This window comes from Wolffia australiana, chromosome 11 (assembly GCF_029677425.1).
Source record: "Wolffia australiana isolate 7733 chromosome 11, ASM2967742v1".
Classification (NCBI taxonomy): domain Eukaryota; kingdom Viridiplantae; phylum Streptophyta; class Magnoliopsida; order Alismatales; family Araceae; genus Wolffia; species Wolffia australiana.
In genome coordinates, this window is record NC_135845.1 from 2278797 (window position 1) to 2349405 (window position 70609).

Consider the following 70609-nt stretch of genomic DNA (forward strand, 5'->3'; position numbering starts at 1 on the left):
AAAGAAAATAGTGATAGAGAGGGAAAGAGGGAGAGAGAGGAATGATAGAGAGAGTGAAGAGCATGAAAGATGAAGGAGAGAGAGAGAAGAGCATTAGACAAAAAGAGCAGAGCCATGGAGAGAAAAAGAGGGAGATAGAGGAATGAGAGGGAGAGGGAGGAATGAGAGGGAGAAAATTGCAAGACAGGAACAAGAGAGAAGAGCGATAGAAGTGAGAGGGAGAGACAGGAGCCAGCGAGAGAAGAGGAGCGAGAGAAGATTGATCAAGGGGGAGAGCAAATAATTTTTGAAAAAAAATTCAGGCACAATGGCACATTCACATTGCACTGGCCTTTGTGAGAGGTCTGGTATGATTAGTTTGCCAGGTGTACGATGTGTGGTTCAAAAAATCAAACCGCACCGCACATCACACCAAATTTGCACCTGTCGCACAAAAGGATCTTCTCTAAATGCTGGCAAATGTAGGTGATGAGTGGCTCTGATCGTTCCACATCAGGGTTATCCATGGATGGTGTTGCGCCACCTGGCCTTGAAAGAGAAAGACAAATAAAACAAAAGGACTAAAATAAATAAATAACTTAAAAATCTATGTGATGTGATGGCACATCAGTGTGCACCATGTCAGCGCACTCTCTTTAACAGCCACTTAAAAGAATAAGTTTAAAGGCTAGATCTTAAGCATCGTGGTCTTAAAGTTGCACCTCAATGTCTGATGCATGATGACTAGGAATGATGTGATGGGGATGACTAAAGGTCCCCTTCCCTTGTGTGAGGGCGGGAGGACTGTCTTATACCTATCATGTTGAACACAGAAACTCCAAATTTAAAATCCTAATCGACTGACCACAAGAAGACACGAATCTATTCCACTATTCTACTTTACTGAGTTAGTGATAGAGTAGAAAATATGCGATAAAACCTTGGAAGAAATTATGCGACAAAATTGAGGGGAAGAGTAGGCTTTTGGCACTAGTGTAGAGCGATAATCTGATACAAAGGCTGATACGAAGGGTCGGATTAGCTCTGGTAGTGCGACAATTGATGTGCATCTCGATGGGGCAAAACCAGCATCCTGATTCTCTTGTAGTTGGACTCTCAGGAACCACAAAAATCCTCAACGGGATTACGACTCGGCACCTTTTGATATTTTGAGAAAAGTTGCTCTTTGGAGCGTACAGTTGATGAAAGTTGTAAGCTGTGTTGGGGGAGGGAGAGAGAGAGAGAGGGTTATTGTCTATCATTGGCCTATATAGTAGAATCAGTCAGGGAGGCCCAATAGGTTGTGGTTTACCATGTGGCAGATGTGACTGGTTTGAGTTTGCTTATCTCCACCCCCATGAACTTACCCGAAACTACGATCGCACCCAATTTTGACAATTTGGGAGTTCAATTTATGTTAGGGCTTATGATTCATGGACGTTGATGAGGTCAATCCATTTAGCAGCACCTTACGATGGTATAACCTAAACATTATTGGCTAGGTTCAAAAGAGGAAATGCTTACGGTGGATACCTAGGTATCCAGAGACTACGCAAATCCAACTGTTCACGGTGAAGCTAAATAACATGGTGATTCTAGTGTGGAGGGTGTGTGATGGCAATGACGATGTGAACGATGGCGGATTGATTTTATTTAGGGCAGCTCTTGAGGAAGATTTCTCACCAACCCTATTTCCATTCAGTAATGACCAACTTATTGGTCTTTGACAAGAGCAAGGGCAACCCTTTTTCATGCACGATGACTAGGACTGACACGGGTAGGATAGGATAACTCAACTAGGGGTGGATAAAACAGATCACAAATCAACAAGATTGATTTCGAACATTTAAATCCGGTGAAAATGTTGATGGTGCAGCCCCTTTCCTCAGTCAAGGGCGCGAGGACTGTATTACAACCACCGCGGTGAAAACAAAGATCTAGATCCAATATCTCGAATGGTCAGTCATGAGAAGATTCAAACCTGTTCAACTAAGTCCGACGGTGGTGGAAAAATAGACGAGAAACACTGGATGAGAAACACTGACACCAAAGAGGGAAGAATGTACCTTTTACACAAGAGTAGTGTGAAGAAGGGATGCAGGAAATTCTCAACGCATCGTTGGCAGGGGAGAGTGATGTGCACTTCGACAAAGTGTTGCGGATCCAACTGTGCGGTCAGTTGGGGGGAGGGTGTGGTCAAGGGGGGAGTCGCCCACTTGCGGTGCTCGCGGCAGCACCCTAGAACCTAAACGGTAGGCACATCGACGGGTGGCTGTGCGGGCAACCTTGGGGTAGGCAGCTACACACGATGGCCAAGCGGTGGGCAACGGTGCTGGCGGTTGCAAGTGACTGCAGGGGAGGCACTCTGTGCATGGGCAGGTGGCCGTGCGCGTGGCGGGGTGCGGGCAGCCATGCGCGTGGCGAGCGGATGCGGGCGGCCATGCACAAGCAGGTAGCAGTGCATGCGGTAGGCACGTGTGGGCGGCTGTGTGTGCGGCAGGCCCGGGCGGGTGGTCGTACATGCAGCGTGCATGGGCGGGTGTCTGTGGGCGCGATGCGTGCGGGAGAGGGGTTGTGCCTATAGAGACATAAGATAACGGTAAAATTCAAATCTAATTTTAAATGACGCTCAAATCCAGGTTCTAAAGTTGATGTTGGCGATGTGTCATGACACGGGACGCCTCGTGCGGTAGTGGTGTCACGTTCGGTGATAGTGCATGGTCGTGTGCACCATCATTTTTTGAAGTTCAATTATAAATAAAATTGGGATCGTGGACTCAGAGTTGATGATGATGGCGTGTCATAACTCAGGTCATTTCCTCTTGAAGTGATGGTGTTGCATAGGATGGTGGAATGTGGTCGTGTGCTTCACCAATGTCGTATGTGTTCTATGTAGAGCTGTTAAACAAACAACTGAATTATATACACCTCTACTGGTTCTTACAAAAACATGAGAAGAGATTAGCATTGACTTTGTTCAATGATTCTAGAAATATCCAATTAAGCTTGATTCTATCTGCATTATAATTGGTCATTTTAAAAAATAACTCATTTTCTAGCATGTCATAAGACTTCAGATGCAACACACGTGGTTCATATTTTCTTTAATACAAATTTACCCTCCATTTTTTGGGATCATGATGCTAAATTCCTAATCTATTTTTGGAATATGTTGTGGCATCACATGATTAGCCCATCTGCTTTTCATCTTGAATCTGATTGTCAAACTAAAGTTCTTACTCAAAGTCTCAAAAATATTATTTGCTGTCTTATGCATGAACATCGTGGCAATTGGGATTATCTGCTTCCTTGTGTTGAATTTTCACATAACAGTTCTTAAATCAAAAAAAAATTGAAAGTGACAAAGGTTTGAATCATAAAAAACCAATATATTTACCTTCAAACAACAAGCATGATCAAACATCATTTTCTACTAAATCCTTTATTTAGCATATTTATGCCTTACATGTCAATATTGAAAATAATTATTTTTCTGAAATGAGATTTATAAGAAAATTTTGTATTTAGATCATCCTTGTAAAGAATTCTAAGAGGGTGATCTTTAATGATCTGGCTAAATCTATCAATGATGCGCATGTTATATTCTAAGTTCATATCTGTGGCGTTGGATCCTTTGAGTTTTCAAAAAATAAAAGGGTTGAATGAATGTGTTATTGATCTCCTTGAAGATATAAGTTCTTAATTCAATGTCTCTGATTTAATCAAATATAGAGGATTGCCCAATATTCATAGAGAGCTGATTGAGCCTTCCCTTTTCTTCATAGTGACACAAACCCCATTCCACCAAATTTTAAGACTTCAAATGAGAAAGAGGATATTGATTATTTTATCGTAGACCAATATATCTCTACTCTAGAAAGTAGTCAACATAGGTTTCTCATGAAATGGGCTAACAGACAAATTTGGATGCTTGTTGGATCTCATTTCCCTGATTATTTGATCTTACTCCCCACTTGTGGGAACATCCTTTTACAACACTGATGAGCCCTTCGCTGTAATCAAATTCTTCAACCCTAGGATGAGTTGATGTCATCACTACTAATAGGGATAAACAACTTTTGCCTTAAAGGTCACAATGTGATGAGCCATAAGCCTCATTAATAACACCAAGTATGCCTACAGTGGCATGCGCTTAATGACAAGGTTTGTACTCCCAGATGTCTGAACATCATTCCAAAGAGGAAACTTTGATGATGTTGGGGACAATGTTAACAACTGAATTTGAAGATCAAGATGAAGACCCTGACTTTCAAGACAAAGAAGAAATGACAGATGATGAAGATGCTAAGAAGATGCTAACCATGAAGATGTTGAGGATAAAACTAATGAAGATGAGACAAGTGATCTTGAATTTGAAATGAAGGAAGCAACTGGATATGTTGATGAATTCATAGGCCCAAAGGAAGAGGAAGATTATGTTATGAAAGATGAAGGAGAACAGAAAAATATGGAGAACACTAATGCAATTTATCAATAACACAATAGAGAAATCAAGAGTTCCAGCATGGAGGCCAACAACTTGTAGGACATAAGTTTCTCTACACACGGAGAATGATAGAAAGTATATAAATCATTTTGCTTCTCTCCCTCCTCCCTTGATCCCTGTCTCTCTCTATTTCCCTTGACTTATATCTGTTGGGTTTGGTGCCTTGGTTGTTCCATGGAAGACACGTTTCAACGGATGAGGAAGCGTGTCGATCGATTCACAATCGATCTTTAAAATCAAACATTGAAAGTACCTTTTGGGAAACTTTTTCCATCCTTGACTTTGCCGCTGTGAGATCGTTCTAAAGAAGTTCATTCGTCCAGCCTCTAGAAGTATCCACACGATTATCCGACGCTTGGATCTCCAAGTCTTCTTATTCAACTCTTCTTGAAAATCTTGAAGATCTCCTCACCATGAAGACACTCTTCCTTGGATAAGTTGAGAAGAGAGTGGAGAAAGGGAGGGGCTCTCAAATCAGGGTTGCATAGGTGCTTAAAATGAAACCCCTTTCCCTCTTTATATTTCACTTAGGCTTTTTCTCAAAAACCCTACAAAGTAAAATATATCTACCAATACCCTTATGACCTTGTGCGTGTAACCCTCTAGGCCCATATATCATTCTAGTTAATAACTTTAGTGTCCCAATAACATTTGTTGAACAATCTTATTAATTAAATATATCAACACATAGATTAATTAAATAAGGATCGATTTCACCCAATCGATAGGTTAAGTTTCCAGCCCGTGGGGTGCCAAGCTACACCTTGTGCTCTAGAAGATACTGATTAGTCTCGAAATCTCTCATGGAACCTTTGCCGTCGTTGGTTAACGTATATGTATAACCCATCATCCGCGTGAGACTCTCAAAGTACTTATGGTATGGTTTATCGTCAAACCCTAATCCGTCATTCGATTGTAATGATGCGTAACGGGGATAATTGGAGAACCTCTTCTCCAATATCCTCACTACCCTGGCCACGGTTTTTTCTGCATCATCTTCCTTGAGTCAATCTCCTCTTATACTGAGGGTGGATGATCCCTTCTTGACCACTCAATCATCTCCGTGAGCTTCTTATTACATCCAATATATAATATATTTTAATCCCATGATTAGAGGCTCGTAAGTCATAGTCAAAATGTAGCCATCCACTCATGAGATCTTGGTGTCTGATAACATGATAAAAGCATGTATACTTTCATAGATTTTAGATGCTTTGGTATCATTAATTTAGAATTTATCATGTTATCACTACAATGAACTAAATATTTATGCAATAGCTATAAATTCTACTTTTTGCACATTATGGTTATTTTTTACTAAACTCCTTGACTTCTTTGAAGTCAAGAAATTTTAGTGCTGATGAGTATTCCACAGTTTCACATGTTCACAAACTTACAGGAATGAAAAAATGGTAACTCTTAAAGAGTTGGGGAATTTGTGTGAGCGTAGTGATTCTACAAAGAGGCTTGAAAGGATCAAGTGAAGTTGTGAACCTTCAAAAGAGAAATCTGAGGAAGATGGACCACTATTTACCTGTCCGTTGGGCTCTCAAAAGCCTTATAAATAAAGAAGCTAAAGATTACAAGGGGGAGCTCTCAACCAGTGGAGAAAAAGAGGCAAAATGGCAAGTAAAGATAATAGAATATGCCCACGGGTATTTTAGTAATTATCCTAACTGTATAAATAGACTCTTTTATCCATCATTTTCCCTCATTCTGGACATGCTCTAGCAAGTGGCTGGCCAGCAGGACAAGGCATTTTTCAGAATCCAGGTTGTTCAACCTGCTCAATGTATGTTTATTGAAGTTTTCTCTAAATCTCATCTCTTCTTTGCATGAAAAGTGCCTGATCCTGGAAAAATATAAGGATCCATACTTGAGAGGAAGCATTGAGGGTTCAGTAAACTTGCATTGAGGATTTAGGATCTTAGATTTCAACTTTCTCCATCAATCCCATCCATTTACCCTTAAAATCCATCACTTTCCCAATCTAAACACTCATTTTCTCCACTTTCTCTCTCTAGAGTAGGTTTTATCCCTCTCTAGACCTTTATCCATATCTCTAGTCACTCCCCTAAAAATTTCATAAAAAATAATCTTCACTTGCACTTTCAAATTCTATCTCAAACTCCTACACTCTCTCTTGATTTTCTCTCTCTATCTCCTCATTCTGGCATTTTTTCTCTCTAAAATTGGTTATTTCTCTCACTAGACCTTCATCCATATCCATAATTCATCCCCTAAAATTTTCATTAAAAAATTCCTTCATTTACACCTTCAAATTCCCTCTCAAACTCTCTCTATATCATCTCTTCATTTTCTCTCTCTATCTCTTCATTCTCTCTCTCTATCCTCTCATTTTGACATTTTATCTCTCTAAAAACATTTATTTCTCCCTCTAAAATATCTCCCTGTCTCTCTCTATATCCTCAAGCATTCTCTACTTCAAATTCCAAAAAAATCGCATTAAAATATCATTTTTGTCCTTTCAAAACTTAAATTTTCTGTCCTCTAGCTGCCACCATGTGGTGCCGTGCGGTGCCCGTGCGGCAGGGTCAGCCCTCTGCCCGCCAGTCCACATGCGGGCAGAGTACATGACCTCAGGGCACAAGGTAGCCTTATGCAGGACTTAGCCAAATTGGCTAAGTCCTAACCATTGGGTTAAGCCCAATAGGGCTTAAGCCCATTTGGCTTTCACTTAACCTTAGTGGGCTGACCCACTAAGGCCAGTCCTATACGAGCCACACCAGGCCCGCCGGCCCATCTGGCCTGCCGCCGTCGCCGCCACCGCTATCCCTCTGCCGTCACCGCCGCCGCTGTCGCTCCGCCGCCGCCACCGCCGGCGATCACCGGAGTAGGTAAATAGCATATTTTTTGTATTTATAAATTATAAAAGATCAGTAAAAATCAGAAAATTAGAAATAAAATTAATTTATGTATTTAAAAATTCGAAAAATTTTTGGAAAAAACCCAGAAAATTAATATAATCACTTTACAGTCATTTCAACACCTAAAAAAATTCTTTAAAAAATATTAACTCTCGTTTTTAATATTTGTAGTGGTTTTTTGGTATAAAATAAATTACAGAAAATTCTAAGAATATTTATTTTTGATTTATTTTGTTAAGAAAAATAGGAAAATTAGTGTAAAAATATTATTTTGTGTTTTTCTTTGTATTTTGGCTTTAACTTAAACCATAGGAAATTATAAAAATTACCTAAAATCTAGAAAAATCCCATAAATTGTAATTTTCACTTTTAAAATCATTGTCTTCACCCCTAGCTTGAGAAAAAAAATTTGAGATTAAGTTTCTGCCTCTCTATGGAGCGACCCCTTATTTTCCCTATATTAATTATAAAGTATTGAAGTGGAACATTTTCATAAATATTGTTGGTTAAGTCTGAATCAAAACAACGACATTAAACCCCTAAATTTAGACTTATCAGTGTCTCAGGTCAGTGGATCACTTATACAACCGTGACTTGAATCAACCTCATTGACATTTACGTATAATACCATTCAGGGATTCGTACGGATCAATTCAGTGAACTCTTTATCCAAAGAGCACCCACTATCGGTCCTTAGTGTCGCCACACTAATAGCCACAGGATCAGCTATACTTATCATATAAGTAGGATCAACTAGTGATGTTATGTACGGATAATTCGATGTCTGTCTCGATTATCCATCAAACTGGAATATTTAGAATACGTGTTTAAAGACTAGTGATCACCGTATTATGATCTCATCATAATTTACTAAGTCATTGCATGTATTCATGGACTTCATTATAAACATCACATAGAATAATAATGAACGCAAATATTTTATTCAATGAACTTAAATAAACATGGTAGTGTGATTGGCTTGACGGCCACATAATATTCATCAATATCTTCTCTCTCCTCTTTCCTGCTTCATTTTTCCCTCTCCTTATCCACTTTCTTTGATTTTTCTCTTCCACCTACTCTCACTCTCTTTCTTGACTCATTCATTTTCTCAACTACCCCCCATTCGTGACTATTCTACCATTCTCTTCCCTCGCTAATTCTCTCTCTTCCTTTTCTCCTATACAACCTCCATATTGTACCATTCTTTTCCTTTTCTTGTAAAATCTCTGCTATTAAATTTATCCCCCGATGTTCTTAACCTTTAACACATACACCATCAATCCCACATCTCTCTTCCACTCTCTCATAACCATCCGCATTTTATCATCTGTTGTACCCATATGTTTTCTTTCCCTTTAAAAGGGTCAAAATCATGCCAGCAAGAAATCCCTTCGCTGGACGTTTATTTTGAAGTATTGTTTCTTTGGATAAAAGTGACATTTTGGTGATAAGCAATAATCACATCTTTTATAGTGATCAGCTCTCTTGATTCCCTCACTCCATTTCTTCAGTACATTGTCATTTTCCATCATCCTCTCAATATTTGACCCTTACCATCATCGATCCATATCCACATCTCATCCCTCATTCTCCATCTCGCCTCTCATTTTGATCCCATCTTGATATATTTATCATTTTTCTTATGTTATCCCATTTATCTTGTATGTTTGGATTCATCCCTTACATTCCACCCGTCCCAAGCTACATGTGATCATATTCTCTGGTTAAACCCATTCTTTACTCTTGTCATATATGTTTCCACACCATCCATTTTCCTTTCATACCCTTTTGTGGAGCTCCAGACCAATATCCATCAAGCTCATTCAACATCAGAAAAATCAAGCTATTGGCTATGTTCTCGGAGATATATTGTGACACCTTAATTATGAGATAACCATCAGTCAATGGTAGTAGGTTGTTTACTCTTTCTGATTGTGTGAACTTGTGAATACTTTTGTTGTAAACTATATTTGGGTCGTCGTGAACCAGCTACTTGCATTAATTGTGGATATCAGAATCATTTTTTTTATTTTGTCATTATTATGTCCCTAGATCACATATTCAAGACCCATTCTACAAGATAAAACCCATTTGGCTCACTCTCATGAAATATTTTATCAATATTACATGATATTAATTAATATTTGCACTAATCCACATGCTTGTACTACATCAATAGTATATGTATAATCTTTCGTGTAACAAAGACTCTCGAATGACTTAAGTTATTGTTAGTACCGATGCATCAAACCCTAATATCTCATTAGTTAGTATTCATGCATACTAGGGATTTTAGGATAATGCCTTCTCCAATATCCCGACTATCCTAGGCTGTAATTTGATCAATCTTCTTACTCGTTTGAATCTCTACTCATAGCTAGGGTAGACAATTCCGTCTTGACCTCTAAATCACCTTCATGCAAGAAATACATGTCTGCGATGAGATTTTTTTTAATCCCATGGTTAGAGACTCACATTTTATTCAAAACATATTCATTCATACATAAACTTTCTTTGGTGTTTCAAGTCAACTAACCACTTATACAACCATGATATGAATCAACCTAATTGTTCTTTAGATATAGTAGCATTGAGGGATTCATACGGATCACTTCATAGAAATATTTATCTAAAGAGCACATGTTGTCTATCCTTGGTGTCTCCACACTTATGGTCATGATACTACTCTTTACCTAGATAACTTGATGTATCTCGATTATCTGTCGAATCAGGATATCAAGAATACATGTCTAAGGACTAGTGATCACTATATTATGGTCTTGTCATAATTCACTAAAAAATGCACTCATTCATGGACTTATATGAATCATGGAATTATATGCACACCAAAATAATAGTGAATAAATATTTATTTTAATGAACTTATATGAATCATGGAAGTGACATTGTCTTGACGGTCACATAATATCCATAAAAAATCACTTGCATTGGATAGATCCATCTTGAGATCTTCAACCTGGACATTCCCAAATAAATGACAATTCCACTATTTATAATGGAACTTATTACTTATCATTCTGTAAATATTGAGTTTGAACAAAAATCTGAAAATAATCATCTTGAAAATTTTGGATATTGAAAGAAAGTATGGGTATGTAGGAATCCCAGATAAGTGTGATTAGGATTGACGAGCTTTTTGATTAATAGGAAGGTAAGAGCATGACTAATATAGGGCATTGCTCCACAAAAGTGGCATTATTAAAACGACATTCAAAGCGTGGATACATACGTCCACCCCCATGTGATGGGGACCATTGAGCTCCGAAGACTGATCTCAACCAGCTCGAGGAGCCAGGGCTGAGGTGAAAGGCTGGGCCTTCAAGGGTTTGGCCAAGTCAATCAGCCCATGGAGGTTGACGTTACCTTCGTCGTGCTTTTATGACCTCTTTTTGTTTGTAGGCCTTGTATGTGGGCCATAGTGTTTGTTTGTGTGTGGGACCTATGTATTAGGGCCCACGTATTCGCATGTTTGGGCCCATGTGTGGGCCTCACCCTTCTAGGGGCACCCTTAGGACCCTTTTATCTGGGCCTTATCCCTCTTATCCTTCTAGGGGCACGCCGTCCACACACCTGCGCGCCGCCCACACCAGCCGTGCTGCCCTCACCGCTGTATATGTCTGCATGTGTGCTCCAAGCACTGCATGCTCTATCGCCACCTGCTCCACTTGCACCGCCTGCTACCAGCGCTGCTGTCACATGCTGCCATCTACATTGGCGCCAGAACCATTGCCTGACTTGCTACATCACCGTCGTCGGCACCATCATCTTTGCCGCTGATCAGCTGCCCCATGAATCACTGGCTAAACTACTATGGACCCCATCACCCACGCAACCGTTTGCACCGACACTAGTGCCATCATCCGCGCCGTTGTCACCAGCCCTGCTCGCGCCACCCGCACTGTCGCCCCAAGCCATCCATGCCAATGCCGCACATGCCGCACTGCCCACCATCTGTGTCATCAACAAAAGGCATGTCTTCTCTTGTTGACACTTTCACGGATGACCAGATCGCATCAAATGTGGTACGCTCGTACCTCTCCCTGCTTACGGGTCCATTAATTCCTTTAGTCCCTTCGAACCTGTCTCCACCGCTGGGGTTAGGTTAGGGGTATATAGGCTATCGCTCGGAGAGTAATGGTCTCTAGTGGTACATCCCTGGTTGGACTTGTTGAGGTTGCACACACTAGCAACAATAACCATGCTCACATCGTCGGTCTTCAATGTTACGACTGGGTCATTTGGAGCCTAGTGGCATTCCCATGTCCCCCTTGCTGTGATTTATTGGCCGCCAGTGTCTGACGACTTTGGGCTAGTACTTCTCATTAACTTTCTCGTTACATTAGCATCGGCATTCAGTCACATTTCATCTGCCCAATTGATGTTGGAAAGGTTGTTCGATCCCGACCTGTAGTTCTGCATCTCCATGTCTCGTATTAACGTGCCTATTCCTTCTAATTGGCTGGCATTTCAATGAAGGCCACATGATGTATGAAGTGACTAAATGTGTCCATTTGTTGAGTCATATGCACTTGCCCCCATTTGCATTCAATAATTGCAAGCATTCAATTGAAGTCTCCTAGTAAGTACCAATGAGAATCAACCACACTTGTAGTCCTGAGTATGTTGTACTAGTTCGTCCCAAAGAGAATCAGCTTTCAAATATCCATGTGAGGCATATATGACCAAGGGTGTGTAAAGCTGACATGGGCATAGTGGCCTCATAGTGATGTGTTGGGACCCCTCCATAAGCAACTCTTGGTAAGAATATTGTGTCCAAATAAACATATTTTATTCATGCAGTTATAATAGGAAGTATCTGCTTAAAACTGATGTAGTAAGGATTTGATATTGTCTGGTTAAATTTGACTAGACCAAGACCATTATTATTGAGGGATATAGTGTGGGACTCTGTAGCAGCCCAACCCGCTATAATTCTAATGATATGGTAATATGGGTGACTAAATCTACATGCCCTGGATCCAGTATGATATGTATATAAGGATCTAGTGACTAGATATACATGCTCTTGATCTAATATAATGCATATAAGGGTCCTGCCCACTAGTCAATCAAGTAAAGGGGCTACACTGTCATCAGAACCTCTCATGAAGGAATTGTTGTTATATTAATTCTCAATATTGGTCCTCATAAATATTTTGTTCCAAATGAGAACAGATATATGGGTGCTACTGACTGGTCAATCGGATCAAGGAACTAACTGTCTTTGGCATTGCACGGGTAGGAGTTAGTGTCATCCACATCCGTACTAGTGGTTTTCTGAAATAGTTAATAGAACCCTATTAAAAATATTTTTGGGCCCTCAGTTTGGTTTCACTTTACTTACCTATTAACAGATTTTTACGAGCATATCAAATGAAATAATGTCATTATTCATTGAAACTTAAGAATCGATATCATCACATAACATATATTTAAGTTATTTTATAATTCATGAATGTGGATACAACACCACATAGAACGTGTGTGACTAAACAAAGACATGCATTGCACAGTTTGATAATTTTTATGCCATTTCGACTCTTCAATTTTAAATTCCTTACGTCGATGTACTTGCCCTTGGCCAAGAGTCCAATTTCTCTCCCCCCATTTCTTCAGTTTATATCGGTTTCCACGCTTTCTTGATCTTTTCAATGTGAGCCAATCATCCTGATCGAGATTGGATGATATATCAATATTTCATATCAGCCAATCATCCTGCACGATATCAAGAACGGATTAATTTATTTTTGTGTCTTGATTTATTTTTTCCATGCTTTACATTCTTACCATAATTAAAAACGTACATGCTCCAATTCCATTGGTCACTCAACTGTAAAATACATGTAAAAGATGTCTATCTAATGGAGACTAACCACACAGAATCAGTCACAGTTGACTTCCAGACGAGATATTTCTCACCCACGTCGACTCAGCAATTGATCTTATCTGGGTGCCCAATTATTTTTATTCCACGTTTGAAGAAATGCACTTCCTACGAAGTATCTATACGAACTCATTATTCTGAATTATTGGAAAAAGTGCGCTTAAAAAATCACGTCGCCATCAGGGGCCTCTTGTCGACATGAATGGATAAATAGATCGACAAAGATAGACGCACAGAAAGACACGCAACTTATAGATACAATAAAGATATGTTGATAGAAAGAAGGATGGGTGGATGAAAAATAGAAGGATACATGATGGATAAATAAATGGATGCAAATAGAAAGACGCAGACGAATGGTTAGTTTTGATTAAATGGACGTCGAAAGAGATGGATGGATAGATAAATAGATATGTAACTGATCGAGAGAGAGAGATAGGTAGATGGATGTATAGAGCGAGCGATATATGGATAAAAGGATACATAACTGATAGAGAGATGCGTAGATGGATGTATAGATAGACAGATAGATAGCTAGATGGACGTATTAAGAGATAAAGAGATAAAAATGTACATAACTGACAGAGAGATGTGTAGATTGATGGATGTATAGACAGACAGATAGAGAGATAGATCGGTCAATAAAGAAATAGATTGTTAAATAGGTAGATTGACGGATAGGAATATAGAGAGAGATAGATCGGTAGATGGGTAGATAGATAGATATGTTGAAAGAAAAATGGATAGACTATAGATATGTATAGACAGATTTGATAGATGGGTAGATAGATACATGATTCATAGAGAGAGAGAGATGGATATCGATAGAAAGAAAGAAAGACATATACGCAATTAATAGATAGAGACATATAGATAGATGGATGGATAAACAGATGGATAGATAAATAAATGTACAGATACATAGAAACGATAAAGAGAGAGAAAGAGTCAGATACAAAGAGAGATAGAGAGAAAGAGTCAGATACAAAGAGAGATAGAGAGAAAGAGTCTGAAAGAGAGCGTCTGAGAGAGAGAGAGAGACTGAGAGAGAAAGATTCGGAGAGAGGGAGCGAAAGAGTCTAACAGAGAGAGAAAGAGTCGAAAGAGAGTCTGAGAGAGAGAGCGAAACAGTCTGAGAGAGAGAGAGAGAGAGAGAAAGAGTCTGAAAGAGAGAGAGAGTCTGAGAGAGAAAGATTCTGAGAGAGAGAGCGAAAGAGTCTGAGAGGGAGAGAGAAAGAGTCTGAGAGAGAAAGATTCTGAGAGAAAGAGAGAAAGTCTGAAAGAGAGAGAGTCTGAGCGAGAGAAAGTCTGAAAGAGAGAGAGTCTGAGAGAGAGAAAGTCTGAAAGAGAGAGAGTCTGAGAGAGAGAGAGAGAAAGAGTCTGAAAGAGAGAGAGTCTGAGAGAGAGAGAGAGTCTGAGAGAGAGAGAGAAAGAGTCTGAAAGAGAGAGAGTCTGAGAGAGAGAGAGAAAGAGTCTGAAAGAGAGAGAGTCTGAGAGAGAGAGAGAAAGAGTCTGAAAGAGAGAGAGTGTGAGAGAGAAAGATTCTGAGAGAGAGAGCGAGAAAGTCTGAGAGAGAGAGAGTCTGAAAGAGAGAGTGTCTGAGAGAGAAAGTCTGAAAGAGAGAGAGTCTGAGAGAGAGAGAGTCTGAAAGAGAGAGAGTCTGAGAGAGAGAGAGAGAAAGAGTCTGAAAGAGAGAGAGTCTGAGAGAGAGAGAGAGTCTGAGAGAGAGAGAGAGTCTGAGAGAGAGAGAGAAAGAGTCTGAAAGAGAGAGAGTCTGAGAGAGAGAGAGAAAGAGTCTGAAAGAGAGAGAGTCTGAGAGAGAGAGAGAAAGAGTCTGAAAGAGAGAGAGTGTGAGAGAGAAAGATTCTGAGAGAGAGAGAGTCTGAAAGAGAGAGTGTCTGAGAGAGAAAGTCTGAAAGAGAGAGAGTCTGAGAGAGAGAGAGTCTGAAAGAGAGAGAGTCTGAGAGAGAGAGAGAGAGAAAGAGTCTGAAAAAGAGATTGTCTGAGAGAGAGAGCGAAAGAGTCTGAAAGAGAGAGAGAGAGAGAGCGAAAGAGTCTGAGAGAGAGAGAAAGAGAAAGAGCCAGAGAAAGATAGATATAAAGAGAGAAAGAGAAAGAGACAGAGAGAGATAGATAGAAAGAGAGAGAGAGAGAAAGAGACAGAGAGAGAGAGAGAGAAAGAGAAAGAAACAGAGACAGAGACAGAGAGAGATAGATAGAAAGAGAGAGAGAAGAGAAAGAGAGAGAGAGAGAGAGAGAAAGAGAAAGAAACAGAGACAGAGACGGAGAGAGATAGATAGAAAGAGAGAGAAGAGAAAGAGAGAGAGAGAGAAAGAGAAAGAAACAGAGACAGAGACGGAGTGAGATAGATAGAAAGAGAGAGAGAGAGAAAGAGAAAGAAACAGAGACAGAGACAGAGAGAGATAGATAGAAAGAGAGAGAGAGAGAAAGAGAAAGAAACAGAGACAGAGAGAGATAGATAGAAAGAGAGAGAAGAGAAAGAGAGAGAGAGAGAAAGAGAAAGAAACAGAGACAGAGACGGAGAGAGATAGATAGAAAGAGAGAGAGAAGAGAAAGAGAGAGAGAGAGAGAGAAAGAGAAAGAAGCAGAGACAGAGACAGAGAGAGATAGATAGAAAGAGAGAGAGGGAGAAAGAGAAAGAAACAGAGACAGAGAGAGATAGGTAGAAAGAGAGAGAGAAGAGAAAGAGAAAGAGACAGAGAAATAGAGAGAGAGAGAGAGAGAGAGAGAGAGAGAAAGAGAGAGATAGAGATAGAGAGAGAGAGAGAAAGAGTCTGAGAGAGAATATAGTCAAGGGTCGATTTTAGAAAAACCGAACAGAACGTCTCCGTCCTCTTCCTCCGCTCGCTTTCCCTGGACCCCCCAGAGGGGAGAAAATCTCCTCTCTCCCTCTCTCCCCTCATCCACTCCAAAGATCATCCCCGAGAGAGGCTCAAACACAGACCAACACAACTATAAATTCCCAGCCCCAGACACCCCCCCACCAAGCCATGGCTTCCGCCGTAGCATTGCCCGCAATCCAGCCTCTCAACGGCGGCCCCAACCGGCGGCGCCACCACCGACCGCCCCCCCTCCAAACCTCCTCCACTTCTTCCTCTTCCTCCTCCTACTCTTATTCCTCCCCTTCTACCCACCCCGGACGCCTCAAAGACCACTACAGAACGCTAAGGGTCCAGCCCGGCGCTTCCGAGAGAGATATCAAGAAGGCCTTCCGCGAGCTCGCCTTGCAGGTACTTCAACAATCTCTTCTACATCTCTTTTCCTGATCGATCAAGATCAAAACTTTGAAAGATAATCTCGATTTTGCTAGTACCATCCGGACGTGTGCAAGGGAGGAGACTGCGGCGTGGAGTTCCACCAGATCAACGAGGCGTACGATGTAAATATTGGAGTTGATCTTGAACGGGGATGAATCTCGTTCGTTGATTTGTTGTTGTTTTTTTTTGTCTGATCAGATGATCATGGAGAGCTTGAGGGCGGGGGAGGAGTGGTGCGGTGGGGTTGAGGAGGAGATGGAGGGGATGGGCGATACGAGCTGGGATCTTTGGGAGGAGTGGATGGGATGGGAAGGAGCGGGGATACGGGACTATTCGTCTCACATCAACCCCTATATTTGATTCCCTTCCCTGCCTACTCCTACTTGTATAATCCGTTCTCATCAACTATCAGTTTCGTCCCAGAAAATCTCTCTCTCTCTCTCTCTCTCTCTCTCTCTCTCTCTCTCTCTCTCTCTCTCTCTCTCTCTCTCTCTCTCTCTCTCTCTCTCTGTCTCTCTGTCTCTCTCTCTCTCTACATACATATATATATTCATATATATACATACATATTATATCTTCTCTCTCTCTTTCCCTCTCCATCAACCACCCTCTCTCTCCCTCCCGCTATATATATATATATATCTCCCTCTCCATCAGCCCCCTCTCTATCCCGCCCTCTATATCTATCTATCTCTCTCCCTCTCCCTCCTCATTATCACTCTCTATCCCTCTCGCTGTCTCTATCTCTCTCCCTCCCTCTCTCTATCTCACCCTCTCTCCCTCCCTCTCTCTCCCTACCTCTCTTTATCTCTCTCCCTCTCCCTCCATCCCTCTCTCTATCTCTCTCACCCTCTCTCCCTGCCTTTCTATCTCTCTCCCTTTCTCCCTCTCTCTCCCCTGTGTCTGTCCCTGTCTCCTCTCTCTCCCTCTCTATCTCTGATCTAGTCTCTCTCTCTTCCTCTCTGTCAGTAGTCTCTCTCTCTCTCTCTCAGCATTCTGTCTTCCTCTTTATCTAGTCTCTCCCTCTCTATATGCATAGTCTCTCCCTCACATTCTGGTCTCTCTGCCTCTCCCTCTCTATCATTTTTGCCTCTCTGTCTGTATATTTTTCCGGTCTATCTGTCTCTTCATCTCTACCAGTATTCTCTCTCTTCCTTGTCTCTGTGTCTCTCCCGCAATATTATCTCTTTATCCACTATTTCTTTATCCTTCTCTCGATAGTCTCTCTCTCTCTACCTACAATCTATTTCTCTCTCTCCCTCTTCCAAGATTCTATCGTCTCTCTCTCAATATTCTCTCTATCTATCTCCTCTGTCAATACTCTCTCTATCTATCTATCTTCCCTCCCTCTCTCTCTCGCTCTCACAATATTCTCTCTCCCTCTCGATATTTTCTCTATGTATCTACTCTCTCTCCCCCTCTCTCAGTAGTCTCTCAATAGACTTTATTATTATATTTTTTCCATATCGGGGACAGAACGAAACGGCTGACGTCACGTCATATCCTTTTCCAACTCCATAATAAAATAGAATAAATCGCGTCACGTGCCGGCGCGTGTTACTCCGTTACAACTGAAGCCTTTAGCCATGCGTGAATGGTGGGCCCCACGGACGGGACGAGACGAAATTCTCGTCCCGTCTCCACGCCAACGCTAAACAGACGAAATTACTTTCCTTCCGTAATTAAAATTCTCACAACTTCCAATGAAAATAAGCTAAAACTAGCAATTGATATTAACAGAATATCATCACACAGATTATCGAAAATTCAAAAAAAATTCCAAAGCGTCATAGTTTAGATAGTAGAAATTGTAAATTATAATATCATGAGACAACAGATAAATCGGTCTTTAAACAGCTTATCTTACTTTTTCGAAAGTTTCTCATGAAGAGACGGAATAATCCTCAAATATAATTTCCTCCACTCAAGGTCAGAAGAACGGGAAACAGAAGGTGAAATATATACTAATCCGGCAAAATCGTCAAATTAGGCAGCAGATGAAAAATGCCCTTCAACAAAACCTGATGAATGACCAGCGCGTGAAGAGAATATTACTTACCATCATAATCATCATCAGGAAGTGACATGATTCTGTGGTCGCTTGCCAGCTCCTCAATGAAAAGAGGTGGCGCATTCTTGCGGACAGACCTCCAGGAAATGAAACAAAAACCCTACACGATAAAAAAGGATTTTAGTTATAATTAACATCGTCGCCAGAGTCGCTGTAAATTTGAAAATTTTAAATAGAAAGAGTTCAAAACTTAACCGCATTTTATGGTGCTGAGTTCGTTTTGAATAACAGCTAATCATGGATTAGTGCAAATTCGATCTAGCCTGAAGCACTTAATAAATAATCAATTCATTGTTGGGATTCTAATGACAAACGATGACGCCAGGCAAAACCATATAAAGCTGGACAATGATACATTGGATATGAACTTAAATAGCGCGATGATAGGAAAAAAAAGATTGCAAACCTGAAACACCAACAAGATGATGACAAAAAACAGAAACCGAGGATGCAAACTAGTCAATGAATGATTTTCGTGAGCGTTTCTTTACAACTCCTGCATGTTTTAACTAATTTAGGTCAGACGTCCAATAACTATGATTCATCAAACAGCAAAAAGATCGGTCGTCTTAGACGGGGCATGGCCGAAAACCATGTTCTAATCAACTTAAATAACTATAAACTCGAGAAGAAAATGTGACAGAAAATTACCAGAGACCAATCTCCCAGATATATTTCTTTTATTCTTTTAATCATGAAATATTTGAACGTATCTCCATGGGCGAAAAATCAAGCTCTCATTAACTTTCATAATCATAAATTCGACAAAAAGTTGAACAAACAATCACCAGATATCAGTGGCCCAGATGAGTATTCATTTCTTCTTTTGATGATGAAATATTTGAACTTATCCCCAAGAAATCTTTGTGGACAGGCGACGAACATTACTAAAATCTTCGAGCGGCAGAATTTATACCAAATAAATCTGAAACTTCGACTAAAACACGAACTTACAGGACCCATTCATGACACGATTTTCGTGAGAGATTCTTAATAACTTCAGTAATTTCTATTTAATTGCTGCAAAACGACTTATTACAACGATCCCGCAAACAGCACAAATCGTAGAAAGCCATCCATGGCCTGCGTTAAACTAGAGCATGGTTGAAACCAAGTTCCCATACCTTATTTTTATTAAAATTTAGAGCACGAATTTAAGAGAGAACCATCGGAGACGATATTTAAAAAACATCCTACGAAGCATAAAAATTTGAATTTATTTTCATGGAACTAAAGAGTAAATACTGCCAACTGTCGGACAGGCGACAAACAGAGCAAAGATCTTTGAATCTAAAGCCCACCGATAGTAAAAGGCTTTTTTTTCACAAAATTAATAAGAAAATTAAAAGTAAAAGGAAGAACTTACAGGATGAGAATCTTCAATTTGCCTGAGCTTCTTCCTCGTCTGAAGCAATGTCTCGCAAAGGCCCCTTCAAACCACAACTGCTAGGACCCAGAAGCTCAAGAGCAGCCTTCTCAAGAAACTCTTGAGCAGCGGTACGAACTGACTTATTCTCCACAGATTCATGTCTCCTCTTCTTGCGGGCTCCCCTCATATCAGAACTTCTGCCTGATACTCCTTTACGCCTGCTGATCTCCTTCATACTTTTCCTTTGCTCTGAAAAATTATACCAAAATTTCAGATCAAACGCAAAATGAAACAAATTTCAATTATACAAACTACAAGCGTACCATGCGTAAGACCCGGCAGAGAATGCTCAATGAAACGGGTCGCTGCTTGGAAATTTAAAGTTGTTGAAGGTCTCAATGGAGCTGGAAACAGATGAGAATGCATAAAAAAAAAACAAAAAAACGAAGGTTATATCCATTCATAGAGGTAACTGATCACAAACCTTTGCTCCAATCGCTGCACTTGAGGAATTTCTCCTCACAAACGCTAATCCTCTCCTAAAATGCCAGAAAATACAACGATTAAAATATGTCATTCCGGACGAAGAGAAAAAATCAAGAGAATAAGGAAAATACCAGTTCTGATCGAAGGGAGTGATCTTCCGGACGAATACCGCTGCATCTCAACCGCACTAGCGCATCCAAAAAATAAAAAAAACCGAAGATTTATCAGCAAAAGAAAATAAGCCGATATCCCAAACCACGGAGCAAGAATCGCACCGGAGAATAGTATCGAGGTGCACTTGGCGAGAATCAGGAAAACATGAGCGCGATGAAGCGGCGAAAGCTCGGCGAGCACGTCGGGCTCAGCCATGGAGAGGAACTGCTTCAAATTGCCCTCCAAGTCCCGCACATCAGAGAGAGTCTTTCCCATGGCGTCGATTACCGCTTCTGGGACTACATCTTCCTCCCGAGCTCCCATTTTCTTCCTCGGCGAGCTCACCGGAAGAGACGCGCTCGCAGATTTCTGAAGAACAGGGCGAAATCTCAGCCAATTAGGGTTTTCGCCCTCTTCTCCCCCAAATCACAGTTTCTTCTCGAATAATCTATCAGTTCTGCTTAAAATTTCAAAATAATAGTATTTAAAAGCCGCACTATTTAATAAAAACCCACAAGAAATAAAATTGTTTTGGCTAGGCCGCTTGTCGTCTCTTACTTTTCTTTTATTCATACGAGGGTACATAAGAAATACTCAATCAAAAGGAAACCAGTTGAAGAGAGACTGTTACATGAGAAATTTTAACGAGCACAAGGTCAGACAGGACTTGAGAAGAAATAAAAGGGTATATTGGAAATTTTAATTATTCTGGAGTTCAAATTCTGCTGCACTATTTAAACGACGACAGATCTAAGCTGGAGTGTTCTTCCGCGCCAGAGGATGAAGTCTCGAGCTCTCCAGAAATCTCTTCCACATCAAAGAACAGATCAGTAAGTAGCAGATCTCTTTCTTGAAATCACTTCAATCCAACCATTTAAATCAAGAAATCTCTTCCACGACAAAGCACAAATCGATTTGGCGCAGATCTCATCTAGTTCTTCATCCAATCGCAGCTCGGAATCCCGGAATTTCGAGTTCGGAATTCGAGATGAAAGCGATGAATATCCGAAGTAAATTCACTGACAGAGCCAATGCAATCCGTCAAGCAGATTTGAGTAAGTCTTTTGACTCATGCATCCTTCCAAGCTCCTCAATTCTTCCAGTAGCTTGAACGCTTCATCCGCCTTCCCGTCCCTGCACAAGCTCTCCAACAATGTTCTATACGTCAGCAGATCAGGAACCAAGGCCTTCTCAAGCGAATCTCGCAGGACGCCGACAGCCTCCGAGAATCTCTTCTCCATAGCCAAGCTACAGATCAAGATCGAGTACACAGTCTTCGTCGGCACCAAATCCTTCTCTCTCATCTCCTTGAAAAATTCCAGTCCGTCGTCAATCCTTCCCTTCTCACACAGTCCCTTGCAGAGGTAACCGTACGTGTACTGGTTCGGATCGCAGCCGTAGAGCCCCATCTCCTTGAAGATCTTGATCGCGTCGTCCATCTCCAGGCAGTTGCTGTAAGCTTTGATGATCAGATTCAAAGCGTAGGTGTCCGGAATCACTCCCGACGCCTTCATCTGCCTACTCAGCGATCGGACAGCGTGGAGGTAAACGTACGAGACGCTCGGCTTGCCGAATCTCTTCAGCACAGAGCTAAGTAGCATTGTGTAGGTTTCTAGATTAGGCCTGCAGGAATCTCGCGTCATCTTCTTGAACACGTCGAAGGCGCGGGAGAAGAGATGCTTCTTCGAGCAGCAAAATCGGATCATGTCGTTGAAGAGGCGGAGATCTGGATTCGAGCACGCGCCGGAGAGGATCTCATCGATTAAAGCCTCCGCTTGATCGAATCGACGGCCGGCGATCGAGATCTCGACCATGGCGTGGTACACGGGGGCGGGGTGGCGGTATCCGCGTTGCTGGGAGCTCCACCGGAAGATGTCCATGGCCAAATCGGGATCGGACTGTGATCGAAGCGTCGATTCTAGATCTTCGGAGGTGAATCCAGGTTTCAGCCGGTGGATCGACTCCTCGAATTGCCTCTCCAACGGCGTTCTCGATCTGGAGCTCAGCGCCGACAACGAAGACGAAGACGACAGTCTCCTATCGAAGAATCGAAGAAGAGAATCTCCAGAGCTCGCCCGTAGAACCTGCTTGCCGCTCCGAACCACCGAGTACACGAATCCCATCTCTCCAAACAACAGCCCAAGGTTGAAGACGAACGAACCCTTAAACCCTTTCCTCTTTTACTTGCAGATAGTTCTCGGCATCCGTCCCGTCCCGTCTCGTCAACGAAGACGGGCCGAACCCTACTACGAGCCGCAAGAGCGAGAAATCTGAAGGTGAGCTTCATTGATGGCGTTGATTCGGCTCAAAGCCGTAAACCCAAATCTTCTCCTCCGCCGCTTCTTCTGTTCTTCACTCTCTTCTCAATCTCCGTCTTCAACCTCCGATCTCCCTCTTCCACAGTCTCCGATCTCTCCTTCTGAAGGCGACGCTCTCCATCTCCGGCGAGCGATCGACCTCATCCGGAGAATCAGAACCGGAGCTTCGTCAAGGGAGGAGGCAACGGAGGCGCTGAGAAGCTCCGGCGAAGAACTCGCAGGAAATCTACTCCAGGCGGCTATCTGGGAGCTCCGATCCGACTGGGAGTCCGCCTTCCTCGCCTTCCAATGGGGAACGCAACGAAGAGGGAAGATCCGCCATTGCTCCGACCTCGCATCCTGGCATCTAATGGTTCAAATCCTCGCCCAGCACAAGAAATTCGCCATCGCCTGGTACCTCCTCCGCATGATGCTCCACCGCAACCTCCTCTCACCAACCCCGTTCATCATCTTGATCAAAGAGTAAGATCTCTCTCTCTCTCTCTCTCTCTCTCTCTCTCTCTCTCTCTCTCTCTCTCTCTCTCTCTCTCTCTCTCTTAGTTTCCAACCCGATCATCATCTTGAAGAAAGAGTAACATCTCTCTCTCTCTCTCTCTCTCTCTCTCTCTCTCTCTCTCTCTCTCTCTCTCTCTCTCTCTCTCTCTCTCTCTCTTAGTTTTCGACCCGATCATCATCTTGAACAAAGTGTAACATCTCTCTCTCTCTCTTTCTCTCTCTCAGTTTTCAACCCGATCATCATCTTGAACAAAGAGTAACATCTCTCTCTCTCTCTTTCTCTCTCTCTTAGTTTTCAACCCGATCATCATCTTGAACAAAGAGTAACATCTCTCTCTCTCTCTTTCTCTCTCTCTTAGTTTTCAACCCGATCATCATCTTGAACAAAGAGTAACATCTCTCTCTCTCTCTCTCTCTCTCTCTCTCTCTCTCTCTCTCTCTCTCTCTCTCTCTCTCTCTCTCTCTCTCTCTCTCTTCAACCCCGATTGTCATCTTGATCAAAGAGTAAGATCTCTCTCTCTCTCTGTATATATATATCTATATCTCTCTCTGTATATATATATCTATATCTCTCTCTATATCTATCTCTCTCTATATATATGTATATATATCTATCTCTCTCTCTCTTCAACTCGATTGTCATCTTGATCAAAGAGTAAGATCTCTCTCTCTATATCTATCTCTCTCTCTATATATATGTATATATATCTATCTCTCTCTCTCTTCAACTCGATTGTCATCTTGATCAAAGAGTAAGATCTCTCTCTCTATATATACATATGTATCTATCTCTCTCTATGTATATATGTCTATCTCTCTCTCTTTCTCTCTCTTTCTCTTTCGCTCTCTCTCTCCAACCCAAATCCTCTCCCCGAACGCCATGATCAAGCTCCGGTGTTCGTTTGCAAGGTACGCGGCTGCGAACGAGGCGGGAAAGGCGATAAAGACCTTCCGCGCCATGGAGAAGCTCGGGCTGGCGCAGGACTCGTCGTCCTGGTACGAGCTGCTCCGCACCCTCTGCGAGCACGGCAACGCGGAGGAAGCAGAAGATCTCCTCCTGGCCAACTCCAAGCTCTTCCCTCTCACATCCCAAGGATTCAACCTACTCCTCAAGTCCGCGGCGGACGCGGCGACGGCGAAGCGACTATGGAGGGAGATGGCCGCCAGGTGCGTTCCCCCTGACGAGACCTCTTACGCGCTCTTGATCGAGTCCTTCGCCATGGCCGGGAACCTCTTCGAAGCTCTGCGGCTCTACGACGACATGAAGAGGAAGAAGGGGATGGTTCCTCCCGCGGAGGTCTACCGCTCGCTGATCTACGTCATGGCGAGAGAGGGGATGGCGGGGGAGGCGAGGAAGCTTCTGGGGAAGGCCGCGGCGTATGACTGCCTGGCGCGCGCGCTGTGCGAGGCGGGGAAGGTGGAGGAGGCGAGGGAGGTGGTGGAGGGGATGGCGGAGGTGGAGAAGGAGACTTACTGGGCTTTGATGGGAGCGGAGTCTTTGGAGGGTTCTTTGGGGTTGCTGAAGAGGATGACGGAGATGGGCTGTGGGCCGGACGGGCGGGTTTTTCTGGTGGGTTTGGAGAAGTTCTTTGCCAGGAAGGAAGCGGGGAATGCGCTGAGAGTTTGGGGGGAGATGGGGAGGTATGGGGTGGCGAGGGAGGAGGTACACTTTCTTGCTGTCGCCCGGGGGTTGGTTGATTGTGGGTGGATGGAGAAGGGGATGGAGGTTTATGCGGCGATGAAGAGGTGTGGGTTTAGGCCTGATCCTAAGCTGGAGGGCATCTTCCGGGAGCACCTCTCTGGAGCCAGGAGATGGTCTCGTGGCCCGCTTAGAGCAGCTCCAGCTCGGTGAGTCTTTCATTTGCCTTGTTTAAAAAACAGAATTGGTGTTGACAAACAGACCATTAAGTGGAAGCTCTAAGGTGAATGCATGACACATCTACAGTGATTGGAAGCATGACCCATTAAGAGCAGCTCCATCCTGGTGAGTCTTACATTTATCTTGTTTAGAAAGAAAAAATTATGCTTGTTCCGACAATGATGTCAACGACGGATGACAACAGCGTTGACATCGAGGGGAAATCAAGCGGAAGGTTTAATGTGAAAGCATGAAACATCTTCAGAAATTGGAAGCATGACCCACTAAGAGCAGCTCCATCCTGGTGAGTCTTTCATTTATCTTGTTTAGAAAGAAAATATTGTGCTTGTTCTGATTATGACGACAATGAACAGACGAAAAGATCACAACAACAGCGTCGAGATCGAGAGGAAATTAAGTGGAAGGCTTAGTGTGAAAGCATGAAACATCTTCAGAAATTGGAAGCATGACCCGCTAAGAGCAGCTCCATCCTGGTGAGTCTTTCATTTATCTTGTTTAGAAAAAAAAACGATTCTGCACGTCCCGACGACAACGACCACGACGCATGATGTTGACATCGAGGGAAAATTAAGTAGAAGCTTTAATGTGAAAGCATGACACATCTACAGAAATTGGAAGCATGACCCATTAAGAGCAGCTCCATCCCGGTGAGTCATTTATTTATCTTGTTTAGAAAAATAAATTCTTCTTGGCCCTACGAGGACGACGAGGCGTAATGTCGATGAAATCACAGCAATGGCGTCGTCGTCGAGGGAATATTAAGTGGAAGTTTTAATTTGAAAGCATGACCCACATCTTAGTGATCCTTAACTGACTTTGACTTTCGCGCATCGACTGATCCTTACTGATCAATTTATGTGCGAAAGTCAAAGTTAAAGTTAGAGTCAAGTCATCTTTTGAAGTGATGAAACGTCGCAAGTTTATGCATTTACAGTGACGAAATTTAAGAGAATCGGTTAGTGAAAATGTGCATCTGGATTATATGGGCCTTCCCTCAGTGGTCAAATTTGGATATGAAATTTTTGTGGGGTAAAAGGTCAATGCTGAAATTTGATTTGAAGATCAAAATGACCAATTCGTTTGCCAAGCTGATAAATTCAGTTTAAGTCATAGTCGTGTCAGTCCATTTAGGGAGAGAGAGATAAATTGTGTACAAAGTACGATAACCATTGCATCTCTGGTCTTCAGTCCAGTCTGATGTTAAAATCAGAAATTCGGTATGCCCTGAAAAAAGAGGATCTGCAGTCTGGATTTTGGTCCGGTCTGACCAAACTTTGGCCAGACCCTGATGTTCCCTTGGTATAGTCATAGTCAAAGTCAATGGCAGAGTCAATAATCTGTGGTCCACTTGGATTAATTCATTTATAAAACTGAAATTTATCATATCCAATAACGAAAAAGGAAAATGTATACTTACACAAACATCGGAGCTTTAGATGCTACATGAATGAGATCATCAGTGACAAATAATATTAGAGGATTGGAGCTTTTGTTTAGGGGCCTTGCTCAAGTGGTAAAATCTAATCGATTGACCTCCATTTGAAGGTTAATGTTCATGGTTGAAGGAGTTTCTGATCTTTTTTTTCTTCATAGATTGACTTCCACAATGATCTCTTTCTTCCAGTGATATTTGTGTGTGTGTGCACCTATATGTGGAACATTAAATGAATCTGGTGAGGGGCAATCAACAGATCATAGAAACTCTTGTTCGTTAACGCTAAATGAATGTTTTTTTCCCTTTTTCTCTTACTTCCACTTACATCACATATAGTGCTGGTATTTTGTTAAGTTCGGTAAAGCAACTTGATGTTGTGAATCAGGTTGAGGTGACTATTTTCCTAGATCAAAGGATGTTTACTTTATTCAGCAATGTTTTTCTCTCAACTGCTCAAAGTTGTTCAGCAATGTTTTTATCTTGCTCATTCCACAATTCATTTATTCTACAAATATTCCTGACTTTAGTGGGTGTGTTCTTCCATTTCATATAATTTTGAATGATTAATAGAAGAGCATTGAGCTTTAATATCAAATGCATTTCGTTGGTGATGTCAAGTACTTGCAACACATGTGCACAAACCATCATCCGGCCTATTTCTTCGATAACTAAAAGACTATACAGAAAAGATGAATTTGACTAATCTCACTTTGATAAGTCAAATGATTGGGGGTTTCTTCCTAGGTTGAAAGTAGAAGTACCTGCGATGGATTTCACTACAGTTTAGATGATAGCTCAAAAGAGAGAGGATTAGGGTGGGATTCCACTTGGACTGCTGCTCGCAAAGTCAGAGCACCCCCCTTGGCCACCATATATTCTACCAAATTAATAGATTTTCTATGGACATTAAGAGAAATGAAAATGTAAGTTGATGATTTTTTGATAGAGCAGATACTGGGGCTAATTTACATCATTTAACGCTTTTGATGTATATATCTTACGAGCACTAAGCAAGGGTACTGAATATGTGAATAACATAAATGTATTTATGTTAAGATTTACATATATAGTAGTAATTAAATCTAATTTAATAAATAAACTAAATAGTGAAAATAAATTAAAAGTAATTCTAAGTAGAGAAACATTCATCTTAACTACCATAATTTTGACAAAATTATGGATTACTGTTGGTAAATTTGTGAAATTTTCTAGTGAGATATCATAACTAATTCTAATTAATCACCTCAGTCGGTGCTTCTGCAGTGGCAAATGATAATTGGTACCGGTGGCATGAATGTAGTGAGCCGATGGGTTTTACCGTGATGCATTTATGCAGAGATGGGCGAGGATAACATAGGGGACTGATAAGGGTTTTACCTTCATTGATGATGATGGAAATGCAGGCAAATACACATTGATGAATGATGGAGTTGGTGGTGGCACTCGTAGTGGTGGAAACATTTGGCTATCGGTGATGAAAACTTGGGGAAAAAGTAAGATAATAAGAGTTCGAAGAATATTCAGATCACACTAAGCTCTTCATCAATTGCCCAATAGGCTGAATGGTTTTCTCTTCATGAGTCTTGTCTGAAGGTCAGTCCTTCAATCCTTCCTCTTCGATTTCAAGAACAAACTCAACCTAGATTCTAAATGAGCGAATCACTTTGTTAATCATAATTTTTCCTTAAAGGATTTAATCATTTTTAACAGAGTTTTGAATTTTGTGAATTTTAAGTATTTTTTGGGAATTTTCTGACACTATCCTCTGAAAAGAATCAAATATTTCACCATGTGTACATGTGACCATTATTAATTGGTTTTTTTAAGAAAGACCCGTTGATGTTTGGCATGCCTTGACACACTGCCTTCTTTTTTATATATTATTATACATTAATAATATCCCATTATTCTTTCTTTTTTGTGATGAGGCAAACTTGTTGATGTGACATGAGCCATTGATCGAGGATAACACGGCCGAATCAGAGTCAATGAACAAATTTAATTGCGACTTAAAGAGAAAATCCTAAAAATTATGTGGCGGTAGTGATGAGGACAAGGAGAGAGAAATAAATTAATCAAAATAATTACTATGAATTCTCCAACATTAGACTAATTGTGCTGAATATTGAGGATAGCTTCATTTTTATCATCTCTATCCATCTGTTTTGTAGTATATATAACTTGACACCAAATCTGTGTAAAAATCATCTTTGAACTCACTTCCTCTTAGAGAGGCAGATTGAAAGAGAGTAAGGTTTTTAAAGGTCCATCAAGGGTTCTTGAATGTTCGGAGAAGGTCAATAGAGAAGAGGAGATTCCACTCTGCACCAGGAAATTGCCCTGATCACAATGAAATGTAGGGATCTAATGTTAGTCCCTTGCATTACATTGATTTATCTCCATCAAATACATAGTTAGATACATATTCATATCATATTTTCCATTTCAAAATACTACGATCCCTCAACATCACACACCTCACATTATCTCTACCATATCCCCTCTTTTATTCTCATCAGTAATACTAACCCTTAAATAATTCATGATAACCTTCATGTATCCATATCTCACCTCTTCACACACCTCCCTTTATCTACTCTCTCTTCACTTTGATTTACGTCTTCCCTCGTATTTTTCTTTGTCTCATGCATATTAACTAGATGAGAATATGGATACCCATATTTTTCTTCACTCATATTTTTTTATCTCATCACCATCCATCATATATGTCATCGCGATCTCACCCCATGTTCTCTCCTCCACTTGATTTATAAACCCAAAATCATTATCTTTATCCATCTCCCTTACTACTCATCTTCTCCATCCACCCATCTTCTCCTTGTGTCTTCATCTATCCTAATCCCTCAATTCCATTCTTCCTATTCACATCATCCCACCTCCTTTTCTTACATAGCATCCTACGCTAGTTAAATATTTAGTACCTCCCTCTCATCTTGCCATTTCTGTTGCACCACCACTTCTTATTCCATCTGTATCCCTCCTTATCATACCCAAATAACAATCTAAAGATAATAAAATTTATAAGAACATTTTCATGTGGAGATGACCCATACTCATCTACTATCTAGTATTCTACGTGGGTATTGATTGAAACTTTTTTACTGATTTCACTCATCTTCCAAGATGATTTATATTTCACCCCAAATTTGAGTTTATCAGCTAACCAAAAAAATACAACCCAAAGCTCTTTCTCAATAGTTAGTAATCAAAATTTGAAGTTGAATCATTCTTCACCAGTCAACTTTCTCTATCCTAAATTTGCTGTTGTATTTCTCATGCCAAAAATATAATATAGACTGAAAAACGTCAAAAAATATCTTTTAAACAATTTAAAATTTTCAAATTATATTTTTAACTTGAAAATATTTTATTTATGAATTTAATGTTAGAAAAAATCATCAAAATACCCGGAATTGGGAAAAATAATAATGTATTCCTAAAAATATAATATACCTATAAAAGTAATTTGATAATTTTTTGAAGTATAAAAATCTATTTTGGGGCTTACAAAGGTATTTTTATGAATTTAATGTCAGGAAATTCTGCGCTTGAGGTCTCCACTACAACACGCAGAAATATCACTATTGTATATTTTTCCTTTGTGTCATGGGCATGGGTGAGTGGGGTCCATGGGTAATTGGGATAATTAAGCTCGCTCCACACCTATAAACTCTAATACTCACTCAACCTTACATATATAAAACCCCCTTAGTGGCATCTAGGGCATGGCTGGATCGGTCTACGAGCACAACTATTGGGTTTGTCGTACTCAACACCGCGTTTTTGCGAATTAAAAAAAGATCAGAAATTCCATAAAAGTATCAGAAAAATGGTTAAAATCAGAATGTTGTTCTGAAAGTATAAGAAACACATAAAGTTGTTTTATATTGAAAAAGTCTCTTTTATGAGTGATAAAATATTTTATTTATGAAATAAATGTTAGAAAATATGTTTAAATACCCTAAATTGGGAAAAATCAAAACCTCGTTGTGAACATGTAATGCGTCTAGTGTTTATCAGCAATCCTCCTCATCCATTCTGGATATTTTCATACATAAAAAATCATGGGAGGATCTCACCCATGTTTGGCTTCGAAAGGCGTCATCCCAATTGAAGTGTTAATAACATGCATTTGAGGCATTTTTAATGAAGATAAAAAACATATATGTGAAAAATTACTATAAAAAATTACTAATAAAATTAACATATTTTTTAGGGTATGGATACGATTTTATAATTTTAATCCCTTTTATTTATATATATAAGAATGTAGGAGTCAATATGTAAGAATATTTATGGAAAGCAGTAGAGAATATGGAGTTTACATTTTATCTTCATTCAAGCTAACCCATACTTGATACCGGTGAACTCTTCTATACATCTTATCTCACTATACACTTGCAGTTTAATAGTATGACATTCATGGATATGGACCTATTAATTTATAATTATATTAAAAAGTACTTTAGTTCTCTACCAACACAGGCCCGTAGCATCTAGGCACCACATCTCATTATTCCCTTCATATCTACGGCTTCTACTATGAGATAATGCCTGATAGCTTAACATGAATAAGTCTTGTCAAAGCTTATTTTTTTCAGTATAAATTAATTTTATATTACTTGATAAACACTTCGAAATTTTTCAATTTTTTGTATAATTGTTTAAGGTCATTCCACAGTCATTTTATTAGTGCTTTCATTTATTCTTATGTAGTTTTTTGTAGGTAAAGGTGAATGGATCATTTTGAATCTATTTATCTAGTGAATTTGGAATCTATGCTTAATTTCAGAGTTTGATAAATATTATGTATCCATCAAGCCATTTCATTTTTATTCCATGTTTAAATTAATTGAAATGAGTGTTTACTTGTTAGTATTTCTTGTGTGATGTTTAGAACAAAATCCTTGAATATGCAATGAGTTGATGAATTATGGTGAGACTATATAATACAATAATCTATAATCCTTAAGCATATCATCTAAAAATTCATATGCAAAAAAAATTCAAGGCATGCATTTAAATATCCAAAAAGAACAGCACTATCTGACCTTATTTTTATGAAAAGTATGGCTCATCATGTAGCCATTAGTTTATATACTCAAAGGACAGACAATAGGTTATATTTAGAGAAAGAGTTCATAAAATTTTTTTTTAGGAATCCCTGAATACTATTGTACCTAAATGTCAATCATCTTGATTCATGTCATATGATCATATCAATGGTATGCTTATGAGACACGCCAAAGACATCTTGCGCATGTGAGGCTATGTTTAAACTATGAATTATGAGTCCTTAATTATGAGATTCATATTACTCTTATCTCAGATATACCAAGAAGTATATGAAGGTGATTGAGTGGTTAATCTGGGATTGTCCACCCTAAATAGAAGATGATACATTATATCTTTTGTCCCAGGTAGTGTGGATATTAGAGATGAGGCTCTCCAATTATCTCCATTACACACTGGTAATAAGTACAATGAAGCATTACAGTTTGATGGTTCACCATACCTTAAGCATCAGAGTGTCTTGTGTGGATGAATTATTATATGTATATAAAAATCTATGATGGTAAAAATTCCATGAGAGAGTTCCATTATATCTTTGTATATTCCAAAGCACAAGGCGTAGCTTAGTACCCCATAGACTAGAAACTGAACCTATCAATTTGGTTAAATTGATCCTTTATTAATTTATGTATAAGTTGATATAGTTAATTAATATGCTTAGCCAATTAAATATTATTGGGGCCCTAAATTTTTTTAGGTATGTTATTGGGTCACATGCATGAAATCAATGCGGGATGGTGGATATTATAAAGTTTTAATGACTTCATCAAAATATGCACAAGAAGTATAAATAAGGAGGAACCCATTTCAGGTGGCCACATCAGCTAGAATTGAGGGAATATCAATCATGTCTTCAAGGGGGATGAATAAGCTCAATAGGAGATCCATCATTATATCCATTAAGTGGATATGTCTTGAGGTTGGACACATGAAAAGCTTGAAGAAACTCTTCTAGGGAGCAAGTCAAGGGTGGAATTATTTCCACACAAGGTGATGAGATCATATAGGCTTTTATACAACCCAAGAAGGAATGGGGGATCGGGGGAGCTGGTCATATGGGAAATAAGTTAAAGTGGAGTGAGAGGAGGTGGATGTATGGGCAAGGTGAATGTGGAAGTGTGTGAAGGATGTGAAGTTGGGAATAGAGGAGATGGAGGTTGGAGCTGTGGAAGGAGGCTGGGAGGGGTATGAGGGAGTTGGAGCTTGCTGATAATCACAAATAACATGCTAGCTTTCATGTTAATTTCATGATTTTTATGTGTTTATTATCATTGAAATTATAATTAATCCATATTATTAAGGCTTAAAATATTTTACTACACTTTTATAATTCAGTTAACATCTTTATTTATTTTATGGTTTTTTAACATAATAATTTCATGAATAAAACATCAATTGAGATTTATTTAAAATTTTATACAGGGTATCATTGATAAGCCTGAAAATGTACGTAAAATATGCCGTTGTTTGGGCTTTTAGACATATGCAATAAAATTTATAATTTCCCTTAATCACTAAATATGAATATAGAGCAAGTAAGGGGTCGAACCACAGGGAGGCAAAAAATGAGAATTTTTATCCAATTTTAATAAATTAATTCAAGAATGAATTAATTTTGCAATTAATAAATCTTAATTATCCTCAATAATATTCTTTAATTAATCAAAATTAAGTAAAACTTAATTTTGATCTTTTAATATTTAGGTCAGAAAATTCAAGATAGGAATTTTATAATTTTAAGCTCAGATTAATTCAGATTATTAATTTCCCAATTATTATAAATTATAAAACAATTTTATGAATTAAAATTGGGAATTAAATAATCAAGAAAGAGATCTTTAAATTGGAGTTCAAGATAGATGAATTTTCGATTCAAATTTTATTTTTAGGTTTTTTTATATATTAAATTAAATTCCTAAACAATAAAAATCGAAATCTAGAGAGAGAAACTAAACAAATTAACCTAGAGAGAGAAAGTGAAGAGATTGGGAAAAAAATTGAAATCCGACCCTAAATCAAAAATATAATGAAGCATAAATGTTTTAAATTGATTTAGAATTAAGGATAAAAAACCAGACCTTGAATCGGAATCAAAACGAAGTGCTAATCTCATTCAAAACAAACTTTTAGGGCATGTACATTTCGTCCATGCCTTGGCATTTTAGAATCGTTCAAGAAGATGATCAAAATACAAATCAGAGACTTAAAAATTTGAGTTCAGAAGCAAGATCTGTCGATTTCAAGAATCCCTCCTGTGTCCTTCCTGGCCAATTGCTTGGGGGAGATCATCCAAAAGTGATTTTCGCCCATTTCCAAACCTCCATTTAAAGATCCAACCTTCTGTATTGTAGAGGGGGAAAAGAAGAACCTACCCTAAAAATTTCAGCCCAATCCGATATCTAGATCTCAAGATATCAAGGTTTTAGTGATGATAAATCAAGGCCGTTGGATCGTTTTATCTCTGCTCCAAGAAGCTTGGAAAAAACGCTTTTTGATTGGCCCGCATAATCATTTCTCGTTTTCCCCTTCCTCGGATCACGTCCCGAGACGTCGTTGTGCGCGTCAAAAGCGCGCAATCATTGGCGTGTGATTCCAAAATTCGAAGGGCTCAAAACGCTCCACGTCAGCCTGAAAAAATAAAAACAAAAGAAAAGGACAAAAGGTCTTTTTTAAAAAAAAAATAATTTTTAATTCTCTTAGCCGCAATCTTTGACCATTCTTCTCTCTCTCTTCTCTCTTTTATATATTTTAAATCATAAGCCGCTATTCGTCTCTCTCTTCTCTCTTTCGAATATTTTAAATCATAGCCACTTATGTTGACTATTCTTCTCTCTCCTCTCTTTTATATATTTTAAATCATAAGCCGCTATTCTTCTCTCTCTCTTCTCTCTTTTATGTATTTTAAATCATAGCCGCGTATGTTGACTATTCTTCTCTCTCTCTTCTCTCTATTTATTATATTATAATAACCACTCATTCTCTCTCTCTCTCTCTCTCTATTCTTATTTAAATAAATATATCCATTTATTCGCCCGAATTTCGGGCGAATGACGTGGATACTCCTTAGTAAATATTTAAATATATTATAAATGCCAAATAAATAATATATGTGTTATTTAAATATGTAAAAATCATTTCTTGGCTATATAATGGTCAAACAATTATATAAAAATATGGAAAAATTCCAGAAAAATCATGAAAACACTTACCAACCTTTAGCCAAGTATTTAAAACCCTGTAAAAAATATTTATTCACTAAAATGATGTTAAATTCCATGTAAACAAATGATAAAAAATCTGAAATAATAGTAAAATGAGAGTTTAAGTGATTTATCTTTATTTTAACATGATAACATGCAAATAAAATCATTAAAACATATAAATACAATGTAAAATTCATTAATTAATCGTATTAATTTGCAGATTATCAATCATATTTTTAGAATATTATTCAGATTTTATGGAATTTTTTATATTTATGGAATTTTCTAACATTAAATTCATAAATAAAATAACTTTGTAAGTCAAAAATACAAATTTGAATTTATTTATATATCTTTAAAAAAATTTGAATTTTGCATCTTCTAGAATTATGTGCCACCCTGGAAATCTGCCATACAAATTGTAAGAGAGAGAAAGTTAGAGCAGAGAGAAAGTTGAATGGCTCAGATTTCTCCAAATTCAAGCGATGATATCTAGAAATCTAGAACGCATTTTAGGCTCAAATTTTTCGGGAAGTTGCATATTGACCTCCTCTATCTCTATATATCTAATATTCTGGATCTACAAATAGATCTCCCCATTCTCGTAAAAAAATACACCTTTGGATTTTGTTCCTAATTTTGATGAACATAGTGATTTAGTCACTCAAAATTTCATCTAGGTATGTTCTTGTACTCTAAGAGGTGAGGAGTGAAGTAGTAGCTGATGAAAAAATATGTGGATGACAAGCCAATCACACATTATGTGTCTTGTTCCATATTCATTATAACAACATATTCATTATACTCACGTGCGATGATTATAATAAAGTCCATGAATACATGATCTGACTTAGTAAATTCTGATGTGATCATAATACGGAGATCACTAGTCTTTAAGCACGTAGTTCTAAATATTCCTATTCGAAGGATACATGAGAAGGACATCAAAATATCCAGATAGAATGACATTATCTAGCATCACTCATATGATGCGTATGGTTGTTCTCGTATCCATTAGTGTGAATATACTAAGGATAGATAGTGAGTGCTCTTTAGAAGAAAGAGTTCACTGAATTGATCCATACAAATCCCTGAATGGTATTATACAAAACTGTCAATTAGTTTGATTCACGTCACTTCTGTGTAAGTGGTCCTTATACCTGAGATACCAAAGACGTCTTGTGGACGGATGATTGTACTTTGACTATGACCTACGCGTCCCTAATCATGGGATTGCAAATAGTCTTAGTATCGGTGCATCAAGAAGTCCCTAGAGATGATTGAGTGGTCAAGATGGGATCGTCCACCCTCGGTATAAGAGGTGACAACTCAAGGAAGATGATGCAATGAAGTCCTTGGTCAAGGCAATGAAATATCGTAGAAGAGTTCTTCAGTGATTTCTGAATGCATCAATGCTAACTCGAATGACTGATTAGTGTTTGACACTCGAACATACCCTAAGTCATCCTAGGAGAATCAAGTGGACGAGGGATTATACGTACACGGTAACTGATGACAAACATGTTCCATGAGTGAGTCAGTACACACTCCTTTGTATCTTCTAAAGCACGAGGTGTAGCTTGACATCCCATGTGGTGGAGACTCAACCTGTTGATTGGGTTAAATCGATCCGACCTTAATTAATATATATGATGATATAGTTAATTAATTTTGAAGGCCAATAAAGGTTATTTGGCATCTGGAGTCGTTAACTAGACTGATACATGGCCCTAGAGGGTCACGCTCAAAAGGTCTTTTGGACGTCGGAAGATATACTTAAATTTTGGGGGTCTTTTATGAAAAATACCCACTTAGTATAAATAGGGGAAGGCCCTGAACGAAATTTACTCAGGCTATAATTGTTCATGGGCCATCCCCTTCTTCTCCCTTCTCCCCATGACTCTTCTCCATGCTCGATGCGATCGGGACAGTGTAACAACGACGATGGAGGTAGAACTCGTCAAGAGAAAGAGGAGATCCAATGTGTTGAGGACCTCGTGGATACGTCTAGAGGCTACACACTTGAACAACTCGACTCTTCTTGCTCCGAGATCCAAGAAATCACAAATGCGATCCGTGCAAAGGTACTTCTTTTTAATGATGTTATCGATGCCATTCGATTCCGTTTAAGTCTTCAGCTATGGATGTTTTGATTTCTTCATCCATGTCAAGGCATGTAGATCCCAACAGTAGCACCCATATCAAGATACATGAATAAAAAGCATGCAAACGAGGTTACATGAATAAAAAGCACCCATTGGTCACATGCAAACGAGGTTAGTGTAATCTTCGGCTTTGTCCATCTCACATCTTCATCCTTTTTCCTAGGCTATTGTCGTCAATAGCCTAGGAATCTCAACCTCCACCACTCTTTGGCACTTATCCACTTCCACTCTTCGGCACTGGCAATGATAAAATACTCATCAATCACCCCTGCTTTGTCATTCATCAACATGTATCGGCCATCATCTCCGTTGTAATCAGCAACCATCTCTTTCTTCTGCTCCACTCCACTCATATCCACCATCGTCACCCCATGCTGCTGAAAGTTTCAATGATGGTATTTTAATTTAGACTTAAGTGATTTTCTAATATAAAATTATATTATAGCTCTTAAATTTATTTTATAAATTCTGAATAAATTAGGTTAATTATCACAATTATCTTATAATAATTTTATAATTTTAGCCGTAAATTAGTAAAATAAATATTAAAGTCCCAAAAAAGAGAAATTAAAACTAAAATTCACTTATTCAATAATTTTTCTCTATGGTTTCAACCCTTGGTCTATGCTCATATGGAAAATTATGTGTATCGTTACACAAACTAAAATCCTTTATCAACATTTTTAACCCTAATTGGATGGGGACGGGGGAATGGAGTTTAACCTGTAAGGTTGAGATGGGGCTTTAGATATTAAAGGGAAGGTGGAGATGGGAATGGAAGGAGGTAAGTGATGAAAAAATATGTGGCTGACAAGCCAATCACACATTCTATATCTTGTTCCATGTTCATTAATATGATGTACTCATTATAGTACATGTGTGATGCTTATAATGAAGTCCATAAATACACGATTGGACTTGGCAAATTATGATGAGATTGTAATACTAAGATGACTAGTTTTATAGAAAGTGTTCTATATATTCTTATTCAAATTATTCTCAATAATGACATCCAAGTATTTATATGGACACTATCTAGCCTCATTCATGTGATGAGTATGACCAGCCCCATAGCCATTAGCATGGACAGAATAAGGGTAGATAATGGGTACTCTTTAACGGAAAGAGTTCACTAAATCAATATGTGTGAATCACTAAATGGTATTATACCAAACTATCAATTGGTTTGATTCATGTCACAATTGTGTAAGTGGCCCTTTGACCCGAGACACCTAAGGCCTCTTATGAATATACTATTGTAATTTGACTATGACATATGAGTTCCTAATCATGGAATTCTAAAAAAATTGTCTTGGTGCATCAAGAAGTTAACGAAGGTAATTGAATGGTCCTGATGGGATCATCCACCCTTGGTATAAGGGGACACAGTTCAAGGAAGATGATGTGATGAAGTCCTTGGCCAAGGTAGTGAAATATTAGTGATGACTTCTTCGTTATTTTCTGAACACATCAATACTAACTCGGATGAACAATTAGGGTTTGATAGTTGAACATACCCTAAGTCATCCTAGAAGTGTCAAGTGGGTGACGGACCATACATACATGGTAACAAATGACATACATATAAATAATTAATTTATATGGCCAATAAAGGTTATTTGGCCCTTGGAGTCTTTAACTATACTTATAAATGGGCCTAGAGGGCCACACATAAATGGTTCTTTGGATGTCAAAAGTTTGGGGGTTTTTATGAAATTACCCACTTAGTATAAATAGGGGAAGGTTCTGAAAAAAATTCACCATGCCAGAGTTATTCAGGGCTCTTTCCCTTCTTCTCCCTTATTCCCTTTGCTCCTCTCCATTCCTATTATAATCAAGATAATGTAAAGACAACGGTTGAGGGTGAACGGAGGGTGTCAAGATGAAGGAGGAGATTCAACATGCCAAAGATCACGTAGATATGTCTAGAGGCTGCACATATGAGCAGCTCGGCATGACTCACTTGAGGATCCAAGAAATCACGGGATGTGATCTGTACCCATGTGATTGGATTCATAGTTTTGGTGATGCTGTTTCGATCTGTTATCAGTCTTCTATAGGGGGATGTTGGAAGGGGAAAATAGATTGTATTGGGAAATGGAAATGGGTGAGCGATAATATATGATCCATACATAAAAATAGAAGTAATATATCATATTTATAAAAAACATTAGAAGTCATTCATAAAATCTGGATATTAAATTTAAGAAATGATAAACACATTTTAAGGGCTCATTTGAATGGGTTTTAAGAGGTCAAGTATATTTTAATTTTTTTGTATTTAATAAATATAATAAAGTTAATTTAGTGTGTGTGCTACTCATATGTGGGTAGGCTAGACTACCCACTTCTGCTGCCCATCTTCATATGGGTTTGGCTGCCTCGCGAGTCACCATCTAATAAGAGAGCTCACTGATGAAGGCAAATTGTGTATTGATTTTTTAATGTCGGTGCAATTTTTAATTTGCCTAAAATAAAATAAAATTGATAAAAATGTAGACTCACTCAAACATATAGTTAGAGTAAGGTCGTCTCCACAGGGACTGGCCTTTAGGAGTGTATTTAATAATTGAGTTATAGTAAATAAGTGATAGTAATAATAAGGATAGAACGTATAGTAGTATATGATAAGTAATTAGTATGTGATAAAATATTAAGTAGATGAGAGGTTAGACATGGAAAGAATATCAGATATGAATTATATTTTATAGATACTAGAAATAATAAAGAAGTAAGATATTAGATATTATAGTTAAGGATGATATCAATATAGGTAGTGAAGGAGTAGATGAGACCAATAAGATAGATATATTAGTGTGAAACTATTGACAAAAGATAAGAGGATATTTATTTAATTAATAACAATTTATATCTTAAATACGAGGTAAGAATAATAATAACGATTATTAAGAGTAAAGTAGTTAGGGAAGAGTAATTTTATTATTAATAAATTTTCAGGAGTAAATTAATAAAAATAGTTATAATAATAAGTAAGAGGACGAACACAAGAGAGAAGAAATAAGGAGCAGATAAGGGCACTAGTAAGAGTACTTCAGAGTTCAGAGTATATAAATTAATATAGGATCACCTATAGTTGCAGAATATTTCTTATATAGTTATATTATTTGTTATATAGTTAATATATACATTATATGTTTCTTATACTTTTATAGTAGAAAATTGAGAATTAAGGGGTAGTTCTGTTGTACACATGAGAGGTGTTCGACAAAATGCCCGAGAGAGATCAAATTAGGATATATGTATATATTTTTATATAAATTTTATGAGATATAAGGGTGATTCTGTCAACACTCGAGAGGTGTTTGACAGAATGCCCAGGAGAGGTCGGGATAAGATTAGATATATATTTTTTATAATAAAGTGAAAATCGTGAAAATCCTAAGATGCAGATCATCTGTTTGATATATTGTTTTAGAGAAGCTGCAATACCAAATCTCTAAGAAAACTCGACAAATATCTAGATTCAGTGAAAAATCATGCATCTAGAGTATAGTAACACATAGAACTCAGCCGAAGAAAGTCATAAATGCACCTGAATTGTCCTGATTTGATGAACAAGGGTGGGGCGCTGATGGCCGCCACCTAGCTTTGGTGTGCGATCTCCCTTGCTCTTCTCCTCTGTCCTGGCGCAAATCCAGGACGCTTCAGAACTCCTTAGGCAACATCCGGAGCTCCAAGAACGGTCGGAGGGGTGTCATGCCCCTCCTGCTCTCCCACTGTCAAATGGGATCTCCGCCGCCACTATGAATGATGAATGAAAGATAGGAAAATTATGCCTCAAAATACCTCGTTAAAGGTGGAGAGAAGTTCTCTGAACCCCTCATAGGTCCTGGCTTGATCCAGCAGCCCTCTAGGGGCCATTGGATCGGCCCGTGGTCCCCTCGTCGGCGGCCTTCGCCGACCAGCCAACAAGGATGACGAGGGGGGGGGGGTGAAGAACGGTATTTCATGTTATCCCATTTTTTGACCATTTTCTGGTCAGTTTTGCATGTTTTTTAATTGGAACCCCACTATAATACAAAAAAATTGTTTTATTTGTTAATCTATTTTATCTGTTTTAGGTTTAAATTTTTGGGACTTATCACTGAGATATGCCAGAGCTATAGATACTATCCTTAAGGCTATTTCTCTATTCTTATCCCTAACCTTGACAGCATATTCTACCTGCCATAACTCGGACTTCAAAATAAAAAATTCATTTCTTTAAGCTATTTTTCTTCTACAAGGGAAAGGCGAGATGGGTGAGATTAAAGGGAAATTAAGAGTGCTTAAATTGGGGTGAGAATTAGGAAGCTGGGAGGAGGGGACCGATTGGGCAGGGCGATAATTTCTATGAATTAGTTAATATAATATATTATAGGTTTTTTAAATTTTAATTTATAAAATTATTGAATTTATTTATAGTTTTAGTTCATTTTTGTGATTTTATTTATTTTTAATTTTTTTGAAGTAGTTTTGTATTGTTACTCATCTTAAATGATCTCTTTTTTTAGTATATCGTTTACTCTGTTTAAAATTTGTTGATGGTGTGGATGTGGGAGATCAGGCTCTGAAGTTATACTTTGTATTTGATAATGATAATATCAATATCAATTAAAGAATACTTTTATTTCCTCTATTATTTTTTCTTTGATTAAAGTAGTGCAGAGCCTTTTTAATTCTTATATATATAGAGTTAAGGAATCCATGGAACTTGTTAAACCCCAGTCAAGTAGAAGTATGGAGTTTGAAAATGACAGTTTTGGCTACCCCTAGAAGTATCTTAAGGTCATCTGATTGATGTCAAGAAATATAATGAAAAGAAGGTGTGGGATCTCTTACAAGGTTACCTGCAACATCAAATTTCTCAGTTTTTTTTATGAATTATGGGCAAAATAAGTATACAGTGTGGATTTCCACAAGCACAAACACATAGCTGAGGTAGGGATAGCACAATATGTTGGAAGTACACCATACGGTCTGAAATGAATTTAAGGATGTAGGGACCAGTCAATGTCAATCATTTAACATGTTTGGGGTCAGTCAAAATCAAATTGCACAAGTTTGACACCTGACATGACAAAGGAAGATGTGGTACATTAGATATGCTCAAATGATTGTTCTATAGTTAGTTCATATGATAGCCCTAGTATTTGGGAAAGTATGGCTCCATGTTCAAAATAAGAGGAATCTGGGTTCACCATAGTGAAAACTGCCATGAAGAAACAATATGCATAAATGACAGACTAATTGTAACACACATATACCAAGATCTGGTAAGTTTTTACTTATTGAAAATGGTTATGCCATACTTGGTATCACAGTCCAATGGGTGGATGCCAATGGAGATTTTGCAAGAAAGTTCTTGTAGTCATTTGCTCAAAGATCATAATGTCCTGATAAAAAATAACATATTTTGTATATTGCTTCAAATAATAAATTGAGTCATATTCATGTGAGATGTTAATGATGACCAACAATGATTTGCGAAAAAAACTACTAAATTATAACGAGATTTCTCATTTATAAACATAGATTTCTCATTTATAAACATGTGTCCTACACATTCCTAAAAACAAGATATTCAGGAAGGACATCAAAAAATCTAAATAAAGTCACAATAGCTACTCTAACTCAGATGATGAGGATGGTTGGTCCTGTAATAATCTCTACAAAGACACCAAGGATAGTGGATGTTATTCATGAAAGGAAAACTGTTTTCTAATGTCTTCTGTCCAGACAATTTTTGTCAATTTTGTTCTTTTTATATTTTCTTGTGTCTCAACAATTGATGCTCTTAACTTAATCTTTCCTTGCATACGAAATTGACTGCCCATCCATATAAATATTTTAAGTTCTTTCTATTAACTGTTCTAGAAAAGGATTGTACACTGACAAGGATAATAAGCCAAAACTCAATTTTGATCAGTCTTTCCTTGAATACAAAACCAACCCACCTTTAATAACCACTATATATCTATATATCACTCTACAAAATGGAACTTTTTTGGAAAAGGCATGCAGCAAAAACTTCACTTCAGTGATTGTTTTCTTGGACAGAATTTCCCACCTGTGCTGAAAGGTCTATCATGTATTTATATATGTTACTCTGTAAAAAGGATCCACTTTTTTTATTCAAATGAGGACTAAAGGTAATAAATTTTCAGTCAGATTACTCTACATTAGAACATTTAATTGTGTTCTGTGTTATTGTGACGAAGATCAAAATTTAACCACTCAGTCAATCTGAAAAATCAAAAGACCATCAGGTGGACCTGTCCAACATTGATCAAGAATCAATGAGATTTGTGTCACCTAGATTGAGAATTAGGCGTGATCGATTTGAGTGAATAGCAATAAAGAAACCTCCATTAATTGAACTTTTTATGCCAACCCTTCTCTCGCACACATGATCCAACTGCAGGAATTTTCCCTCGTTCTCTGCATTCAGGAGACGAGTTTCATTGGCCAAGTTCATAACCATACCAAACCCATTAGGGAATGACAACTATAATATGAAGATAATGGTTCTGAAATGGAGTTGGAGGGACAGTGCCAGTCCAGTTTAACACTCCAAAGTTCATCAAGTAGGTTGAAGCAAATGCATAATACTCAGTGGCCATGTGGAAGACTTACATCAGTGGAATTCAGTATTTCAATTTTGTATTTATTTATCTAGATTTAATCAACTTTATGGTATAAATAATATTATGTTATGGGCTCATGGGCTTAATGGAAAAGAAAAGAAAGACAGAAAAAGGAAAGGGTTTACTAGGTTGATAGATCTACTAGGAGGTAGATGCACTCCGCCATCGTGACCCGGCTGATTCAATTGATCAGAGGTGATTTTGTCTTCCAGAAAGCTCTTCAACCAATCACTTTTCCAGACTCATTCATGAACCACCCAACTGGGGCAATCTCCAAACACTAGTAGACCTCCATCTCCCTATAATGTCTCTACCTCAATTCTTGCACTTAAGTTCAGTGGATAATTTTCGATATGATCAATGTGATCGTTCTTATACTCAGTATACAATTTGGCAATTCACAATCACTCAAAGATCTCAATCATATGATGATCCTGTGATCTTGTCTGGTCAAAATTTTGGTTGATCAATGAGTGACCACTTGAGACAGACTGATTCCAACGACCGATCAAGCTCATATGACAAAAAATCCTTATGCTAGTCTAGTGTTTAATAAAAGATAGACCCATCAGCTGCTATCCAGCTTTCCATTTATTTCAATCTCTTGCTCCACAAAAGACAGCTACTTTCTTCAGCCACAGGCCATAGTAAAAACCCAATTAGGGTCACTCTTTTCTAATGTAAGAACTTGACACTCCATCTTTCAAAATTTCTCCCTCCAATTTATTTGATTCTCCTTCTCACCCTATAACAAAGGGTCAGAACTCCTAGTTCCTCTTTCTATTTCTTCCCATCCCCAACTCTAAAAGAGGGGATCACTTGCACCTATCTATCTTTTTTTCATCTTTCCCTCTAGAAAAGAGTATCAAAGATGCCATTTATCTCTATCTAGGGAAGGACAAGATCTGACCGAAAATAGGTCAGCCCGGACCGAACCGGACCAAAGACCATTCCTCTCTCTCTCTCCTGATCCCTCTCCCTCTCCCCCTCTCTCCCTCTGTTCTGTCTCCCATTCTCTCTCTCCCTCTCTCTTTCGTCCTCTCTTCCTCTCCCCCGCTTGTTCTCTCTCTCTCTCTGTCGTCCTCTTTCCCTCTCTTCTGCGCGTTCTCTCCCTCTCTTTCTCTCTTCCTTTCTCCCACTCTCCCTACTCTCTTCCTCTCTCTCTCTCTCCCCCTCTGTTCCAGTCTCTCTCTCTCTCTCTCTCATTCGCTCTCCATTCCTCGCTCCCTCTTTCCTTTGCTCCCGTTCTCACTCTTTCCCACTCATTTTCTTTCCCTCTATCCCTCTCTCTATCTCGTTCTCTCCTCCTCTCTCTCACCTTCTCTCCCGATCTCCCTCTCCTTTCTCTATCTCGTTCTCTCCCTCTCTCTCACCCTCTCTCCCCTTTTCCCTCTCTCACTCTCTCACTCTCTCACCCACTCTCCCTATCCTCCTGTCTCCTTCTCTCTCTCACCCTCTCTCCCTATCCTCCTGTCTCCTTCTCTCTCTCACCCTCTCTCCCTCTCTTCCTCTCTCTCTCTCATCCTCTCTCCCGCTCCCTCTCCTCCTCTCTCTCAAACTCTCTCCTGCGCTCCCTCTCCTCTCTCCCTCTCTCTCAAACTCTCTCCTGCGCTCCCTCTCCTCTCTTCCTCTCTCTCAAACTCTCTCCTGCGCTCCCTCTCCTCTCTCTCAAACTCTCTCCTCGCTCCCTCTCCTCTCTCCCTCTCTCTCACGCCTTCTCGTTCTCTCTCCCTCTCTCTCAAGCCTTCTCGTTCTCTCTCCCCTTCTCTGTCCCCCCCCTCCTGCCCTCACTCTCCCCCTCTTGTCCTCTCTCTAGCTCGCCCTCTCTTTTGCTCTCCCTCATTCTCTCATACACTCTCCCCGTCTCACAACCTCTCTCTATTGAACTCCCTCTCTTTTGCTCTCCCTCATTCTCTCACACACTCTCCCCGTCTCACAACCTTTCTCTATTGAACTCCCTCCCTCTCGCCTGCTCCTTCTCCCTCTCTCCTCCTCGTTTCCCTCTTCGGCTCTCCCCCTCTGTCCATCTCTCACTCTCTTCCTCTTTCTCTCTTGTACCCTCCTTACCCACTCCCTCTCTCCCTCTGTCACTCTCCCTCTCGCACTCTCGCTCCCAGTCTCACTCTCTCACTCTCTCCCAATGGTATTCTCTCTGCCTTTGCACTATCTCAGTGTCACTCTCTCCCTCTCTTATTCTAACACTCCTTCACTATCCCGCTCTCACTCTCTCATTATTCAACACTGCTTCAGCACCAGAGGTGACATTAGATGCAGTGAGACGACCAAGTCAACTCAAGATTGACTAGTCAACATGACCGACCGAAGGCCAAACGGGATTGAGCTCGAACCAAAACCGGACCAAACTTCAGGTCTAGGTTTAGGCTTTAGGTAAAACCGGACCGAGACCGGACCGTGTCATTCCCTATCTATCTATCTATCTCTCTCTCTCTCTCTCTCTCTCTCTATATATATATATATATCCTCACACTCTCTCACTCTCTCTCTCTCTCTACAGAAGAGCCATTTATCATTCTATTTCTTTCTATATATCTATATATTCTATCTATCTATCTATCTCTCTCTCTACAAGAAAGGGTCACCAGCTGACATTTATCTTTCTATTTCTTTCAATCTCTTGCTCTAGAAAAGAGGGTTACTTTCCAAGGACAAGGGCCACAGAAAATACCTAAATTTTGGTCAGTCCTTCCTTGAATAGAAAGTCGACTCACCAGTTCTCCATTTCCTTTCTCTCTCTAGCTGTGAAAGGAAGGTCACTTTCTTCGAATCTTGACTTTGAGAGTTCGCTGAGGCTTGCCCTCGGGAGGGGGGATCTGACGTGGCAGCCGGAGAGGAACGTCAAATTCTCCCAGAGAAGACAGCGGAGATGGCAGGTGCAAGTTGTCAGGGTGAATGTTCACAGACAACAGCCTGGCCACCTGCTTAATCACAAATATTGGGCTTTATTCTCACAATTTTGACAAAGTATATGAAATATCTTGACAGAAACTTAGATGATGAAAGATTTGTTGTTACCTCCGGGACAAGCTCTTCTTTTGTCACTGGGGAACGCAACTCGTCATCAATCTTGATTAGCCTCCTCAATGACTAAAAATCATTTTTGGGTATAATTTCACCATTAGACAAAGTTTGAGCATCGTTTCTTTGCATTTTAAAAACACTTGCGAATTCCGTTAAAATTTTGATCTGTAACAGAAATAGACTTACAATGAGGCCACGATCAAGCCGCTTAGCCGCTGCTTCGTATTCCTTCATTTTATCCTCTTCCGTTTTTGGGACTTCCTTTAAGACAACCTCCTCTTCCCTCTGGTAGATCTGATCCGTTGAACGTTTCAAATTAGTTTTTGTCACGTAGAAAACAATAATACAGAAAATCAATCAATAAGATCATAAGCAACCCGAAACTTTGGGTGAACATTGAAGAAGAAATGATGGATAAAATAAATTTCAAGGTTCCAATGGGAAAACGTTTAGTTATTCTAATGACCATAAGACTGAGGTCCCATATGAGATTAAAGAAATATGTCCATACTACAGCTAATTCTAGGGGAGTTTTTACTTGTAAAACATCGAACAGATAAAAACAACGATAAGGGGAGACTAGGCAAATCACACCAGCGGCAGCAGGTCCAGAAGCACCACGCATCAAAGAGTTGTATTCCTCTCAATAAGAGGGAAACCTCATAGAGTTTTTTTAGAAATACAGAAAGAGGTGTTTTATGGGTCTCAAGAGAAACAAATCAAGCAAGAGATTATGTTGAGATCATCAAGACCTAGCAGATCCATATGGGCAGCACATCTGAGAATCAAATATCTTAGGTCTGACCTTCATTTTAATACCAGGAAAAGGAAGGAATCATTTCAATCGTAAATTATTTGTAAGACGAGGGAATCGTTCCCTCTCCACTGATTCTCCTGTTGATTCAGTTTGGTTAGTTAGTGATCATCTCCATAACACATGGTGCCCATCCAGCTCCATGCTATTTCAGACAATCCCTTTAACTAAGGTTTGGCATAAACTAAGAGAATGATGAGCGGACTACTACGATGATCTTAAAAAACTGGCATCGTCATCATCATCCCTAGGTTGATGAATCATTGCCATCATCCTTCATTCGAGCCCAAACATGGATAACAATGATGATGACTAGATTTGGGACGAAAATAGCAAAGTCATCATCGTCCACCAAACTTGGCTTTGCATCAGCGGCTCCGATGCTGATTTGATGATTATGATGAAAAATATGTTATAGTCATCACCTTCTCTATCCTACCGCACTGGCGAATTTGTCATCTTCATCATCACTTGTCCAAGCTACCAATGGATGATGATGACAAATGCAGAGATGATGAGGACAATGACATCATCATCATCATGGAGGTCAACCCTACCTGTAACAGGCGTCAAGGCTATCTGAGGAAGTCTGGGAGAAACTCTACCAGATCAGGGAAACTCTGAAACAGATCTACACAGGTATAGGTTTATATGCATCCTGGGTGCCGGATGCATAACCATAACAAGGAGAGGTGCATCCCTATCCGCATGTGGGCTGGTGAATAGGAGCGAATCACAACTTTAGAGAGAGGTAGAGAATTGTGAGGCAAATGTAAAGGAGAACCTAAAAATGGGATGATCGGTAAAGAGAGGGCAGACTTAATAAAATGCATAAGGACGTGAACTAGGAATGTTGGGGCCTCCATTTATTTGCATGTAGGATTGAATCAAAATCTCATAAATTATTATCCTAATGTACCATCTTAAGGTAAACACGAACAAGGGACATGACATCAGGCATCCCGTAGCTTGTCTAATCCATAAATGTCCATTTGTGCATCCTGCTTGACATCTCATAGGTCTGATGAGATGGGTTAAAGTCCAAGGATGCATACTTATAGATAAACATAAGGAGATTTACTTCTAAATTCAAAAGGTAAAATTGTCTCCCTCCTCCATTGTAGACCTAGCCAGTAGTCATCAACGCCACCGATGCCTTGCTCTTCGTCATTGACGTCCAGTCCCACCGGCACCCTGAGCTGCAGGCATTTACAACCTTCATCCCAAGCGTATGGACCTTCATTCCAACATTCCTGTGATCTCATTGATCATCAGGATGACATAAATGCCACTCAAAATAAACAAGAGGCAGGTCTTTCTTCAAAACTCTACTGAAATCTGGGGACCATGTGTAGAAACTTTCACGAAGAGCCTCGCCAAGACAATTCATGAGTCTTCCCAACAAGTTGAAGATGAAGGATCTTCTCATTAGGTGGAGGCAGGGCGTTGAGAATTCAGGGTTTTTCGGGTTAAAACTGCCACTAAAATTTTCTCACCAGAGTTTACTGAGTGTAATTAAACCCAAAGGGTTCCACATTGAAAGTGGTATTTTAACTGGAAGTTTCTGTGATCGGAAAATCAATTCCTTTTTGGTTCTTGACGTAAGACCCTCCAGCCCCAGACAAGCTAGGGTTTTATCCTTGCCAACTTGCCATGATTTTTTTTTGCATTCATTGTTCATCTAAGAAGTGGCCGAATACAAAGCCAACATATATCAATCTAGTGGATAATTGAATAAAAAAGGTATGTTCCGGTCAAACAAACTACTGTAAAAACATGCTTGACGAAATGGAGAAAACCTCCCAAAACCCAGTAGACAAGAGAGTATCTGCGAAGAAGAATTCTACAGAATATTGCACGCACAAGGTATGAGATCGACAGATTATTGGTAAAAACATCACGCACGCTCCACAGCCAGAATTCCTAATTAAAATACACGCATATAGAATCAACGCCAGCACTCTCCGGCGACCCCTTGATCACGCTCGTACAGCAAGGCTACAATAAAAAAAGAGAAAAAGACAAATGAAATCAGATGAACACTGCCCAACCTTTCGCTGCTCCCGAACGAGGAACGCATATTTCTCGATATTTGGCACTGCAAGCAACTTCGGCATGAGGTGGTTGCGGAAATGCCCCGGAGCAACTTTCACCGTTTCCCCGGCCTTCCCAAGCTTGTCTATGCTCTAAAGGGCATAAAAAATATCAAAAAAATACAGATCCAAGCGCAACAAATTACAAACATCAAACTAGATAATCACGAAGCAAACGCTCAAGCAAACATCGGATTCAACGAACTAACCGTGGTCAAGATGACTTCCAACTTCCTGAATCGAAGTCCCTGTCCAGCATAGAACAACGAATTTGCAATTGAATCGCCTCCATTACACGATTTCTGCAAGGAATGCCGAAGCGCTCTTCTCCACATCGCCATGAGATCCTCCTCTGTATGCCCTTGCCTGCTCTACGTTTTATAGTTCCCGAGCTACGCTATAACGAATAAGCCCCCGTTTTTATTCTGTATTGCTTTTACGCCGATTTTATTTATTTATTTATAGTAATGTCTGGTTTTTAGATTTCTTACCGGATACGGGTCTCGGATCGTACCGCGGTTCTTCGGTTCATTCTCTTTCTGAAGCTCATTCTTATCCGATCGTGGACTGAGTGTTCGAGAAAGTTCCGAGGCGGGAAGTATAAATACCTTTGCCGATTTGAAATTGGGACGGGACGAAGATGAACGCAAGTCACCAGTGCAGGCGGTATGGATAGAAATTTTGATTTCCTATCAGTTGTGAAGATCGGATACTCATCTTCTTGCGTTGATTATGTCGAATTTCAACTAATTTAAGTTCTTAGTCGAGTAATTTTCTGCGCATTTCTAGTTATGATTCAGTATAAACCGTAAAATCTAAACTGCGATATTGTCTTTTTTCGCCGATCTGAGAGTTTTGTTCTCCGATCGATAAAATCGAATTTCCACATCCCAAAGCTCTTGTCCGCGTAATTTCGGTAGATCTTTACGTCTGATGGTTGAGCAGCAGCTGTGAAAACTAAATTACCGCAATAATGAATTAGATCGTTGGACTGCGATAATACTTTTCCTTTTGCCGATCAGAGATTTTTTCCTTGCATCCATCAAATCGAATTTCCAGTTCCCAAAACTCTTGTCCGAGTAATTCCGGTACATCTTTAAGTCTGATGGTTGAGCAGCAACTGTGAAACCTAAATCGCTGTAATAGTGAATTAAATCGTTAAACTATGATCTTTCTTTTCATTTCGCCGATCAGAGATTTTTATTCTTGCATCGATTAAATCGAATTTCCACTTCCCAAAACTCTTGTCCGAGTAATTCCGGTAGATCTTTACGCATGATGGTTTAACAGCAAGTTTAAAACCTAAATCGCCGTAATAATCAACTAAATCGTTGAACTGTGGAGATTCCTTCGAGCATGGCTCCGAAGGGAGGCCCACACGATACTGTCGATCTCACACAGATTGACAGCTCGGCATCCAGGCTGGGTCTTCCCACACCCCTCTCTTCCTCCCGCACAGCTGGCTCGACGAACGCAATTATTGAGTTGGAAGACGACGATCAGCAAATCCGAGTCACATTTCCAAATCAAAGGAAAACAATCATTACATCGAAGCATCCCGGGGAAGAAAATCAAGAAAATCAGAGCCCGATCCAAGCAACGAATAACGCAATCGAGGCAGCCAAAAATCCAACAAACGATCCTCGAAGAACAACTCCTCCACCGTTGCCATGCAAAGACTCCGGCATATGATGATTCGTCGAAGGGGGCGGGGACGACAGCGGATGAACAAGAACAGAGACTTTCATCCCGGAGAAGCAGAAGCCAGGGCAGATGAAGTAGTAGCGCTTGGCCTCGGTAAGGAGAACGAAATCCTTACCGCTGGTCCAGTTGCCGACCGCACTGTCGGTCGTGCAGTTGTCGTACCCCGTCTGGTTCACCTCAAACACATTGTACATGTATTTGTGGTAGCGAAACGCTGAAAACGGCGAAATGGGTAAGGAATCCGAACAATGTTGTTCGGATTTAAGGGGTAGAGAAGAACTCACAGATGAAGTCGTTGACGAAGAAGGTCTGGTTGTTCTCCCAAGAGGAATAGTTGATGTTGGGGTTCCAGCCGAGGTGGCCGCCGACGATGTGGTCTGTGGCCGCGCTGAGCTGTGCAGCGGCGAAGAAGGAGCCGATGAAGAGGACCCGCCACATTGCTCTCTAACACCACTAGTTTCCCCTGTCTAGCTCTCTTCCTCACAGCCAGACTAAGAATTCCTGCCCTAAATACCCATCTTTCACTGCCATTTGACTATCCCTTGTCCAACTATAGTTCTGGATCGTGGACATGGACGGGACGGGACGGGACGAATTCAGTGTAGAGACGAAGGACGGGACGAATTTTTGTCTGACGGTACAAAACCCGTCCTGTCCAGTCCTTCTCGAAGGAATTTTCGTCCCGTGTGGGGAAAAAATCGTCCCATCCCTCGTCCCGGACAAAAAAAACTATTTGATATTTTTAATATATTAATATAGATTTTTCTAAGTTTTTTAGGGAAGTATTGAGAGAGAATCCAAATGGACATATGTACGATTATTTCTGAGCAACATTAGTTTGCACATGCGAAAAAATACAGGGACTTTGATGCAGATTGTCATAACGAGGCCACGTGGCTACATCTCAACCGTTGGATGTGAATCCGGCGGTTTTTTGTCCGCATTCGTCCGTCCATAGTCCGAGACCTTCGGACAAACAGTTTTTTAATCCCAGGGGACGAAGACCGTCCCGTCCGGTGGTTCCCGGGACAAATTTTCGTCCCCAATTTCGTCCCGGGACGAAAAAATCAAAGATGTAGGAAAAAATCAAAGTTCTAGGACGCAACCATCTGTTTTGAGTCCAATTAAAAATTCTAGGAAAAAAAGTGGTGCCCTTTTTTCACTGCGTTTTTTGTGTTTGTGAGGGAGAGGAAGAGGTAGAAACAGATGTAGAGAGGGAGAGCTGTAATGGCCGTCTTATGGGTTGAAGAGAGACTCAGATAAAGACTGGTAAGACAACCGAAACCGATTTTGCCATACCTAGCAACAAGTCATCAATGAGAGACGGAAAAAATTCAACATAAAATTTGATGATCCAACAAATCCATCCCCCCATCCCTCACCACCAAGCCCAACCCATGGGTATGATATAGATGAAAGATCTCAGTCGATCTTGACGGAAGAGTAGATGAGCCTGGTAAACCAGAAGCAGGCATAGAAGCCGATGGCGCCGGTGAGGACGAAGAAGGCATAGGAAGCGATGAGCATGTACCCAAAGTAGAGCACCGCCGACACAGGCTTCGAAATCCCCAGCTTGGTGAAGAAGTAGAATGCCGCATAGAGGAACAGGTACAGCGCCGAGGAGCCAGAGGTGAGGTAGGCCCTCCACCACCAGTGATAGTCCTCGCTGCACAGCTGAAAGTAGCACAGAACCACGGTGATCTCCGCACAGGTGACTATCAAGATCACCAGCACCAGGAACAGGAACCCAAAGATGTAGTAGAATTGGTGCAGCCAGATGGATGACAGGATGAAGAAGAGCTCGATAAAGACTGCGCCGAAGGGCAGGATCCCGCCGATGAGCACGGACAGGGCCGGGTGCATATACCAGGCCTGCTCTGGCACCTGCCTCGGGATCTTGTTCGTCTTCACAGGGTCCTCCAAGGCTGGTTTCCTGAAACCGACGTAGCTCCCGGCATAGACCAGCGGCACCGAGATGCCGAACCAGAGCAGCACCAGAGCAAACATGGTGGTGAAGGGCACCGCCCCAGAAGACTTCTCTCCCCAGATAAGCGCGTTGAGGAAGAAGAAAATGATGAAGACCACACCCGGGAATATGAATGCCGTCTTCAGAGCTGTCTTCTTCCAGTCCCCACCCTTGAAGAGTTTGTAAAGCCGGGCAGAGGAGTACCCTGCGAGCAGACCCATCAAGGCCCAGAGCAGAAGCATGGCAGTCATCAGACCACCACGGTTAGCCGGGGAGAGGAACCCCAGGACGGCGAAGAGCATGGTGACCACAACCATGCCCAGGAACTGGACTCCGGTGCCGACGTAGACACAGAGGAGATCGGAATGGGCCGGAGGCCGGAAGACGTCGCCGTGGACTAGCTTCCAGCCCGTTTCCTCTTGGGCCTCTTCCTGGGTCTCCAGCTGGTTGTACTGGGAGATGTCGCGATACAGCGTTCGCAGCATGATCATCGCCACCATTCCCGACAGGAACAGCACGATCATCACAGAGTTCACGATGGAGAACCAGTGGATCTGATCGTCTGCCATCAGTAGGTACGTGTCCCACCGCGACGCCCACTTCACATCGCTCTCCTGCAAACACGGACATATTTATTATTTAAGTAAAAATTAAAGCATGGAAAAGAGAAAATTCTGAGAAATTAGGATAGGTCACCTTGAATTCAACATCGTAGGTGAAAATAATCTCCTTGTTGGGTTCCACTTCCTGGGGGTTCTCAGAGTTGACCACAGACCGCTTCAGGTGCGGGTCGCAGGTAGAGAGCCGGGTCTTGTTCCCCTCCCACGCCCCGTCATACTCGTGTTTCACACTGAAGGGGTTGACCTCGAACCCCACAATCCTCGCAAGGTCCGTCTCCTGATCCTTATGGTACTTGACCAGGAAAGATAAGTGGTTGTTGATGATATACTTCTCCTCCGTGCTCTGCAAGAGAATCCAGAATAATGGGTCACAATTGTAATAATCTCAATTTTCCTTTTTTCCCTCTTGTTTCCTCTAGACGTAGTCAACCGTATAGTTCCGGATTGTCCAGGACGTGGAGGAAGGACAGGACGGGACGAATTTTGTCCCGTTCTACATCCGATGTTAGCTCAGGGACAAAGGACGTGACGGTTTTTCGTCCGCCGACAAAAAAACCGTCCGGTCCAATAATCACAGGATGGTTTATCGTCCCCTCCAGTCCTCCCGGGAGGAATTTTTGTCCCGAAATTCGTCCCGGACGAAAATTACCCATTTTATATTTTTAATATGTTAACATGGATTTTTTCAAGTTTTTTAGGGAATTACTGAGGCCACATAAAAATGGACATATCTACAATTATTTCTGAGTGGCGTTCATTCGCACACACGTAAAAATACATGAACTATGATGTAAATTGCGAGGCCACGTGGCAACATCTCAAACGTCGGATGTGAATCTGGCGGTTTTCCGTTCAGATTCGTCTGTCCATCGTCCGAGACCTCCGGACGAACGGTTTTTTCATCCCACGGGACGAAAACCGCCCCGTCCGGTGGTCACCGAAATTCGTCTGTATCCTTGGACAGGACGATTTTTTCGTCCCGGGACGAAATAATCGTCCCGTTCGCGTCCCTGCACTATAGTCAACCGCTTACCCCGGTGTAGTGGCCCTTCAAGCCGACCCGATAACCGAGCTGGTAAACCATGCTACCCTCGTGGTCGAGCCTTCTCATGGGCACCACCAGAGGAAGATTGTCAAGAATCCTGAAATTATCACAATTCCCCTATCAACATCATCAAACCCAGAGCAAGCTAACCAAGCAAGGATAACCCCTTGAAAATTGCCTTACATATTGACTAGATACTCGTCGTCGATCTTCTCTTTCAGCTCCTTCGCCTCCTTCTGGGAGAGCACTTTCCTGCAGACAATGTTGCATTGCTGGTGCTCCCTCATCTCAAACTGCAGACAAAATTCCATTTTCAGGGTGAGAAGAAAATTCTCAAAAATGAAAGAATTTCAAAACCAGGCGAATGCAGCTCACCACGTAGGGGGAGTTCTCTATGCGGTCGCCTCGGAGTACTTCTCCGAGGTTCTCGGCGCTGTCTATTATAACGTTGGGACGGCAGTAGGGGAGAGAATAGTATGAATAAGGGAGCTGGGTCTTGACTGATGTCAGCTTGTTCACTTTGACCATCAATGCATCTTTCTGCGAGAAAGAATCATACATTCAATCAGTAAATTCCAAGGAAAAATCATAGCCCAGAAATACATTTGACATTAGAAAAAAATGAAGTATATTTTTTGTTCCAATAAAGCTAAGGGTATCTTTCACTTCTCAAAGATTCTCCCACTTTTTTCCTTTTTTCCTACCTTTTTGTCAAAGATTACAAAGGCATAGCTAGAAGATCGGACCAAGAACAATCAAACAAAGCCGAAAAATAAACCAATTAGAGAAAATTTCCTAGAACCCCTACATACAAGCTCATGGAGTACTAAGGAAACGGCGAGAACAATATAACACAGGAAAATAGGATAAACAGATCTGGAAAAGAAAAACTTGGGAGATAAATCATGCCAAAGGCAATAAAAATCTTTGGCATGCAAAGTCAGTTTCCCAAGAACATAGGAAAGAAAACCCTAGAATCTTCGAGAGAAATCACCCTTTGAAAGTCCGCCGGAGCGACGCCGGGAAGGTAGAAACCGGCAGATCGGACGGCGAAGAGAAGAAGAACGATCCATGGCAAGATCTTCAAGCGCCAAGAGGCCGCCATTAGCAGAGGGGGGAAAACGCAGATCTGTTCTCCAACCCTCCGTCTTTGTTCCCTCCCCGTACTACGCTCGACTCGCTGGTTTTGTCTTGCGCGTTCTGGCATAGAGTGGGGAGATGACGGAATTACCCCTGATTGGTGTTATATTTTCACATCTTTGCCCCTTTTTGAGGCAAGGGCTACCGACATTTAGAGAACGTGGAGTTGCGGTTGTGATCTGATCTTTGCCCACTGCCTTTTGGACCTGGTGCTGCTGCTGGTATGGGCCATACCAGCAGCATAGTGCAGGGACGAAAAAATCGTCCCGTCCAAGGGTTTGTACGAAATTTGGGACGAAAATTCGTTCTGGGGATGACTGGACGGGAAGGTTTTCATCCGGTGGGACAAAAAAACCGTCCGTCCGGAGGTCTTGGACTATGGCCGGACGAATTTGGACGAAAGACCGTCAGATGGGAATCCGACGGTAGAGATGTAGCCATGCGACCTCGCTAGCCACGCAATCTCCAATGATGAGGACATGCGCGGGGGACGTCGGGGAAGCATATGCCGACGACTAGGACAGGAGACGTGGCACCAGCGGGAAAGGAAGTATGGCGTACGTAGGGGAACATACCTTCAATTAAAGTAAAAAGAATAAAACTGTTTTTTTCGTCCAGGACGAGGGGTGGGACGATTTTTTACCTTCGGATGAAAAACTCGTCCCCAACTTCATCCCTGCACTGACTCCGGGCATCGGATGGGACGAAATTTGTCCCGTCCCATCCATCGTCCACATCTGGGACGATCCGGAACTATAGGTATGGCTTTGGGGCTAATGACGACCCGTCATCTATTTTGTCTCTTACCGTCATCTGTCTTACGTAATCGTCGACCTCGGAATGGGAAACAGAATGAAAGTGTTGTGCCTTGCTCTGGCTGAGTGCACCTTAATCGAGCTTTGAGCAAGCGCGGTTGCCTAAGGTTTTCATTTTCATTTATACTTTTCCTTCTGGTTCATTTATCAATTAGTGGTATTAGCATAATAATTTTAATTCAAAATAAGAAGATTTTTATTCTTATTCCCTTTTATTTGTGAAATATTGTGATAAACATAATAATCTGTAATCTTAATAATATTTTTTATGCATACTTTTTTATGCATACTCTCATGGAGGCTAATTTCATCTTCTTTATCTTTTTCTCTTCTCTTATTCCTCTTTTCAATTTCTCTTATTATTCTTCTCCAATTAATCTTTTATTCTTCCCTTTTTAGTTTCCTCTTCTGTTCATCTTTCTTTATCCTTATCTTCTTCTTCTTCTTTTTCTTCTTCTTCTCTTATTAATCTTTTATTCTTCCCTTTCTAGTTTCTTCTTCTTTTCATCTTTCTTTATCCTTCTCTTCTTCTTCTTCTCGTATTAATCTTTTATTCTTCCCTTTTTAGTTTCTTCTTCTTTTCATCTTTCTTTACCCTTCTCTTCTTCTTCTTCTTCTTCTTCTTTTATTGATATATTTATCATATTTTCTCCTTGTTTTATTAATCTTTTCAGCAACATCTGAAAGAAGTTTTTATATCAGATGTTTATATATTATCTTGTAATGCATTATTCCTTTTACAATAAGTCCATGCCAATATTGAACTTTGTGGTGTGGTGACCTTGTGTGCATATGATGATGAATGCACATCAACCATGTGTCATGCACATGTGATTACTATGTGGATATTTGGCATGCAAAACTACTGTAGTTAATGGCGACTATGTGTTTCGACAATGGAGGTCTTGCCTAGATGTAAAGATAGTGTGAGCTCAATAACTTACTATGTGATTGGCCATTTGTTCCCTCTCAAAGAGCAGTGGCGCGTAGCGATTAACCACATGTGACACTTTGTGTTGTCCCTCCAGAATCTATGCAAGTGTCAATCCACACATGTACTTGCATAGAGAATTTGAACTAATAATATATCTGTATACGATGATATGAAGGGCCTGTTCCTCATAAATGACTAGAACCTCTCATATCGCTATAGCTCTTACCGATAGAATTATTAATTATCTATATGCTAATCATACCTTCCATGTCTCATTCAACATTCATTAATATAAATTAATTCGTCTATTAATTCTATATAATGATGTCTTAAGGATATTTGTGACAATTTGTGAGTTATAATGATATCAAAATACGATGGTCACCTTTCTTTAAGCATGTATTCTTAGCATTCATATTCCTAGGATTTTTTTAGAATGACATAAAAATATCTAGATTGAATATCATTATCTAGTCCCACTAATATGACAAGATTGGTATATTGATAAACCAGAAACTTAGTTAAACTCCACCATTTTAATGCTCTAATTTATGCAACAATGTTCTTCAAATTTTAATTTATCACGCTCTAATACATGATAACGGTAAGTATTATTCAAGATATATTTTCTAATAAATTTAAAGGTGTTTTATATTTTGGGGGATTTCTAGCTGTTTTATAGTGAAAAGTTCACTCAGATAAATACAACTAGTTAAAACTATTTTAAATAAGTGAAATAATAAGCATATTTTATATCATTTTATAGGATTTTAAGGAACTTTGGGGATTCTTTAGATCAAAATATCAATTCAAATGAATTCAATACACTTGATCAGCACTCTAATGGCAGAATTTTTGGGCGGTTGCGTTGGCTGATGTAGTGTTTAAAGGTGGCGCCACTCGATGCCCAAATTGGGTTGTTGGGTGTAGCGGACAAAAAAATGTTGTAGCTGTAACCATAGGAGTGTTGGGTTCTAGAGGCCTTGATCTGGATGAACAAAACAAAACGATGCGCAGCGGAAGACTCTTTTGCGAATCGAACGGCATCAACGAAAAACATTAAAACGAGTACCTTTGCACGAATCTCATTCGTGATTTCTTCAATCCCGGAGTGAGACGAGTCGAACTGCTCAAGTGTGCAGCCTCTAGACGTATCCACGTGGTCCTCGGCGCGTCGGATCTCCTCCTTCTCATTGACGAGCCCCGTTCTTTCTCCGTCGGCGTCGTTACGTCGTCCCGATCACATCAAGGATGGAGAGGGGGGGTTTGGGGAGAGTGAAGAAGAAGGGGAAAGGCCCCTGAACAATTCTGGCCTGGGTGAATTTCGTTCAAGGCCTTCCCTTATTTATACTAAGTGGGTATTTTTCATAAAAACCCCCAAAACTTAAGTATATCTTCCAACGTCCAAAAGACCATTTGCGTGTGACCCTCTAGGCCCATGTATCAGTTTAGTTAACGACTCCAGCGGCCCAATAACCTTTATTGGCCTTCCAAATTAATTAACTATACCATCATATAGATTAATTAATGTCGGATCGATTTAACCCAATCGATAGGTCGAGACTCCGACACGTGGGGTGCCAAGCTACACCTCGTGTCCTAGAAGATACAAAGAAGTGTGTATTGACTCACTCATGGAACCTGTTCATCATCGGTTACCGTGTATGTATAATCCCTCATCCCACTTGACGCTCCTTGGACGACTTAGTGTATGGTCAACTATCAAACCCTAATCGGGCATCCGAGTTAGTACTGATGCATTTGGAAAACATCGGAGAACTCTTCTCCGATATTTCACTGCCTTGGCCAAGGACTTCATTACATCATCTTCCGTGAGCTTTCACCTCTTATACCGAGGGTGGACGATCCCATCTTGACCACTCAATCATCTTCATGTACTTCTTGATGCACCTGAACTAAGACCGTTTAGAATCCCATGACTAGAGACTCGATGGCCATAGCCAAAGTGCAATCGTCCGTCCACAAGACGTCTTTGGTGTCTCAGGTCTAAGGACCACTTACACAACCGTGACATGAATCAACCCGATTGACAGTTCGGTATAATACCATTCAGGGATTCGTACGGATCAATTCAGTGAACTCTTTCCACTAAAGAGCACCCACTATCTATCCTTAGTGTCGCCACACAAATGGCTACGGGACCGGCCATACTCATCATATGAGTGAGGCTAGATAGTGCTATTCTATCCGGATACTTCGATGTCCTTCTCGCGTATCCTTCGAATAGGAATGTTTAGAACACATGCTTAAAAACTAGTGATCTCCGCATTACGATCTCATCATAATTCACTAAGTCCAATCATGTATTCATGGACTTCATTATACGCATCACACGTGCACTATAATGAATATGTTCTATTAATGAATATGGAACGAGATGTGGAATGTGTGATTGGCTTGCCGGCCACATATATTTCTATCAAGGAGTAATGTATGAGCATAGTTTGAAATAATAAAACCCGTCATCTCCCTCAACTATCCACTAAAATGTTTATATAAGGAAAAAAATGAAAAAAAATAAATGAAATATTCCAGAGTTCTCACAAACCTCAACATAGCTTCCCCCTAGGGTTGGGTGGTCATTTGTCCCCAAGAATCTTGATTAAATTTGAAACCTCTCTCAAATTATTTTAAAACAAGAATGGATCAAAAAAATATGGTGTACTAGTTTGACAACAACAAGTGGAGAGAAGAAATCCAGGATAGGTACAGCGAGAGGAAGAAAAAGTTTAAATAAAGATGCTCTAACTCAATGAGCCTTGAGATTTAATTATGTGGGATTTAAGAGCTAGGATGTCTTGTTCTCCAGCCATGATCCACATCCTTAATGGTTCATATTCAAAAATAGACTTTCTAAAACCAAATTGTTGGGTTAGTTCCACATTTTTTGCCTTATTTTTTAATTAGCTCCTAAAAGTCCTTAAACAGGCTCCAAGATGGATGTCTTGTATATTGACATTCTTTTATGAGCTGGTTCATGGCTTGCCTTTCTTATTCTGTTCCATGACGTGGCTTGGACTTCTCTACTTTTCCCATTTGAATCCAACATTCAAAATTTTATTTCCTCGAGGCTTGCATTTTAAATAAACCCCCAACATGTGAGAAAATGCACATAACTTTAAGGATTCGTATGCCGATGACAAGGATGGGAGATGTGGCACCGGAGGGGAAGGAAGTATGGCGTTCATAGGGGAAGCGAGATGGCACCGGAGGGGAAGGAAGTATGGCGTTCATAGGGGAAGCGAGATGGCACCGGAGGGGAAGGAAGTATGGCGTTCATAGGGGAAGCGAGATGGCACCGGAGGGGAAGGAAGTATGGCGTTCATAGGGGAAGCGAGATGGCACCGGAGAGGGAAGAAAGTAGGAGCCGAGAGAGGTGGCACCGTATGCCGACGATGCGGAGGGGGAGGGGCAGATAGCCAGTTAGTCACCGGATGGGAGAGGTTTCCTCTTTCTATTGGTAGGTTGAGCCCTAAACGACTCAATGGACAACATACCTTTTTCGTCTGGGACGAGGGACGGGATGGTTTTTTCCACGGACGGGATGAAAAATTGTCCTGGGAGGACTTGACGGGACAGTTTTTGAACTGTCAAACGAAAAATTCATCCCTTCCTTCGTCCCTGCACTGACTCCATACATCAGATGGGATGAAATTCGTATCATCCCGTCCATCGTCCACGTCTGGGACACTCCGTAACTATAGGTATGGCTTCAGGGCTAATGAAGACCCTTCATCTGTTCCGTCTCTTACCGCCATCTGTCATACGTAATCATCAACCTCGGAATGGGAAACAGAATGAAAGTGTTGTGCCTTGCTCAGGCTGAGTGCACCTTAATCGAGCTTTGAGCAAGCGCGGTTGCCTAAGGTTTTCATTTCATTTACATTTTTCATTCTGGTTTATTTATCAATTAGTGATATAAGCATAATAATTTAAATTTCTAATAAGAAGATTTTTGTTCTTATTCCCTTTTGTTTGTGAAATATTGTGATAAACATAATAATCTGTAATATTAATAATATTTTTACACATACTCTCATCGAGACTAATTTTTATCTTCTTTTTTATTTTTTTCTTCTCTTATTCCTCTTTTCAATTTCTCTTATTCTTCTTCTGTTATTAATATTTTCACTTTCCTTTCTTCTTCTTCTTCTTATATTCTTCCCTTTTAAGTTTCTTCTTCTTTTCATCTTTTTTATCCTTATTTTGTTCTTCTTCTTATTGATTAATCATCTTTATCTTATTTTCTCTTTCTTTTACTAAACATTTTTAGCAACAAGTGATTGGAGTTTTTTATTTCCCAAGATGGACTTTATAGATTATCATGTAATGCATTATTCCTTTTATGATAAGTCCATGTGAATATTGAACTTCATTGTGAGGTGACATTGTGTTTGGATGATGATGAATGCACATCCTACATGTGTCATGCACATGTGATTCCAATGTGGATATTTGGCATGCAAAGCTATGTAGTTGATGGCGACTATGTGCTTCGACAATGGAGGTCTTGCCTAGATGCAAAGGTAGTGTGAGCTCAAGAACTTACTATGTGATTGACCATTTGGTTCCCCTCAAAGAGCAGTTGCACATAGCGATTAACCACATGTCAGTGCCAATCAACAATAATATATCCCTCCAAAATCTATGCAAAGTGCCAATCCACACTTGTACCTGCGTAGAGCATTTGAACTAATAATATATCTGTATATATGTTATGAAGGTTCTGCTCCTCATAAAGGACTAGAACCTTTCATATCACCATAGCTCTTATTGATAAGATTATAAATTACCTATATGCTATCCACATATTCCATGTATCATTCAACATTCATTTACATAAATTAATTCTTCTATTAATGCATTATAATGATGCTTAGGGATACATGTAATGATTATTGAGTCATAATGATATCAAAATACGATGGCCAGCACATGTATTCTTAGCATTCCTATTCCTTGGATATTTTAGAACGACATAAACATATCTAGATTGAGTATCATTATAGTGTCCCACTGATATGACAAGCTTTGTTAGATTGATAAACCAGAAACTGATTTAAAGTCCATCGTTTTAATGCTCTAATTTATGCAACAATTTTTTTTTATTTGTTTATTAATGCATGATAAGGGTAAAATATATAAGGATTTGTTTATATTTACAGGATTTTTTACTGTTGTATAGTAAAAAGTTCTCTCAAATAAAGAAAATTAGTTAAACTATTTTAAATAACTGAAATAATTAGCATATTTTAAGGAAATTTAGGGATTATTTAGAGAATAATATCAATTAAAATAAATTCAATACCCTTGATCACCATTCTACTGGCAGAATTTGTTCAAGGGTTGCATTGGCTGATGTAGTATTTAAAGGTGGCGCTGCTCGGTGCCAAATTTGGTACTTGGGTGTAGCGGACAAAAAATATTGTTACTGTTACCATAGGATGAATGTATGAATCTGGTTTGAAATGTTTAAAGCTTTTCATCTAAGATATCCACTACAATTTTTACCTAGGGAAAAAGATGAAAGAATAAAATCAAATATTCCAGATATCACACAAACCTCAACGCAGCTTCCCCTTGGGTTGAGTGTTCCTTTTTCTCCAAGAACTTTAATTAAATTTGAACCCTCTCTTGCAATATTTTAAAACAAGAATGGATCAAACAAATATGGTGTACTAGTCTGACAACAACAAGTGGAGAGAAGAAATCCAGGATAGGTACAGAGAGCGGAAGAAAAAGGTCAAATAAAGATGCTCTAACTCAATGAGCCATGAGATTTAATTATGTAGGATTTAATTATGGTTCGTATTCAAAAATAGACTTTTTAAAACCAAAATTTTGGGTTAGTTCCATACTTGTTGCCTTTATTTAAAATTAACTCTTAAAAGTCCATAAACAAGCTCCAAAATGGATGTCTTGTGTATTGAGCTTCTTTTATGAGCTGGTTCATGGCTTGCTTTTCTAATTCTGGTATATGACGTGGCTTGGGCTTCTCTACTTTTCCCATTCGCATCCAACATTCATAATTTTATTTCCCCAAGGCTTGTATTTTAAATAAACCCCAATACACAGAACTCTAAGGATTCGTACAGGGTTAGTCTCAGAAATCAATCATATCCAGAAAAAAGAACTTAGAAAAATAAATTAAAATTATCTCATTTCAACCTTAAATGATGAATAATGCAAGTACAAACCTAAAAATAATGCTGAAAGTCACATATAATTTTTATTTATTTATTAAGATAATATGATGTTATCAATGATAATCTATGATGTGGACATTTACTCATAATATCTTTTTACTTTCCCAAGTTATATTAAAATGATCATCACAACCTTGATGAAAACATATAGTTGATTTTCAATTCAATATACATACATATCTATATCTACTTGTCCCTAATTGCCTTCTTATGGATTCATCATTCCTACACTCTATTCCTTATGTCACTCTTAAATCTCTATATTTGTGACCCTCCATCCTTCCACATTTCATACGTATATTCACAATCTCTTTTTATATAATCTCCTTCTCATCTCACCATTTCCAACTTCTCTCTATCTCTTATTTAAGAAAATAAACATTCCCACATTCTAATCACCATTTGATGAGACATTAATATCCAAATATATATTCCCAATGGAGATGAACCTTACTCAAATTTGACATCATTGTACCCATTTAGGGTTCCATGACTTGGTAGCTTCAACAAAATGGGCCTATGGTTGGGCATGGACTCTAGTATTGAACATTATATTGTCTTCATTGATAATGTTGGACAGATTCCTACTGAAATCATAAAAGATACAGATTAGAATTTGATAATATTCAATATGGAATGTGGTGCCACAAATTTTTATGTCCTGCTAGCACTTTTTGTTCCTTTTGGTGGGTGAAATTTTGCTACCTATGTGTATACTCTGGCGATTAGTGTCCTTCTATCAGGTCACCTCATTCAACGTACACATATGATCACCTTCCTCTCAGCACAATCTTCAGACCATCACCCTACTTCATGTAGGTACCCCAACTGAAGAAGGTAGTTGAACAATCTCCTAAACCCCTATAGAGGATACTTCTAGAATAGTCCCATAGAATTTGAGGAGAATTATGTTTCCCTATTAGATGGTTCTGATGTTAATATGGTCCCTTTAAAAGGTTTATAGTGAGAAGCATATACACACATTTCTAACACTTGATCGAGGGTGTGCTACTTGAATAAAAAATATGGTATAATTCCATGTCAAATTTGGAATTATAGAGGATTGGGAAACCTTCTTCACCCAGTCACAATTAATTTCCTTAACCAATTATGACAAACTGGAGATAGTTGGGATTTTTGAAATCATGATTCAACCTGAAAGCATCTTTAATTATGAATATGTTGTGAATGTATGATGTATATAATAACGATTGGAAAAAAATATTATTTAGAAATAGATCCTGTTCCCTGTATGCCCTAGGATCACACCACATAGCCATGAAGCTATTATTGTTGGTTTCTAGATGCCTGGATCTGGATGAACATAAGGATTTCATATAACAAAAGACTTATAACAGAATCATAATGGCATCAACAAAATCAAGAAACAAATGACCTGTGCAAAGATCGCATATGTGATTCATTGGATCCTGGTGTGAGATAAGTCAAGCTGCTCATGTGTGAAGCCTCCAAACGTATCCACGTGATCCTCGGTATGACAAATCTCCTCCACCTTGACGAGCTCCGTCCAACATGTGTGATTGTCGTTATGATGTCTAAATCGCATAAGGAGTGGAGTGGAGAGAAGGGAGAAGAAGGGGAAGATCCTAAAAAATTATGGTCTAGGTGAAATTCATTAAGGGCCTTTCCCTATTATTGGCCTTCTAAATTAATTAACTATACTATCATATAGATCAAGTACTCTCCGATTGATTTAAGCAAATCGATAGATTGAGTCTCCAACCCATTGGGGTGCAAAGCTACACTTCGTGCTCTAGAAGATAAAAAGGAGTGTGTATCGACTCACTCATGGAACTTGTTCATCATCTGTTACCATGATTATATGGTCCCTAATCTACTTGAAGCTTTTAGGATGACTTTCATGTATGGTCAACTAGCAAACCCTAATCGATCATCCCAGTTAATACAGATGCGTTCAAAAATCATCGAAGAACTCTTCTATAATATTTCATTGCCTTGGCCAAGAGCTGTCTCCTCTCATATCGAGGGTGGGCAATCCCAAATTGACCACTCAATTGTCTTCATGAACTTCTTGATGCACACGAACTAAGATTATTTAGAATCCCATGATTAGAGACTCATAGATCATAGTCAAAATACAACCTTCCATCTACAAGACGTCTTTGATGTCTTATGTCTAAGGACCACTTACACAACTATGACATCAATCAACCTGATTGACAATTTGGCAGTATACCATTTAGGGATTCATATGCATCAATTCAGCGAACTCTTTCCACTAAAGAGCACCATCCACTATGATGTTGGACGTCGTCGAGGATGTCGTACGGTCCGCACTGAGTATGATGGCTCGGTACCAATAATAGATGGTGGTATCGAACGTCAATGGCGTCATCGTCTGATGGATAAACCCTAACAGGTTTATGTGACTATGATGTAGTGAATGAGTGCCCTACGTGTCGTATGTGCAGACTCTGACTCAAGGGAGGCGCGGGGCTCCGAGCTTGGATGAGGTTGCCGAGTGACGTCGACGGCAGCCTCTCAAACCTTGCCGGAGTGACGTAGGCATCTACGGCCAAACGGAATCAATCCGTTGGGCTCGCATGTAATGGACGGTCTCGACCATACCGGTAAGACACTCAATTTGTCATAGTTCTCTCAATTATTCCTCTATCACCTACCTAGCCCGAGCGTAGTGGAGTCAAGACAAAAGTGTCTGCAAGCGATAATTAAACGAGTGACAAGAGAGGACGGCGTACCTCGTCGGTGCATGGCTCATTGTGCAGGGCCATCGACGTCGACGGCGACGGTCAGAGCAGGTGTGGAGGAAAGGCACTGGAGAGCATATGGCAGCTCGATAGGTGATGTAATGATGGAGCAATGGTAAAGGTGAGAGGAGAGAGAGTATGGAGGAGACGCAGTGAGTCGGGTCGAGCAGTCGGCCATTTTGCGGCATGCCCTTATGGTGAGGTGGCGCAGTGGAGTCAGGCAAGGGGACACAAGCAAGGGTGTTCACCACATCGGCAATTCACTTGAGATCCCCGGGCAATCGATCAATATTGGCGGCCAATAAGGGATGTGAACTAGCCGTCGGCCTTTTGCGTTGGCGCTATGGCGCTCCTCAGTGCGAGGTTGTCATCAAGAATTTGACCAATCGTAGAGGATCCCTTGGTTGAATCTAATGGTCAAACCCGTTGGCGAGTAGGCCCTAAGACGGCCGGTTTGGCAGCGACTCGCATGCTGAGTGGGTGGAGACTCCAGCAGGACAAAATTGGCATTGGAGGAGTGCGCCTCTGTCGCCAGATTGGGTCAACGCTGTCGGTGAGTAGGACTTACATCAGTTTGTCTGGCAGCAATTCGCGTGCCCGAGGAGGGAAATTCCCGTCAGACGCAATAAACAAAGGATTGTGAGCTTTTGTTGTCAGACTGGGTGCTAGTGTTATCGGCGAGTAGGACCAGCATCAACCCATCTAGCAGCGATTTGCATGTCTGAGAGGAGAGAAATTCCCATCATACGCGATAAGCGAAGGATGGTGAGCTTCCATCGTCAGACTGGGTGCCAATGTCGTTGGCGAGTAGGACCGGTGTCAACCCATCTGGCGGCGATTCGCGTGCCTGAGAGGAGGGAAATTCCCATCGGACATAATAAATGAAGGAGGGTGAGCCTCCGTCGTCAGACTAGTTGCCAATTTCGTCGGCGAGTAGGACCTACATTAGCCTGTCTAGCAGAGATTCACATGCCTGAGAGGAGGGAAATTCCATCGGTGCAGTTGTAAGGGGATGGATGAGCCTCCGTCATCAGATGCGTGGAACTATTTAACTCTCACGGCCATGTCGCTGGTTCAACAAGGTCTACCAGAATGGATGAGAAGGGCAAACCTCCAACCCGCCCAATTCCTTCCTTTCTTCCCCTCTGATCTCTCTCTTCCTACTTTGTTCTCTTCTCTTGAGCGAGGAAGGGAGACAAAAAAAAAACAATGTTGATTCCTTTCTTGATTTCTACTGGTCTAAGGGGGCTAGGGCGCCCCCCTCTTCTCTTATAAAGGGGGGAAAGGGTCAATGGGCTGATGTAATACGCGAGTGCCGGGATCGGTGGCTCGTATTACAACACAGTAAGAGTGAAGGATTACTAAACGACAATTATGATGCATGCAAGTATTTTAAGAAAAGTCTTTGATGAGCAATAAGAAACACTGACTGACTAGGGGGACAGTCTAGTAAATTCTCGAAATAAAAAAATAATCACGACAGACTCTCAATGACCCTCAAATCACGAGAATGCCTTGGACAAAAGGAGCATTTTACGGCTCAAGAATGTTCACATTTTTGTATCAGGAATCTAATTTTCTACCTCAAGAAATACCTACCCCTCGACACAAGTGGCTATCCTATTGATTTGTATCTTATTTAACCACGGTAGTAGAAAGCGATAGGGAAAGACGACACTACAAAAAGTAATAATACTGATATGTAAAGGGGAAGACGAGAAGGAACCTGGTGTGAGACAAAATCTGCGTATTGTGCTTCGTCAATAGCAATTTTGTTGACATCGTCCGGAGTGATTTGAGAAGCTTGTCACGGGCGCAAGCGCGCGGGTGGGCATGGGCGTGCGGGCGGGCACGTACGAGCGGATTGGATACGGCCGTGCGGACAGGGCGCAGGCGCGTTGACAGGGCCAGGTGGGGGCACGCAAGCGATAGGGGGGACACGTGAACAGGGTGCGAGTGCGCCGGCAGGGTGCGGGCAAGGCACGGGCGTGCTAGTAGGGTGCGGGCTCGCTGCCTATAGGGTGTAGGTGGGGGGGCATGGCACATGCATGCAAGTAGGGTGCAGGCTCGCAACGGGGCACAGGTGTGAGGCAGAGTGGGGGCCCACAGATAGGGCGCACGCGCGTAGGCAGGACACGGGCGTGCGGACGTGGGTGTGGGCACCAATGGGGTAGCCGGTGAAGGGCTTTGATAGGGGACTGGGACGACGGTGGTGGTGGCTGCACAGCGGTGGCAACGGCGTCGATGGAGGCGTTAGTGACCTTGACAACAACAATCATGGCGATGGCAAGGGCAGTGGCAACAGTGGGCGTTGACCAAAATCCTTCAAGATACGGCAAAAATGGTCGATTCTTGAGGATCTTGGACGAAATAACAAATCAAGAACCCAGTTCTTGAAAGAGTTCAAGAGATACTGGGCATGGAGAAGACCAATCAGTGGTGAAGCAATCCACGGAGTGATCTCGACGTGGGCGGCGTAGACGACGATGAGGGGGTCATGTTCTCTACTCTCTCTATAGATCTAACTGCTATCTACTCTCTAAAGACAACAAGAATAAATATTCAAACTTTCAATTTTGCAAATCCTACATCGCGAGACGTTGCCTCCCCAGGCGAGTATTACAATGACGAATGAAAATTTAATGGACGAGGCCCAAAACATAATGGCCCAGTCTGAGTGTTTGACAAAAATTAAAATACAACGAAATTACGATTGAAATTTACGAACAAGTTCAAGCCGAATACTTGAAGTCAGGGTTGCGAACATCAGCACGAGCAGCTTGGTGCGGTTGGATTCATCCCGTGTCGGTGTTGATGCGATGGTCCCCATCCTGGGGCCCCCTAGTGGGTCAACAAAAAAAGGAAATAGGGTCAATTAGGGGCCCTTATAGAATGGGCCCCCATTACACATAGAAGGGGGATTTAAAACATAAAAGAAAAGGACAAAGAGGGAATGTAGGAGGGGGAGTCCAAATTGCTAAGGACCCCCTCCCACACATCGACAAAAATGCATGGCGTAGATGGGACGTGTCGATGTGCAATGAAAACTGAACGACAAGAGGGGAAAAACACCAAACACGACAAAGAAACGATGAAAATGAAGATACGATATTCGAGCATCATCACCCAGCTGTCGATGACGGTGGCGGGCTGTGCGGACGACGTCGTCGGCGATCCTTGATGGTGTGCACCATCAATGCTCTTGGGGTCGGAAGAACTCGGCTCCGTCAAGTTGGGGGAGCCGGCGGCGTCGTCTGGCGAGCGCCTGGTCATCGCTGGCGTGGATCGTTCTCTGTGGTGACCAGGTCATCCATACCTACACATAAGAGCCTTCGCAGTATCCTATCCCCTGCATCGTTAATTACCCCAAGTAGTATAGGATCGACTAACTCGTGCCAATCGGGCGAGATCACTGGGGAAGTGGTTGCGGCCAACTCGGTCACATTGAAGTGGTTTAAAAAGGCCAGGGTGGAGGGGGAGAAGGGGCTTGGTAGGGAATCGGGCCCGCCAGTTAGATGTGGAGCTGGTCCCCCACGAAGGAGGGACTTCGACGACATAGGCGTGTCTGCCCACTCGTTGGAGGGTCG

The 70609-nt window shown here is 40.5% G+C and overlaps 7 protein-coding genes across 10 annotated transcripts; 2 read left to right on the forward strand and 5 right to left on the reverse strand.

Annotated features, from left to right (window-relative positions):
* Window positions 1-16208: 16208 nt before the first annotated feature.
* On the forward strand, window positions 16209-16987 carry J8 (Chaperone DnaJ-domain superfamily protein). Its single transcript, XM_078583103.1, has 3 exons — window positions 16209-16533; window positions 16614-16682; window positions 16759-16987. The coding sequence occupies exons 1-3, from the start codon at window positions 16294-16296 to the stop codon at window positions 16918-16920; spliced, it is 471 nt and encodes a 156-aa protein (XP_078439229.1). The 5' UTR covers window positions 16209-16293; the 3' UTR covers window positions 16921-16987.
* Window positions 16988-18504: 1517 nt separating this feature from the next.
* Window positions 18505-21097, reverse strand: LOC144709524 (Sas10/Utp3/C1D family). 4 transcript variants are annotated; one of them, XR_013583053.1, is made up of 8 exons: window positions 20762-21097; window positions 20618-20673; window positions 20485-20539; window positions 20324-20404; window positions 19998-20249; window positions 19038-19127; window positions 18827-18894; window positions 18505-18731 (listed from the first exon to the last, which is right to left on the reverse strand). XR_013583053.1 is itself a non-coding variant. In XM_078583102.1 (6 exons), the coding sequence occupies exons 1-5, from the start codon at window positions 20961-20963 to the stop codon at window positions 20011-20013; spliced, it is 633 nt and encodes a 210-aa protein (XP_078439228.1). In that variant the 5' UTR covers window positions 20964-21095; the 3' UTR covers window positions 18505-18731; window positions 19998-20010. The 4 variants fall into 4 exon arrangements, 1 of the variants encoding a protein (XP_078439228.1); XR_013583052.1 differs by having other exon boundaries at window positions 18827-18902; XR_013583051.1 differs by having other exon boundaries at window positions 18827-19127.
* Window positions 21098-21240: 143 nt separating this feature from the next.
* LOC144709523 (Tetratricopeptide repeat (TPR)-like superfamily protein) lies at window positions 21241-23049 on the reverse strand. Its single transcript, XM_078583101.1, has one exon. The coding sequence runs from the start codon at window positions 22760-22762 to the stop codon at window positions 21656-21658; it is 1107 nt and encodes a 368-aa protein (XP_078439227.1). The 5' UTR covers window positions 22763-23049; the 3' UTR covers window positions 21241-21655.
* LOC144709522 (Tetratricopeptide repeat (TPR)-like superfamily protein) lies at window positions 22807-27292 on the forward strand. Its single transcript, XM_078583100.1, has 6 exons — window positions 22807-22915; window positions 23043-23419; window positions 24362-25300; window positions 25398-25436; window positions 25516-25614; window positions 25685-27292. Exons 2-5 carry the CDS (start codon window positions 23307-23309, stop codon window positions 25562-25564), a joined length of 1140 nt encoding a protein of 379 aa, XP_078439226.1. The 5' UTR covers window positions 22807-22915; window positions 23043-23306; the 3' UTR covers window positions 25565-25614; window positions 25685-27292.
* A 19167-nt stretch (window positions 27293-46459) lies between these two features.
* Window positions 46460-50198, reverse strand: LOC144709763 (Ribosomal protein L9/RNase H1). The gene is made up of 5 exons (XM_078583398.1): window positions 50031-50198; window positions 49780-49914; window positions 47101-47208; window positions 46909-46980; window positions 46460-46811 (listed from the first exon to the last, which is right to left on the reverse strand). The coding sequence occupies exons 1-5, from the start codon at window positions 50160-50162 to the stop codon at window positions 46647-46649; spliced, it is 612 nt and encodes a 203-aa protein (XP_078439524.1). The 5' UTR covers window positions 50163-50198; the 3' UTR covers window positions 46460-46646.
* A 1121-nt stretch (window positions 50199-51319) lies between these two features.
* LOC144709800 (early nodulin-like protein 19) lies at window positions 51320-52030 on the reverse strand. The gene is made up of 2 exons (XM_078583447.1): window positions 51810-52030; window positions 51320-51739 (listed from the first exon to the last, which is right to left on the reverse strand). The coding sequence occupies exons 1-2, from the start codon at window positions 51961-51963 to the stop codon at window positions 51402-51404; spliced, it is 492 nt and encodes a 163-aa protein (XP_078439573.1). The 5' UTR covers window positions 51964-52030; the 3' UTR covers window positions 51320-51401.
* An 812-nt stretch (window positions 52031-52842) lies between these two features.
* Window positions 52843-56329, reverse strand: LOC144709183 (Endomembrane protein 70 protein family). Its single transcript, XM_078582623.1, has 6 exons — window positions 56151-56329; window positions 55532-55696; window positions 55340-55449; window positions 55145-55253; window positions 54188-54454; window positions 52843-54105 (listed from the first exon to the last, which is right to left on the reverse strand). The coding sequence occupies exons 1-6, from the start codon at window positions 56259-56261 to the stop codon at window positions 52948-52950; spliced, it is 1920 nt and encodes a 639-aa protein (XP_078438749.1). The 5' UTR covers window positions 56262-56329; the 3' UTR covers window positions 52843-52947.
* Between the last annotated feature and the right edge of the window lie 14280 nt (window positions 56330-70609).

Coding starts and splice junctions, on each gene's coding strand:
- J8 (XM_078583103.1), top strand. CDS start 16,294: ATGGCTTCCGCCGTAGCATTGCCCGCAATCCAGCCTCTCAACGGCGGC. Junction 16,534..16,613: donor TCCGCGAGCTCGCCTTGCAG/GTACTTCAACAA, acceptor CGATTTTGCTAG/TACCATCCGGACGTGTGCAA. Junction 16,683..16,758: donor AGATCAACGAGGCGTACGAT/GTAAATATTGGA, acceptor TTGTCTGATCAG/ATGATCATGGAGAGCTTGAG.
- LOC144709524 (XM_078583102.1), bottom strand. CDS start 20,963: ATGGGAGCTCGGGAGGAAGATGTAGTCCCAGAAGCGGTAATCGACGCC. Junction 20,540..20,617: donor ACTCCCTTCGATCAGAACTG/GTATTTTCCTTA, acceptor CTGGCATTTTAG/GAGAGGATTAGCGTTTGTGA. Junction 20,250..20,323: donor TCTGCCGGGTCTTACGCATG/GTACGCTTGTAG, acceptor ATAATTTTTCAG/AGCAAAGGAAAAGTATGAAG.
- LOC144709523 (XM_078583101.1), bottom strand. CDS start 22,762: ATGGGATTCGTGTACTCGGTGGTTCGGAGCGGCAAGCAGGTTCTACGG.
- LOC144709522 (XM_078583100.1), top strand. CDS start 23,307: ATGGTTCAAATCCTCGCCCAGCACAAGAAATTCGCCATCGCCTGGTAC. Junction 25,301..25,397: donor CTTAGAGCAGCTCCAGCTCG/GTGAGTCTTTCA, acceptor ACACATCTACAG/TGATTGGAAGCATGACCCAT. Junction 25,437..25,515: donor TTAAGAGCAGCTCCATCCTG/GTGAGTCTTACA, acceptor GGATGACAACAG/CGTTGACATCGAGGGGAAAT.
- LOC144709763 (XM_078583398.1), bottom strand. CDS start 50,162: ATGGCGATGTGGAGAAGAGCGCTTCGGCATTCCTTGCAGAAATCGTGT. Junction 47,209..49,779: donor TCGTTCGGGAGCAGCGAAAG/GTTGGGCAGTGT, acceptor TCAACGGATCAG/ATCTACCAGAGGGAAGAGGA. Junction 46,981..47,100: donor GGCTTGATCGTGGCCTCATT/GTAAGTCTATTT, acceptor AATGATTTTTAG/TCATTGAGGAGGCTAATCAA.
- LOC144709800 (XM_078583447.1), bottom strand. CDS start 51,963: ATGTGGCGGGTCCTCTTCATCGGCTCCTTCTTCGCCGCTGCACAGCTC. Junction 51,740..51,809: donor CTTCGTCAACGACTTCATCT/GTGAGTTCTTCT, acceptor CGCCGTTTTCAG/CGTTTCGCTACCACAAATAC.
- LOC144709183 (XM_078582623.1), bottom strand. CDS start 56,261: ATGGCGGCCTCTTGGCGCTTGAAGATCTTGCCATGGATCGTTCTTCTT. Junction 55,450..55,531: donor TAGAGAACTCCCCCTACGTG/GTGAGCTGCATT, acceptor TTTTGTCTGCAG/TTTGAGATGAGGGAGCACCA. Junction 54,106..54,187: donor CCTACGATGTTGAATTCAAG/GTGACCTATCCT, acceptor CCGTGTTTGCAG/GAGAGCGATGTGAAGTGGGC.